The sequence below is a fragment of the Peromyscus californicus genome, unplaced genomic scaffold, assembly GCF_007827085.1.
Source record: "Peromyscus californicus insignis strain IS unplaced genomic scaffold, ASM782708v3 Scaffold_41__1_contigs__length_357258, whole genome shotgun sequence".
Taxonomy (NCBI): Eukaryota; Metazoa; Chordata; class Mammalia; order Rodentia; family Cricetidae; genus Peromyscus; species Peromyscus californicus.
In genome coordinates this window covers 1-71,435 of record NW_026294553.1, presented here as the reverse complement: position 1 = coordinate 71,435, position 71,435 = coordinate 1, and the positions used below count along the sequence as shown (strand labels likewise).

Below are 71,435 nucleotides of genomic sequence, written 5' to 3'. Positions count from 1 at the left end.
TCTAAAGGCATGTGCCACCTCTGCCCTGTGTGCTCTCGCTTTCTCTGCCCCAGTTCTATTAATGGGAGCATCAAGTATGGGAGATTGAAGCTAGCTGTGTAAAATCTAGTATAAGCTCAATAATCATTTAATAATATTCTCAGCCTTTGGATGGGTAGAAAGTAGTGGTCTGTTGCTTTATTCCAAAAGGAATTCACTTGATAGTATAGGGATAGTAGTTCATACAGAGAGGTGTGTAGTCTGAAGTTTTCCTGTGCTCTGCCTGGTCCCACAGCTGCTCAAACCCAAATAAACTTACAGAGGCTTATATTAATTATGAATTGTATGGTGATGGCCTATGGCTCAAGCTTCTTACTAGGTAGCTCTTGTAACTAAAATCAGCCCATTTCTATTAATCAATATGTCACCACGTGTTCCATGACTTTACCTGTGTGCCATTACGTGCTGCTTCTTTGACTGCAAGATAGTGTCTCTCCTGCCTCTTCTTTTTCCTTTCCCTATCTCCCTTGGATTTTCCCACCTGGCTCCTTCCTGCCCTGCCATAGGCCAATGCAGCTTTATTTATCAACCAATCAGAGCTACACATATTCACAGCATACAGAAAGATCCCACAGCCCTTCCCCTTTTCTATCTAATAAAAAGGAAAGTTTTAACTTTCACATAGTAAAACTGCATATAATAGAAGAGTTATCAAGCAAGAATTGCAGTTATAATATCTAGACTATTTGTATTTGGCAAAAATCAATGAAAACATTCTATCTAGCGTATATTTGTGAGTCTAAAGTTTTGTATTTAATTTATCATTTATCATAATTAAGGAAAAATTATAATTATAATTATCTTTTTTCAACTACATCAAAGACTCCAGAAGGATATATTACCTAAGCAAACAGGAAGTGCATTGTAAGCAACTTCCAAAAATGTAAAATAACACAGATAGCTGGCTGCCTGTACAAGTTTTTGTGTTTGAGTCTCTCTCAGTTTTCTGCAAGGAATCACGACCACACTAACAGCAAATTTGAAGGCTTTAAGAAGATGATGGGGCCCCACAATGACTATTCAATATGGACGATAATAATACCACTAAGCTGACAAACATCACCCAAAGATAAGCTTTGGACTACAAACTGCTCAGGACAATTCCAAAATGGCTCTCTGCGATGATCCAGCCTCACAGACTACTTGAACAAGGACTTGAGATAAGCCCTGCACTTTTGCATTATGCAGAGACTGGACAACAATTGATATAGCTTCCTCCCCCAGGACTTGACAATTAATTCAAAATTTTTCTTTTCAGGATCACCTAAAGATACCTTTGTCCCCAAACAGCAGGAATTAATTTTACTAACATGACGCCCACATTCCCAAGAGGTGGTGTGAGTGGTATTTGGTCTGTTTATGGGTCTTGGATAATTATTGTTTAGGATGGTTGGTTACAATTTGTTATTGTTAAGGATCAGAAAAAAGGCTAAAAAAGGACATTAGATAAATCTTGTAGGTAGGTTCTTCTTTGAAAAGAAAGGAAAAAGAAAAAAGAAGATAGAGATATGAGGGAGATTATTGAATCTACCCTGAAAAAAAAACACAGATGATACAATAAAGGGTAGATTATTGAATCTACTCTAAAAAGAAAAATGCGAGGATATAGATATGATATAGACAAAATGGTCAATTATTGAATCTACTTTTAGAAGGCAGCTACTAGTTTCCAATATTTTACAGCAGTGTCTTAGGGAGGGATGACAGGAAACCAGGGCCTGGAACAACAAAAGGACATCTCAACCTGTGACAACAGGGAGGTTGGGGATAGCTCCTGGTGCAAGACACATACCTGGCAAGCGCATCTGGGTACTGGGTTTCTTTGAACAATTTTTCCATTTCCTCGACCTGCCCCAGTGTGAACTTCAATGTGGTTCGCCGTCGCCTTCGTGATGAACGGCGCCTCGGAATCCGAATCACAGGCTCGGCTGAGGGCCTTGGCTCCTCCTGGTGAGGCTCCGAGGAAGAGGCGTTCGGGTCCCTACTGCTCTCCTCAGAGTCGTTTTGGCTCTCACGGACCTGGCGGACCCCGTTATTTAGTTCCATTATGCAGCCCGCGTCACCTCCACTAGGGTTGCCACCCACCATGGCCAAGGCAGCCTCTAAGGTGGAGACCTCAGCTATCTCCTCACCATTCTCATTCCTCACAACGTATATATATTGCCAATGGACCTTGCGGGCCATGACTAGTAGTGGGCCCAAGCCACAGAGAGAAGTGAGGCCCCAGGAATGACGACACTCAAGGCCTATTGTTCGGTCATGTCTACTACTGATGAGGCATCAAGAGAGGCCTGAGGAAAGGGTGACGTCAATGTGTCCTTCTGCGCATGTTCCACACTTCTCCATGTTCCTCAAGGTTTGCGTCCACATGCTCCTCTCCAGATGGGCGCTATAGGCTTTTCCCTCCCTGACTGACTGCTCTGGGCTTTATGACCTCTTGCTGAGGTAGGCGGTATTTGCTTTGGTGCACAAGTGGTGGGTGTGGCCCAATAGATGAGGAACGAAGGAGCCACTGTGAACAGGGTTGTGAAAGGTCGTGTGAAGTTAAACCTTCCTTCCAGGGCATGCATGTAGAATGAGTTTTAGCTTGCTTCTGCATGCATGTGCGTGCTGCCTGTTCCTCCTAGGTTATAGAGATGACACTGGAGGATGAATTGTGTAGCATTGCAAGATAATTGGGGAATAGAGTATGGGAGAAAGATGGGAACACACACTGACCACAGGACCCTTGCGAGAACATGTAGAAAATTTCTGTGAACCTCACCCTCCACCTACCACTGCTGGTCAGAGAATGGGCTTAGAACTAAGTGGACATGATCAGATTAGTGGCTGATAGTTCAAGGGTGCCTGTTAGTACATTGAGTCCTAGAACGCACTCTTGTTTTCCCTAAGTTGCTTTTTCATCGTATTTTATCACAGCATAAGAGAGCAACTGAGGGGTGGAGTGACTTTGGGTGGGGGGAGGAGTGTCTGATGAGGACTTATTAATGGGGGAAGTGATTGATGGGGGTGAGTGACTGTTGAGGAATGGCTGATGGGGGGAGTGGCTGATGGAGAGTGCTGAGACAGTTTTCAGTTGAGATTTTTTAAAATTTCCTTTAAGTTCCTAATTGTGTATGTGAGTGCATGAGCCACGTGTGTGGGTCAGAAGATAACTTGGAGGAGTTGTTTCTCTCCTTCCACTGCATCCAGGAATTGAACCCAGGCTGACAGACATTAGCAGCAAGTACCTTTACCATCAGAGTCATCTTGCTGGCCCTGACAGTACCTACTTAGACAGGTTGTTTGTTAATGGGCATTTCCTAGTGTTATATATGTTCTCGTTCCCATATACTTAGGTCTTGAAATGCATAGCTGTTTGAAGATTCAGAAATAGTAGTGTTTGGTTTAGGTCTTCTAGACACATACAACCACAAGAGCTAGTCAGCATAGCTTGATGTTAAACTTAGTAAACAATTAGATTTCAGATTTTGGTGTAGTCATGTTTTTTTTTTTAATGTTGTTGTTCGTTTTTTTTGAGACAGGGTCTCGTATAGCTCAGACTGGCTTTGAATTCAGTATGTAGTAGAGCCAGACCCTGAGTTCCTGATTCCCCTCCCTTTGCCCCCTGGGTTTTGTGATTACAGATTTGCACCATCATGCCTGGGTTCAATTTTTAAATGTAATTTAAGAAAAATGTATTGTCGATATTATTTTGTGTGGGTATGGATGCATGTATACTCTGGCACCACGTGACAATCATAGAATAACTTTGTGTACTGGGTTCTTTCTTTACGTCTATATGTGACCCTCTGTCACACTCAGGCTATCAGGCTTGAGTCTTTACCAGCTGAGTTATCCCACTGGTTCCAGGTTTTTGTTTGTTTGTTTTTCAGGAAAGGTTTTTTTTTTTTTCTCTGTAACCCTGGCTGCCCTGGAAGTCACTCGAGACCAGGCTGTCCTTGAACTCACAGAGATCTGGTTGCCTCTACCACTTAAGCGATTAGATTAAAGGCAGGCACCACCGCTGCCCAACTCCTAGGGTTTGTTTTGGTTTTTAAATGACACATTTATTTTTATTTTATGTGCATCGGTGTTTTGCCTGCATGTCTGTCTGTGTGAATGTAGATCACTTTGAGCTAGGTTACAGACAATTGTGAGCTACCATATGGGTGCTGGGAATTGAACCTGGGTCCTCTGGAAGAGCAGCCAGTGCTCTTAACACTGAGCCATCTATCCAGTCCATAGCTTTTTTTTTTAATACAAGGAAATAAAGAAATTTTTTTAAAGGACTGGGGCTGTAGCTTGTGAGCAGTCGTCTGGCACATAGGAAGTTCTCTAGGTTCTGTTCTCAGTCCTGTCAGAAATTGTTAAATAAATCCAAGTCCCAGGTTTTCTCTCCAAGAAGCACAAGGAGGACAAGAGCATTTCAGTAAACTGGTGCATAAGACATGTCCTCGGCTTTAGAGAACGTCGGTGCAACCCTGAGTTTATGAGCTCTTCCCCTCAGACTCCAAGAACAGAAGGTTATCTGCACTGTGGTAGAGTCAGTGTTTGTACATGGAGGGCTAAAGGCCCTGTGTCAGGCTCTGTAGTCCTCAATCATAGATGAGGGAGGGAGGGAGGGAGGGGTTAGTCGGGAGAGCCAGACAGCTGAGGCTCTATGTGATGCACTGTGGGAGTGATGCTCACTGCCACTTGGAGGTGAACTTTCTCATAGTTGTAGGAGAGAAAGACGGTCCAAGTGTGTGATCCTCCATATGCTGTCGTTCCAGGTTGACACTGTGAGTTTTGTTGTTGTTGTTTTCTTTTTAAAGTTAGCTGCCAGGTGGTGGTGGCAGCAGTGGCACACACCTTGAATCCCCCCACTTGGGAGGCAGAGGCAGGTAGATCTCTATGAGTTCAAGGCCAGCCTGGTCAATGTAGAGAGCTCCAGAATGCATAGAGAGACATTGTCTCAAAAAAATTAACTGGCAAATTTGGGGTTATTTTTTATTTTTATTTTCTTAAATTTATGATGCCTACTTTCAAGATAAAACCTAATGATTTTCTGAATTTTGTTGGTATCTGTTGCAGTGGCTCTCCTTTTATCTTTAATTTTATTAATCTGAGTCTCTAATATTCTTATCTTTGTCTTTAGATCAGTCTGCCGAATCATACATTTCAAAGAACCAACTTCTAGTTACATTGATTCTTTATTGTTATTTTTGTTTCCATTTCAATAATTCCTGCATGGATCTTGATTTCTTTTCATCTCCTGATTTGGGGTTTGGCTTATCCTTCATTTTTGAGGGCTCTCATATGTATCATTTATTTGCACTCTCTCTGGCTTTTCTGTTGTTGTGTTTTGGGACAGGGTTTCTCTGTGTAACAGCCCTGGCTGTCTGGGAAGTCACTTTGTAGACCAGGCTGACCTCCAACTCACAGAGATCCCTCTGCCTCTGCCTCCTGGGTGTTGGGATTAAAAGGGTGTGCCACCACCTCCGGTAGTTTCATTCCATTTTGATCAGGTAAACCACAAGGAATTGTTTTCCTGTATTTGTTAAGACTTGCTTTGTCTCAGAAAATGGGATCTATTTTGAAGAAAGTTCCATGGGAATAATATGTATTCTGCAGAGTTTGGATGGAGTAGTCTGTAGATGTCTGTTAAGTCCATTTGATCTATAATATCATTTAATTTGCATATTTCTGTTTATTTTTTGTTAGGGAGACATATCAGTTGGTGAGATTTAGGTATTAACGTCACCCACTAGTATTGGGCTAGACTTAATCTGGCTTGAATCTAATATTATTTGTTAGGAAATCAGGTGCACTTGCTTGAGGCATACTTTTAGAATCATAAAGTCCTCTTACATTCCCTTAGTCAGTATGAAGTGACTCTCTTTATATTTTCTCACTAGTTTTGGTTGGAAGTCTGTTTCATTAGCTATTGGAACACTGGCACCTGCTTGTTTCCTAGGCCTATTTACTTGGATCATTTTCCATTCTTTCCCCCTAGGGTGACATCTGCCTTTGTAGTGACATCTGTTTCTTGGAGGCATCAAGTAGATGTTTCCTGTCATTTGATGCAATCTACTACTAGTCTGTGCCCTTTTTTCCAAAGATTTATTTTTATTTTCAATTGTGTGCGCCCATGCCTATATGTAGGTCTGTGCGTGTGATTGCAGGTTTTCAAAGACCCAGTGGTATGGGAACCCCTGAAATTTGGTTGTGGAATTGAGACCATTAATACTCAGTTATTGTTGAAAAGTGGGTGTTAATTCCTGCCATTTGTTGATTTTGTAGGTTTTTTTCTTTTCCCCTCTTGCTTAACTACTATCCTACTGTGTTTATTCTTTGCTGTGGATTTGTGGAGGAATTTGTTTTTCTTTTCAGTCCAAAAGATTCCTGTAAGTATTTTCTATGGAGCTAGCTTAGTGCTCATGCATTCCTTTAGTCTGTTTTTTTTTTATCATGCAAAGTGTATATTTTCCCCTCAGTTACAATAGACTGTTTTGCTAGCTATAGTCATCTGAGTTGGCAGTTGAGTCAGAATTGAAATGCATCTGCCCGGGTCTCCTGGCTGTAAAGTTGCAGCCGAATAATCTGCTGCCATACTGCCATTCTGCCCTATGGGACATGGTGTGTCTGGCTGCTGCTGAGATGCTGTCTTTGTTCTGTGTCTTTAGTGTTCTAATTGTGAGGAGGGCCAATTCTTTCCTGGTCTGTCTCTTGGTGTTCTAAGCACTTCACATCTGGATGGACCTCTCTGTTTCCAGCACTGAGAAGTTAGTTTTCTGTTATGAGGTTTTTTAAAAACATATTTTGTACCTTTAGTACTTGATTCTTCTCCTTCTTCTATGCTGTCATCATGGATCTCTCAGGGGGTTGTGTGTCTTGGAGTCCCACTGATGCCTTCTTTGTCTTGTTTCGATTGTTCCAGCAACTTAACTGTATTGAATTTCTCAACGATGTTTACATTTTCCCAGAACGCATTTTGTGATTAACTTTATTCTGTATGTCTTTTCCTTCTTGTTCTTTGCTACTGATTCTTAACTATTTATTGCTGATTTAAGTACATAAATTCTCTGCCGTTTTAGAATTGAAGTCCCATGATATAACACACTTTTTTTTATAATTCAAATAATCAATCATTTTTATTTAATTTACAATGAATTAGATTCTATGAGAGAATTAATGAAATGAAGCATCATACAAACATTCTGGATTTTTTTTTTAATTTATTTTGCAATACAATTCAGTTCTACATATCAGCCACAGATTCCCTTGTTCTCCCCCCTCCAGTCCCCCTCACCTTCCCCCCAACCCTCCCCCCCCATTCCCATCTCCTCCAGGGCAGAGCCTTCCCCACAGACTGAGGTCAACCTGGTAGACTTAGTCCAGGTAGGTCTAGTCCCCTCCTCCCAGGCCGAGCCAAGTGATCCTGCACAGGCCCCAGGTTTCAAACAGCCAACTCATGCAATGAGCACAAGATCTGGTCCCACTGCCTGGATGTCTCCCAAACAGATCAAGCCAATCAACTGTCTCACCCATTCGGAGGGCCTGATCCAGTGGGGACCCCTCAGCCATTGGTTCATAGTTCATGTGTTTCCATTCATTTGGCTATTTGTCCCTGTGCTTTATCCAACCTTAGTCTCAACAATTCTCGCTCATATAAACCCTCCTCATTCTCGCTAATTGGACTCCCAGAGATCCACCCGGGGCCTAGTCATGGATCTCTGCATCCAGATCCCTCAGTAGTTGGATGAGGTTTCTAGCAAGACAATTAGGGTGTTTGGCCATCCCATCACCAGAGTAGGTCAGTTAGGGCTGTCTCTCGTCCATTGCCAGCAGTCTGTTGTGTGGGTATCTTTGTGGATTTCTGTGGGCCTCTCTAGCACTTTGTTTCTTCCTATTCTCATGTGGTCCTCATTTACCATGGTCTTCTATTCCTTGTTCTCCCTCTCTGTTGTTGATCCAGCTGGGATCTCCCGCTCCCCCAAACTCTTTTCCCTCGACCCTCGCCCTTCATTACCCCCCACTCATGTCCAGGCTGTTCATGTAGATATCTTCCATTTCTTCTTCATTGGGTGATCCCCGTGTCTTTCTTGGGGTCCTGTTTTCCAGGTAGCCTCCCTGGTGATATGCGTAGCAGACAAGTCATCCTTGTTTCATGTCTAGTATCCTGCTATGAGTGAGGACATACCATGTTTGTCTTTCTGAGTCTGGGTTACCTCACTCAGGATGATTTTTTCTAGAGCCATCCATTTGTCTGCAAACCTCATGATGTCATTGTTTTTCTCTGCTGAGTAGTATTCCATTGTGTATATGTACCACATTTTGTTTATCCATTCTTCAGTTGAAGGGCATCTAGGTTGTTTTCATGTTCTGACTATTACAAACAATGCTGATATGAACATAGCTGAACAAGTGCTCTTGTGGTGTGGTTGAGCATTCATTGGGTATATGCCCAAGAGTGGTATAGCTGGATCTTGGGGGAGATGGATTCCCAATTTTCTAAGAAAGTGCCATATTGATTTCCAAACTGGTTTTACAAGCTTGCATTCCCACCAGCAGTGGAGGAGAGTTCCCCTAGCTCCACATCCTCTCCAGCATAAGGTGTCTTCAGTGTTTTTGATATTAGACATTCTGACAGGTGTAAGGTGGTATCTCAGAGTTGTTTTGATTTGCATTTCTCTGATGATTAAGAATGTTGAGCAATTCCTTAAATGTCTTTCAGCCATTTGAGTTTCCTCTGTTGAGAATTCTTTGTTTAGTTCTATAGCCCATTTCTTTTTTCTTTTTTTTTTTTTTGTTTTTTGTTTTTCGAGACAGGATTTCTCTGTGTAGCTTTGCGCCTTTCCTGGAACTCACTTGGTAGTCCAGGCTGGCTTCGAACTCACAGAGATCCACCTGGCTCTGCCTCCCGAGTGCTGGGATTAAAGGCGTGCGCCACCACCGCCCGGCTTGCGCCACCACCGCCCGGCTTAGCCCATTTCTTAATTGGACTGTTGGGCATTTTGATGTCTAAATTCTTGAGTTCCTTATATATTTTGGATATCAGTCCTCTGTCAGATGTGGGGTTGGTGAAGATCTTTTCCCATTCTGTAGGCTGTCGCTTTGCCTTGTTGACTGTATCCTTTGCTCTATAAAAGCTTCTCAGTTTCAAGAGGTCCCATTGATGGATTGTTTCCCTCAGTGTCTGTGCTACTGGTGTTATATTTAGGAAGTGATCTCCTATGCCAATGCGTTCAAGACTACTTCCTACTTTCTCATCTAGCAGGTTCAGAGTAGCTGGATTTATGTTGAGGTCCTGGATCCACGTGGACCTAAGTTTTGTGCACGGTGATAGATGTGGATCTTTTTGCAGCCTTCTACATGTTGATATCCAGTTATGCCAGCACCATTTGTTGAAAATGCTTCCTTTTTTCCATTGTGCACTTTTGGCTTCTTTGTCAAAAATTATATGTTCATAGGTGTGCAGATTAATGTCAGGGTCTTCAATTCGATTCCATTGGTCCACATGTCGGTTTTCATGCCAGAACCAAGCTGTTTTTATTACTGTAGCTCTATAGTAGAGCTTGAAGTCAGGGATCGAGATGCCTCCAGAGGTTGTGTTATTGTACAGGATTCTTTTGGCTATCCTGGGTTTTTTGTTTTTCCATTTGAAGTTGAGTATTATTCTTTCTAGGTCTGTGAAGATTGTGTTGGTATTTTGATGGGGATTTCATTGAATCTGTAGATTGCTTTTGGTAAGATTGCCATTTTTACTATGTTAGTCCTGCCTATCCATGAGCATGGCAGATTTTTCCATTTTCTGAGATCCTCTGAGATCTTCTTCAATTTCTTTTTTCAGGGACTTAAAGTTCTTGTCATATAGGTCCTTCCTTCATTTGCTTGGTTAGTGTTACCCCAAGGTATTTTATGTCTTTTGTGGCTATTGTAAAAGGTGATGTGTCTCTGATTTCCTTCTCAGCTTCTTTGTCCATTGTATATAGGAGGGCTACTGATTTTTTTGAGTTGATCTTGTATCCTGCTATGTCGCTGAAGGTGTTATAAGCTGTATCAGTTCCTTGGTTGAATCTTTGGGGTCGCACAAGTATACTATCATGTCATCTTCAAATAGGGAAAGCTTGATTTCTTCCTTTCCAATTCGTATCCCCTTAATCTCTGCAGAGACCAGAGAGCATGGATTCTGTGGAGCATAGGCAGTTGTGTGCTGGCAGCTGAACTTGCAGCCTTTGGAAGAGCAGCATGCACTCTTAGCTGCTCAGCCATCTCTCCAATTTTTACTTTTTTATTTATTGTTTTGGTTTTTTATTTTTTTTTTTTTGAGACGTGGCTTCTCTGGGCAGTCCTGCAAAACTCACTATAGACCAGGCTGGCCATGAACTCACAGATTTCCACCTGCATTTGCCTCCCAAGTGATGGGATTAAAGGTGTGCATCACCACCTCCGGCCAGTCGTGATTTTTTTTATTTTTATTTTTATATTGCAATACAATTCAATTCTACATATCAGCCACGGATACCCTTGTTCTCCCCCCTCCGACCCCCTCACCTTCCCCCCAGCCCACCCCCCATTTCCACCTCCTCCAGGACAAAGCGTTCCCCGTGGACTGAGATCAACCTGGTAGACTCAGTCCAGGTAGGTCCAGTCCCCTCCTCCCAGGCCGAGCCAAGTGATCCTGCACAGGCCCCAGGTTTCAAACAGCCAACTCATGCAATGAGCACAGGACCCGGTCCCACTGCCTGGATGCCTCCCAAACAGATCAAGCCAATCAACTGTCTCACCCACTCAGAGGGCCTGATCCAGTTGGTGACCCCTCAGCCATTGGTTCATAGTTCATGTGTTTCCATTCATTTGGCTATTTGTCCCTGTGCTTTATCCAACCTTAGTCTCAACAATTCTCGCTCATATAAACCCTCCTCATTCTCGCTAATTGGACTCCCAGAGACCCACCCGGGACCTAGCCATGGATCTCTGCATCCAGATCCCTCAGTAGTTGGATGGGGTTTCTAGCAAGACAATTAGGGTGTTTGGCAATCCCATCACCAGAGTAGGACAGTTCGGGCTGTATCTCAACCATTGCCAGCAGTCTGTGGTGGGGGTACCTTTGTGGATTTCTGTGGGCCTCTCTAGCACTTTGCTTCTTCCTATTCTCATATGGTCCTCATTTACCATGGTCTCCTATTCCTTGTTCTCCCTCTCTGTTCTTGATCCAGCTGGGATATCCCGCTCCCCCAAGCTCTCTTTCCCGCTTCCTTTTTTTTTTTTTAAACTTGGTCTACTTCTTCCTTTCTTTTTTTTTTTTAATTTATTTTGCAATACAAGTCTGTTCTACATATCAGCCACGGATTCCCTTGTTCTCCCCCCTCCCGTCCCCCTCACCTTCCCCCCAACCCCCCCCATTCCCATCTCCTCCAGGGGAAAGCCTTCCCCACAGACTGAGGTCAACCTGGTAGACTCAGTCCAGGTAGGTCTAGTCCCCTCCTCCCAGGCCGAGCCAAATAATCCTGCATAGGCCCCAGGTTTCAAACAGCCAACTCATGCAATGAATCCAAAAGTGCACAATGGAAAAAAGAAAGCATCTTCATCAAATGGTGCTGGCAAAACTGGATGTCAACATGTAGAAGGCTGCAAATAGATCCATATCTATCACCGTGCACAAAACTTAAGTCCAAGTGGATCAAGGACCTCAACATAAATCCAGCTACTCTGAACCTGCTAGAAGAGAAAGCAGGAAGTAGTCTTGAACGCATTGGCATAGGAGACTACTTCCTAAATAGAACACCAGTAGCACAGACTCTGAGAGAAACAATCAATCAATGGGACCTCTTGAAACTGAGAAGCTTTTGTAGAGCAAAGGATACAGTCAACAAGGCAAAGCGACAGCCTACAGAATGGGAAAAGATCTTCACCAACCCCACATCTGACAGAGGACTGATATCCAGAATATATAAGGAATTCAAGAAATTAGACATCAAAATGCCCAACAATCCAATTAAGAAATGGGCTATAGAACTAAACAGAGAATTCTCAACAGAGGAAACTCAAATGGCCGAAAGACATTTAAGGAACTGCTCAACATCCCTAATCATCAGGGAAATGCAAATCAAAACAACTCTGAGATACCACCTTACGCCTGTCAGAATGGCTAAGATCAAAAACACTGAAGACACCTTATGCTGGCGAGGATGTGGAGCTAGGGGAACTCTCCTCCACTGCTGGTGGGAATGCAAGCTTGTACAACCACTTTGGAAATCAATATGGCGCTTTCTTAGAAAATTGGGAATCAATCTCCCCCAAGATCCAGCTATACCACTTTTGGGCATACACCCAAGAAATGCTCAACCACACCATAAGAGCACTTGTTCAGCTATGTTCATATCAGCATTGTTTGTAATAGCCAGAACATGGAAACAACCCAGATGCCTTCAACTGAAGAATGGATAAACAAAATGTGGTACATATACACAATGGAATACTACTCAGCAGAGAAAAACAATGGCATCATGAGGTTTGCAGACAAATGGATGGATCTAGAAAAAATCATCCTGAGTGAGGTAACCCAGACTCAGAAAGACAAACATGGTATGTACTCACTCATAGCAGGATACTAGACATGAAACAAGGATGACTTGTCTGCTACTCACATCACCAGGGAGGCTACCTGGAAAACAGGACCCCAAGAAAGACACAGGGATCGCCCAATGACAGAGAAAGGGAATGAGATCTGCATGAACAGCCTGGACATGAGTGGGGGTAATGAAAGGCGAGGGTTGAGGGAAAGAGAGCTTGGGGGAGCAGGAGATCCCAGCTGGATCAACAACAGAGAGGGAGAACAAGGAATAGGAGACCATGGTAAATGAAGACCACATGAGAATAGGAAGAAGCAAAGTGCTAGAGAGGCCCACAGAAATCCACAAAGATACCCACACAACAGACTGCTGGCAATGGACGAGAGACAGCCCGAACTGACCTACTCTGGTGATGGGATGGCCAAATACCCTAATTGCTGTGCTAGAAACCTCATCCAACTACTGAGGGATCTGGATGCAGAGATCCATGACTAGGCCCCGGGTGGATCTCTGGGAGTCCAATTAGCGAGAATGAGGAGGGTTTATATGGGCGAGAATTGTTGAGACCAAGGTTGGATAAAGCAGAGGGACAAATAGCCAAATGAATGGAAACACATGAACTATGAGCCAATGGCTGAGGGGTCCCCACTGGATCACTCCCTCCGAATGGGTGAGACAGTTGATTGGCTTGATCTGTTTGGGAGGCATCCAGGCAGTGGGACCAGATCTTGTGCTCATTGCATGAGTTGGCTGTTTGAAACCTGGGTCCTATGCAGGATTGTTTGGCTCGGCCTGGGAGGAGGGGACTAGACCTACCTGGACTGAGTCTACCAGGTTGACCTCAGTCTGTGGGGAAGGCTTTGCCCTGGAGGAGATGGGAATTCTGGGGGGTTGGGGGGAAGGTGAGGGGGACGGGAGGGGGGAGAACAAGGGAATCCGTGGCTGATATGTAGAACTGAATTGTATTGCAAAATAAATTAAAAAAAAAAAAAAGAATCCATACAGTACTGGAGACAGACGTTAAAGTGATTAGGATTCATTTTAGGAACATTGCCTCTTCAGTGTTTCAGCCCATCTGTGTGTGTTGTCTTTTTTTTTTCTTTTTTTCCTTCCTTTATTTTATTGAAACCATTTTTTTCATATATTATATCCTGATTAAGATTTCCCATCCCTCTACTTCTCCCATTTTTCTCCCAATCTTCCTCCCATCCTCATCCACTCACTTTCTGTCTCTCATTAAAAAGTAATTCCTTCTTAAAGTACGTCAAGAGGATTCATTTAACAAATTAAAGGGATTTATAAATAAGAGCAAATTTCTGGTAAGCTTTAGCTCTACTGAAACAAAAGTTTAAAAATAAGATACTTGTGGAAATAATGATGATAAAATACAGCATAAATGTTAGAAAAAGCGGCAATCTAAAGTTAATATCTACTCAAAATAAAGCCATAAAATTGAAACCAAGTATAACTACATACTTTCTAAGAATTGGTTTTTGTTTGTTTGTTTGTTTGTTTGTTTGTTTGGAGAAAGAACTTGAATTTGGATGGGTAGGGAAGGGTAGAGGATTTGGAAGGACTTGTGGTTTGGGGAAATCATGATCAAAATATAAATTTAAATATTCTCTTAAAGAATAAAATGTATAACAAGAAAACAAAATGCCAATGCAGGGCCTGGAGATCAGTGGCAAAATTGTTCCCTGGTGTGGCAGCTTGTTTCTCTACTGCTGTGACAAAGCACAGACCAAAACAATTCTGGGAAAGGGTTTATTTGGCTCCACTGTGGAGGGAAGTCAAGGCAGGAATTTGAGGACAGAAATCTGGAGGCCGAATCTTAAGCAGAGATCATGAATGAATGTTGCTTGCTGGCTTCTGCTCTGCCTTACTATGCTACCTTTCTTATATAACCTATGGCTGCCTACCTAGGCAAGGGACCACTCACAGTGGGCTAGACCTTTCCTCTATCAATCAGCAGTCAAGATGTCCCACACACATGCCCAAAGGCTATCTAATAAAGTCAGTTCTTAAACAAATGTTCCTTCTTTCCAACTTGACAAACAAAACCAAAAATCAGACAGTATATCTTCCATATACCAGCGTCTGGTCTTGAATTCCAGCACTAGGACACAAAAATGAAAAGAAATGGTCATCTTTTTTAAAAAATTGTATCAGTTGCTTGTTAAGACACAGAGCAACAGGGACACGCATCCATTTCTAATAGAGATGCAAAATAAGAATGCCACTTTAGAAATGGTGTGACAACCCCTTACCATGCCAAACATTGACATACCATTCTCTGAAGTATTGACCCCCCAACACACACACCTACAAGGATGGAGGTATGCCAAATAAAGAAAAAAAGGTCTCTATCAACTTGCAGCAATATACACAATAAAATGAACACAGACATATTGAATGATAACACAAATTATAGAATAAACATGTATGCATCCACACTGATATAAATGTGAATGCTGTGACTTGGATGTAAGTTGCTTCCGACAGGCTCATATGTTTAAGAACTTGGTTCCAATATAGTACTGCTGTTTTGGGAGGCTGTGGAATATTTGGAAGACAGGGTCTCCCAGATGGTGGATATGGATCACTAGGGGTGGGTTTTGAAGGACAGAGCCTACGCAGATTCTGGTCCCCTTTCTGCTTTCTGATATGATAAGACCGGAACACGTCTGTCACATCTTCTCCCACCATACCGTTCTACCTAGTCTTCTCTGTCATGGCCTGAGTGCTGACTCTGAAACCAGGAGCCCCAGAGTGAAATTCCATCAGATGCTTTCTAAGGCAGGGACGGTCTTTGAGGGTTTCTCCTAACATCAAGAGGGGTTTTCTCAGCTGCTTGGTGCTCTTGTTTGTAAGGAGGAACTATCCATTGTTTTCACTTGCTACCAGCACTCTTGTGGCTACTCTTCTCTTGATTGCTTGCCAGCAAGATCTACATTTTAATAGGGTCCTTGCATTTGCGTCTTCTCATTCTTGCTTCAGAATAAAGGTAGTCCCCTCAGGAAGCATTGTAGAACTCTCTGTTCTAGGAGCCTAACGCCCAGCATTGGCAGGCATTGTTTATTACTGCTCCATGGATGGAGGCAGAAGTCTATTATTCTCCCACCTGCACCTTTTAGTGGCAGGACAAAGTCATCCCCAGACTCCCTGGCTCCTCTTTACCTCTCTGTATGAAGTCTTTTCCTTATAAACCAGCTTAGGTAAGATTTAGGAGGACCATCGTTCTTGGCCAGTTCATGGAGTAAGTTGCCCAGTTGCAATGGGCCAAGCATCCCAACCATCAGCTCCCTTGGACCTCACATTCATTCTCTTCCGGCTCTCTGCAGTTCCCAGAGCCCCCTAACCTCATAGGCCCTCAAGTCCCACCACCAGCCCTAGTCACCGCCCTGTGTTTTTACACAGAAACTCTTCCCCAAACTTCCTGTCACCCTTACATGGATCCTAGGAAACGATCTAATGATCAACTTACACTTAAAATGTGAACTTTTTATGGATAACGATCTTGATCTTTGTATAAATATTTTCTGTATAAACAAAAACGAAAAGAATTTATACTAACTTATGGTGCCTTCTATCACCGGTAACAATTATTCTAAATAATGGTATTTGGGTTTACAAGTCAGGTTTAGCAGTTTTTCTCCAAGAGATGATCAGCCACAATGAAAGTCACAATTATGGTACCCCTCCTCTCCATTAAATGACCTCAGCAACTATCATTCTATAACAATTAGATATCAGTACTTTAATACTGAGTATGTACATGAATCCCTGAAGAATGATGTTCAAATGTAAACTCCTGGGTAAGTCTGCAGTAGAGAATTCTAATATGCTCCCAGAGGAAACTTTACTTAGAATAACACTGCATAAAAATTAGTCTAAAGGAGACTTGACCCTTGACTGAAAATTGGAGTCTTTTATTCCATACGTATTTTTAACTGTCTCCTACACCACGGAGGCTAAGTTATTTACCTTTGGGATGGACTTTTAAAATATTACTAAATTCAGAAATGATCACTGACCTGTATGTCCCCTCTTGAAAACCCCTGACCCCCACAAAGCATAACACTGACAAAAATGAAGAAATACAAGGCAACCAAAAGCTTAGCAAGTAAAGGAGTTTGCTATGCTAGCCCAACAACCATAGTGTAAGCGCCAAGTCCCAGGGTGGAAGGAAAGAACTGACTCTGGAAAGTTGTCCTTGAACCTCCACATGAGGTCCTTCACATGTGTGCACACACACACAGATACACACACACATACAAACACAGACACACACAGACACAGACACACACACAGACACACACACACACACACACACACACAGCACACTTCAGAGATCCAGCAGCAGTATACAAGACTCCATCCACCAGGGTGACCAGTACAGCTGCCAGAATGGCCTTAGGTGTCCTGACCCAAGCTTCCAGGTCAAGGTGGCCAGCCAAGAGGGACCTCCCAGGATGACCCTGTGTCAGAGACCAAACATGGACCATGGAAAAGTACTAGCTAGGCCAGAGAACAAGCCCCTGCCCTAAACCAGATGACCCCAAAGATAAAGAACAACTCAGGCAGGTCAGGTAGCATAGCAAAGAACAATGGGCCCTGACCAGTGACCTTACCACCTAGCACAACACCCTCACGACTTGCATGTCCCCCTTCACCTGCACGAACGGCACATCGTGCACCCCTTCCCTCCTTCCTGCCCCCTCCCCCTCCCATGCTATATAAGCCTTGCTGAGAAGAATAAAATTTGCAGCTTGATCAGAACACACTGTCTTGCTGTCTTCTTTCATGTCTCCCCCATCCCTTTCATTTCCCTTTCATTCTCTCCCGCAGGTGGGTCACCCCCGTTGACACCCCGCTGGCCGGGGCAACTGGTGCCCAACGTGGTGGCTCGACCCTCACCTCGTTGGGAGTTGAACGTCCTTCTCCAGGAAAGTCCAGACATCTGGTGGAGATATTTTTGCTGATCGTCCATTGAGACCGCCCGACTCGACACCCTTTCTTGACGATCCGGAGGAGAGCAGGAAGGACGAGGTTAGTCTAAACTTAGGCTTAACCATGGGATGGGGAAGTTCTTCCCATGACCTTTTCCTTAAGGGCATTAAAGAGGCCCTCAAGACACGAGGGATAAGGGTTTGCAAAAAAAAGACCTCAACAAATTCTTTAGTCACTTAGACGACTGTTGTCCCTGGTTTCCACAAGAAGGGACGATTGATGTTAATGATATCCTAAAGGTTTATAAAAAAAAGATTTAAGAGACCCCTAAAAGCTGCCAACCTTATAAAATTCATTTACCGTCAGACTATGATAAGCGGCAGAGATTCTAACCCCTCCCTTTTAGGGAGAAACCTGCCCTTACTTCATTCAGGGTCTTACAAGGAGGTAACACAATATTATCACACGACCAGACCTCCTGAGAGTGTAAACTAGAGCTAATGAAGTTCCCTATGTTCTCCATAGTAGCAGCAGCGTCCTGGTACAGACAGTCTTTTTTGCTAAAACTATTGGAATCTAAGGGCTAACTTGAGCCCTAAATTTGCCCTGCAGCTTCATTTAAATTAACACAAGCCTCACAGCCAGTGCTGATTTAAAAACTAATGGCAACTCCCAGCTCTCCTAAAAAAGTGTCCTTTTCTCTCTCTTTCCTCTTTTTGGGTTGACTTTTAAGTTCTTGGTAATTTACAAAAATCTTGGCCAAGTACAAGAACTTCAGTTGACCCATTTCAAAAAAACAAGTCCTGCTTAGGGGACGCCCTGCTACAACCTATATGGACTCATCTGACCCCCGAAGACGTTTGGGGGTTGGAATCCTAAACATCTGCCTTCTTCTTCTCTCTGAACCTAACTATCTGCTATCTGCATCTCAGCTCACTTCCGCCCTTCTCCTCACCTTGCCATTCCCGGTGGCTGTCTGGCTTGATACAGACTGGACAAACCGGCTGCAGCTTCTACAAAAAGAGAGAGAGAGAGAGAGAGAGAGAGAGAGAGAGAGAGAGAGAGAGAGAGAGAGAGAGAGAGAGAGAGAAGAAAATCCTCCTCTGTTTTGCTGTGGGATGTTCTGTATGGCAAATGTGTTGCTCTGATTGGTCAATAAATAAAACACTGATTGGCCAGTGGCTAGGCAGGAAGTATAGGCGGGACAAGGAGGAGAATAAAGCTGGGAAGTGGAAGGCTGAGTCAGAGACACTGCCAGCCGCCAGGATGACAAACAGCATGTGAAGATGCCGGTAAGCCACGAGCCACATGGCAAGGTATAGCTTTATAGAAATGGATTAATTTGCCGGGCGGTGGTGGGGCACGCCTTTAATCCCAGCACTCGGGAGGCAGAGCCAGGAGGATCTCTGTGAGTTCGAGGCCAGCCTGGTCTCCAAAGCGAGTTCCAGGAAAGGCGCAAAGCTACACAGAGAAACCCTGTCTCGAAAAAGCAAAAATAAAAAAAAAAAATGGATTAATTTAAGCTGTAAGAACAGTTAGCAAGAAGCCTGTCACGGCCATACAGTTTGTAACCAATATAAGTCTCTGTGTTTACTTGGTCGGGTCTGAGCGGCTGTGGGACTGGCAGGTGAGAGAGATTTGTCCTGACTGTGGGCCAGGGAGGAAAACTCTAGCTACACTGTTTTAATATAAAACCTAAGTTCTAAGTTTACAAAGACAACTAACTTATAAGTTGGTAAATAAGTTTACTTTAGTTAAAGATAATTAAGAAGTAAAACTTATTGACTGATTCGCCAACCTAAACTGTAAACTGTTAAGGATAAGTTGTACTTAAGCTATAAGTTATTAGAGATAATTATTAGGATGCAAATTAAAGCTTGATCATTTTATGATCAAATTCTCTGATGTATACAAAATCATATTTATATACATGCTAAGTATGCTAAATTTCATATAATCAATTCATTACTTAGCCCCCTAGCATTTAAAATGTTTAAGTTTTGGACAAAACTGCCATACCCCTTATTGCCAGGATTTTTTCCAAACTATGCTTTGAGATCATTTGGATTATATTCCCATTTACCAGGCCTAAAAGGTAATTTGCCTTGCTATCCAAATTCTTGCCAAACAGATTTCAAAATAAACTTTGACTGTTCCTTTGTTTAAAGGAATTCACCACATTGGCTGCTCTCAGTAATCAATCACCTATATCTCCTGATGAATTAAATACAAAAATGCTTTCAGATGTAAGTAAAGTTTTTATAAGGATATGAATGATTAGATATAAAGAATGTTTAAGAACATTAAGAAATAGTTTATTGTATGTGTAATGCAAGTCATTGGAACAGAGAAATATAACATATGAACATCTAGATATGTTATAAATGATCCATAAATCTCAGTAAATAACCCAGAGATACTGAGGATGTATGCCTAAGTTAGATCTATGGATAGATATTGAGGTCTGAGATAGATATATAGGCTTTAAAAATAAACTTATGTATACCTTAATACAAAAGTCTATGGACCGCCTCAGAAGGGACACTGGGGCTAATTATATGCCGTAGCTCCTCGGCTGTACAAGGTTGCCCTAGGGATGTACGATTCTGTCTTTACTGGAGAGATTAAGATCATTGTACAATTCAGATTCACACAAGGCAGAGCCTAAGGGAGCTGCTGGTGTAGATTCTAGTGATATGGCCTTCTGGGTTCAGGAAATTAAATATTCCAAACAACTAAACACTTAAAATACAGGGATAATTGGCTTGCTAGACATAAACATAGCTGTTTCTTATATTTCTGAAAAAGATTGGCCAAGTACTTAAGACGATTATTACTTCTTCGTCTCTTACAGGCCTAGGTCAAGCTAATAATGTAGCCAGAAGGTCAGGAAAATCTAATGCTTCTATCTGGATCAAACAATGGCTTTTAAATGCTGAAAAAATTATAATTGCTACCTGTCTGGTGGAGGAAAAACTTAAATATTCGGCATATGAAGTCCCCCACCAGCCCTTAAATCACCCCAATATCTTTTTATTTAGGAAAATCAGGCTTATAAACTGTTACAGATCCTTTAAAAATTAAATAAAATTTATTAAAGCCAAGGAAAGTCTCACAGCTTGGCTTGCCATCTCCCAGGGCCATCCCCAAAAATCAAAAAAAAAAATCGTCATAGATATACAAGATTGTTTCTTTACCATCCTCCTCAACCTAAAGATTGTCAGGATTTCGCTTTTAATTTGCCTACTCACCCTACCATGATGGAGGCCAAAGTTGACATACAGAGCAGAAAATGCGAGTTCTGTCTATCCAGGACTCATTCATTGAACAAAGTTCCTCATTATATATGCAGATTAACTATCAGAACTGTCAATTATAGCTTCCTCACAGTCCCCCAACCTATATGTTTGTATACATGTATATGTATATACATATATCTTACAATACATTTATTGTACAGATGATATTATATTTGTATCAAACTATGAAACTTGTGAGTCTATAGAATGGCAGATAGCTCTACAGGACATACTGGCACCTTTTCATATGTCTGTCCAACAATTATAAATTCTCTCCCTATAGAAGATCACCCACGAGGCTTACGTCCTTATGATTTATGGTTATGAAATAAGAAGTTATACACCATTTCTTTCACTGCTTTTTAATTTTAGGAATGCCTTGAGCCCAAATATAGACAACAGCCTTACATATACTTCAAGAGTTCTTAAGAATTGGTACTTATTTTTCATATCCCTCACTACAGGTATTCCTCATCACCACCAGGTCAAGCCACAAAGTTACACCTAAGCCTCTATGATCTCCTCACTGGTATTTAACAAGGTCCTGCTGTTTTCATAATGTCAGGAGGAAGATACATGTCTTTATAGGACATTGAACGCCTTTATGAATCCTGGATCGCCTGGTCACACCATATATTGGCAGCTGCAGGACAAAGGCGTTCTAAAGCTGCCAGTCTAAATACAGGCTGTTATTTACCTCTAGATTCTTAAATATTGAGCCTTGAATATGAATAAATTGATACAATTCCAGATCCTTTTGATGAACTGTTCATCAAAACTTATAGAAAGATGATTAGAACTAATAATTCTGTTCTAAATGTATTTTATTAATTTTTGTCAAAATATATATGAGACTTGGGAGATATGTAAATGACACATTTCAGATTTCATTCTCTGGCTATCCTGATGTTTTGTTGAGGCTCCAAGGACTCATAATTTTGCTCTGATAAAGTTCACCACTGTTATATTGCTAACATGTCTAAGATTTTGTCTATTAAGAAGGTTCTCATAAGCTTCAGGAGATCATGCCGGCGGTGATGGCGCGTGATCAACATTTGCCAATGCCCACAAGCCAAGAAGGACTGGGAGGAATACAACCTGACTACAGTTTATATCTCCCACTTACAAATTTTCTTTTTCTTCTCTGGGGGTGGGGTCAGACTGCCCACAATTGCAAAATTTATTGGAGGGAGGAAAGCGTAGGATGCCCCAAACCGTGACTGCAGTCACTCTGGCTGTCCTCCTGGAGGTCGGGGCTGCAGGGGCCGGTACAGGCATAGCTTCCCTGGTTTTATCTAATCAACATTATTCAGAGCTTAGAATTTCCATAGATGAGGATATAGCGCAGCTTGAGCGAGGCATTTCCGCCCTTGAATCCTCCCTCACCTCCCTTTCAGAGGTGGTCCTCCAAAACCGCCGAGGGCTCAACCTCCTCTTTTTACAGCAAGGAGGTCTCTCTGTGTGCCGCTCTCAAGGAAGAGTGCTGCTTTTATACTGATCACACAGGAGTAGCAAGGGATAGCATGGCCAAGGTCCGGGAAGGCTTAGAGAAGCTCAAAAAAAGAAAGAGATCAAGAGCTAGGCTGGTTCTAAAATTGGTTCTCTGCATCTCCCTGGCTAACCACCCTCCTGCCGTCCCTTCTGGGACCCTTGGTTGGCCTCATTCTTCTCTTGACATTCGGCCCTTGAGCCTTGTCTCGACTAACTCGATTTGTGCGCGGTCAGCTGGCCGAACTTCAGGCAAAACAAATTCAGGTTCATTCCCATCGCCTCGATCTCCATGATCGTGGTCTCGATGAACCAGATAAAGACTCCATATCAGCACAGGCCCCTCTGCCCAGGGGAGGATGCACCTGTGCCTGGGAGCTGGAGCCCACTGCATAGGGGATTGAGGGTGCAGCTGGGAATGCAGAAGGCAGGGAGACCAAAGTGCTCCACTATCTTGGGTGCCTTGGATGACATGCTTTATTGCATGGCGGTTATGCAGACCCTGTACTCTTTCCTCCCGAATTCAAACCCGCCCCCTGTAAAAAACTGCATCGTAGCCGGGCGGTGGTGGCGCACGCCTTTAATCCCAGCACTCGGGAGGCAGAGCCAGGCGGATCTCTGTGAGTTCGAGGCCAGCCTGGACTACCAAGTGAGTCCCAGGAAAGGCGCAAAGCTACACAGAGAAACCCTGTCTCAAAAAACCAAAAAAAAAAAAAAACAAAAAAACAAAAAAACAAAAAAAAAAACTGCATCGTTCCAGCATCCTTCAGGGCACGTGGGGACGCCTACATGGACTGACAGTTAACAATGGAACTTATCAGGGATAGAGCCTCTGTCACCCCTCTCCTGTCACGGCAAAAACATTTGGGCCTCCTTTCTTTGTTTTGCTATACATAGAGAAGGGGGAGATATCAACAACCAAACATGGACCATGGAAAAGTACTAGCTGGGCCAGAGAACAAGCCCCTGCCCTCAACCAGATGCCCCCAAAGATAAAGAACAGGTCAGGCAGGTCAGGTAGCATAGCAACAGAACAATGGGCCCTGACCAGTGAACTTACCACCTAGCACAACACCCTCACGACTTGCAGGTCCCCCTTCACCTGCATGTCCCCCTTCACCTGTACGAATGGCACATCGTGCACCCCTTCCCTCCTACCTGCCCCCTCCCTCTCCCATGCTATATAAGCCTTGCTGAGGAGAATAATACTTGCAGCTTGATCAGAACACACTGTCTTGTTGTCTTCTTTCGTGTCTCCCCCATCCCTTTCATTTCCCTTTCATTCTCTCCTGCAGGTGGGTCACACCTGTTGACACCCCGTTGGCCGGGGCAACCCCAGACATGCTAGAGAGGTGGGGTGGTGGTGTCCCACAACCGAGAGCACACAGGGAGGTGTGAAAACAAGGGAGGAGACCACCCAACTCAATGGGACCCTAGGTCAAGCACCGGGTTCCCACCTGGCAGAAGGCCGCTCCCAGGTGGACACAAGGGATAAGGGCAGACAACTGTGTATACTGGTCAGGACTCCAGGGTCGGCAGCCTGAGTCCCCTATTCTAGCGTCCCATGGTCTAATAGTGAGATGGGAGAGGAGAAGGGCTTCCTTCCAAAACCTTGGCCTCCGTGGTGAAGTGCATTCAGATGGATCTGCCAAATCATCCAAAGCAGGGAGCACTAGGGTCCGGGGACATCCACAACCTCGCCTCAACAGGCAGGCCGACCAGGTCCCTGAGGAGGAGACAAGGACACATCAAAAGAAGAAACATTGCACCCACCTGCCCTCTTGTCACCAAACCCTGGGCCCCGGCCCCACCTTAACCGTCTCCTAGGCAGCACCAGGCAACCATTCTGACCTACCTCCAGCTCTGTCACAATCCCTCTCCTCTGCACAGTCCTCTGCCTCAAAAACCTAACCTCCCACCTCCCAACCCTACCCTACACCAACTACCAGGCACCACTCAGGAAACTTCTTTTTCCCTTCTCTAATTTCCCTGTATCCTCTGTGGACACCCACCTGCCTGTGGCAGGGCCTAGGCACACACAAGACTCAGCTCTCTCAAGAGATTCAACTGGCCCGAGGACAGCAACATAGAATTAAGGGACAAGAAGTAATTCTCACTCTTAACACCAACACCAGGATGCCTGCTTCACACACCCACCCTGTCTGTCCTTATGGATATCCCACAACATTGCAGGTGTCCTACACACAATTCCCTCCAGGGCCCCAGACCCATGGAACAGAAAAAAGTGTCCACAGACAGAGTGGGTCTGCCCACCAGCCTGCATGAAAAAAACACCAACAATCACGAAAACACCCAACAGCCCACATGCAGATTCTCATTTGCTCTCCCACCCTCTCTCATCCTGTCCCGCCCCCCTCTCTCTCCCTGTTGCCCCCCCCATTTATCTATCCTCCTCTACCTCCACCTCTACCTCTATCTCTGTCTTTCTCTATCCTTCGCTCCTATGTACCGTCCCATCCCTGGTATCCACGGTAGCTAGGCCATGTTCAGTTGGGAAATGCTTTGCACTCCCCAACAGGAAGCCTTCCTTCCATGAGCACTGAAAGTCTCCAGAGGACCTCCTCCACACTGCTGACATCTTCCATCATGGAGCCTCGAAGAAAATCACTCTCCCTGCCACCTGGAGACAAGCCTGTCTATGCTCTTCCAAACCTCCTTCTCTACAAAGCCTCATGGAGACATTTGCTTAGGATAAAAAGGGAGCTTCCTGGTGCCTTGGTGAGGGTGGAGGCCCTGACTTCCTAGACCTGCCTGGCAGGCCACTCCAATGGAATGTCCCACCACCTTTCCAATGGTTCTTACACAATGCTCTCATCCACCATGCCCCGGCAAGGCCTGAGCCCCCAACCACACACACGATGCACCACTCCAAACCTTGTGCTCACCTGAGCTGGAGCTGAAGGATAGAGCCCTAGAAGGCTTCCCCTGCATGCAAACCTGTCCTTCCTCTACATCCCAGAGCTGACCACGATAACTGTTACATACTGTGCCTCTCAGCCATTGCTTATGGCTTCTCACAGGACTAGGCCACAATAATCCCAGGTATACACAAACACCCAACACACACACACACACACACACACACACACACACACACACACACACACACACTCACAAACACTCCTCCATGCGTAGCAGTTCTAGGACTCTAGATAGAGCTTTCTGTTAATTTCAGAGCCTTCTCTAAATATTCTTCCTGCTGACATGATGCCTGCACAGGGGAGTGAGTGCAGGACAAGGGGATTTTTGACCTTTGACCCTGGGAAGTCTCCCTGGGTTTAAGGCAGAGTGAGCTAGGCAGGAGAACAGAGGAAGGAGTATGCGGTCTGCATGTGTGTCCTGCATAACACAGAGGAGGCTTGTCGGGGGAGGTAGGGACCATGAAACCTGGCTACCATGGTACCTATGTTCTGCCATGCCTGTTTATGAGCACCCCTGTGTCCAAATCCTGTTTGAGCTGCTTCTACTGGGATTCACTTTGAGCCACCACACTGCCTTGCTGGGTACACACAACCACCTTGCATAGGATGATGATGGGTGGGGAGCTTTAAGACCCCTTGTAGGGATCTGGGGATGTGGCTCTGCAGCAGGAACCTTTTCTGACAGGTCCCAGTCTCTGAATTCCACCTATAGCACAGCTCAAGGGGAAAGCCTGTAAAAGGAACAAAAGGAAAGCCAGAGAGAAGGCCTGGCAGCCAGAGAGGAGAGGGGATGGCAGGGAGAGAGTTAAATGGATGACAGACATTTGGCCAAGGTGGCTAGCAACCAGGCCTGAGACCCTGAGTACCTCCCAGAGATGCAGGACACAGTTTGTGTGGTCTCCGGAAGTGAGCTGTGGATACCGCTAGGGAGGCTCAGACAAAAGCTAGGGGGTCCCAGTGTGGACTTGTGCACCACAGTAAGGGCAGGCGGTCCGGCACACGGGTAGGAAATTTCCCCAAAACGACCATGATGCAGCCCAGGCTGCACAATCTCCTGCGGAGAGGTCCTCTGCTGCGGCCAGACATGGCGGCCACAGGACCCGGGAGGCTGTGCTTCCGTGACCTGCAAGCCAACCCTCGTGGCGCCCGCCCGGAGCTAGTCTCCTGGACCCTGCTTCCTCCTCCAGCTCTCCTGGCTCATGGAGTGGGAAAGAGAACCGCTTTGGTCCTGGGGGACCCAGGCGGGAGCCCTTCCCTAGCGGGCCGCCTCCATTTCCAGGGAAGCACAGGGACTTGCTGGCGGAATCGGCAAACTGAATCCGCGTGATGGCAGCAGTGCACCGAGAATGCCAACGGCCAAGGGTGCAGGGTGCTCTCCCTCCGCCCTTCGCAAAGCAAAAAAATTAAAAAAAAAAAAAAGAATTCTCCTGCCAAGTTCCAACATGGAGGCCAACCCTGTAGGAAGGGACTGGACACACATGAGGCTCTAGGGCTGCTGCTAGGGATCCCAGGGTGTTCAGCGGGTGGGGTGCGGTGGGCACATGAAGGATACCGACCTTAACACTTCCTCCATGCCCTGCACTGCCCTGAGACACTTGGCTTTGGGCACATGCCAGCCCATGATGGCCCCGCCTGAGGGTATCATGTAGTACCTGGAGAGGGGGCGGGTGGTGGAGGGTGTCATGGAGGGGGCCAAGTGGGGAGTGTGTGCATGTGGGCGCAGAAGCACTTGAGAGCCTGCACCAGACCCTAAGGGAATCCTACACAAACCACATGCCAATCTGGACTATAGGGAAGGAGCCTCAGAAACATACTCATGGATTTGGGGACCACAGGCTGAGCATCACTCCCTAGCTGCCAAACCAGGGCATTCTCACAGTGGTATCCCTGCCCTCGCCCCGCCCTCACCCCAAACACACACACACACACACACACACACACACACACACACACACACACACACACACACACACACATACACACAGCAGTTTCAGAGATCCAGCAGCTGTCTACATGACTCCACCCACCAGGGTGACCAGTACAGCTGCCAGGATGGCCTTGGGTCTCCTGACCCAAGCATCCAGGTCAAGGCGCCAGCCAAGAGGGGCCTCCCAGGCTGACCCCCGTCTGCTAGGGCAGTGGGTTGGTGGTGTCCCAGAACCGAGCGCACACACGGAGGTGTGAAAACAAGGGAGGAGACCACCCGACTCAATGGGACCCTAGGCCCAGCACGGGCTTTCCACCTGGCAGAAGGCCGCTCCTGGATGGACACAAGGGTAAAGGACAGGCAGCTGTGTTCACTGGTCAGGGCTCCAGGGTCGGCGGCCAGAGCCCCGTGGCCCAGGGTCCCATGGTATAATATTGAGATGGGAGAGGAGAAGGGCTTCCTTCCAAAACCTTGGCCTTGGTAGTGATGTGCGTTCAGGTGGATGCTGCCCTACATCATCCGAAGCAGGGAGCACTAGGGTTCGGGGACATCCACAACATCGCCTGAACAGGCAGGCCGACCAGGTCCCTGAGGAGGAGACAAGGACACATCAAAAGAAGAAACATTTCGCCCACCTGCCCTCTTGTCACCAAACCCTGGGCCCCGGCCCCCACCTTAACCATCTCCTAGGCAGCACCAGGCAACCATTCTGACCTACCTCCAGCTCTGTCACAATCCCTCTCCTCTGCACAGTCCTCTGCCTCCCACCCCTAACGTCCCACCTCCCCACCCTACCCTACACCAACTACCAGGCCCCACACAGGAAACTTCTCTTTCCCTTCTCTAACTTCCCCAAGTCCCTGTCAGGCACGGAACTCTCTGTATCCTCTGTGGACACCCACCTACCTGTGCAGGGCCTAGGCACACACAGGACTCAGCTCTCTCAAGAGATTCAACTGGCCCGAGGACAGGAAATTAGAATTAAGGGACAAGAAGTAATTCTCACTCTTAACACCAACACCAGGATGCCTGCAGCACACACCCACCCTGTCTGTCCTTATGGATATCCCACAACATTCCAGGTGTCCTACACAAAATTCCCTCCAGGGGCCCAGACCCATGCAACAGAAAAAAGTGTCCACAGACAGAGTGGGTCTGCCCACCAGCTTGCATGAAAAACACCAACAATCTCGAAAACACCCAACAGCCCACATGCAGATTCTCATTTGCTCTCCCACCCTCTCTCATCCTGTCCCGCACCCCTCTGTCTCCCTTTCGCCCCCCCCTCATTTATCTATCCTCCTCTACCTCCACCTCTACCTCTATCTCTGTCTTTCTCTATCCTTCGCTCCTATGTACAGTCCCATCCCTGGTATCCAGTGTAGTTTGGCCATGTTCAGTTGGGAAATGCTTTGAACTTCCCAACAGGAAGCCTTCCTTCCATGAGCACTGAAAGTCTCCAGATGCCCTCCTTCATACTGCTGAGATCTTCCATGAAGGAATCTAGAAGAAAATCACTCTCCATACCACCTGGAAACAAGCCTGTTTATGCTCTTCCAAATCTCCTTGTCTACAAAGTCTCCTGGAGACATTTGCTTAGGCTAAAAAGGGAGCTTCTTGGTGCTGGGGGTGCGTGTGGAGGCCCTGACTTCCTAGACCTGCTTGGCAGGCCACTCCAAAGGAGGCTCCTACCAACTTTCCAATGGTTCCTATACAATATTGTCATCCACCATGCCCCAGCAAGCCCTGTGCCCCAAACCCCACACATGAGGCACCAAACCTTGTGCTCATCTGAACTGGGGCTGAAAAATGGAGCCCTAGAAGGCTTCCCCTGCATCCAAACCTGTCCTTCCCTTACATCCCAGAGCTGATCACCATAACTGTTACATATTGTGTCTCAGCCACTGCTTCTCACAGGACTAGGTCACAATAATCCCAGGTATACACAAACATCCAACACACACACACACACACACAAGCACTTCTCCATGCGTAGCAGTTGTGGGACTCTAGATAGAGCTTTCTGTTAATTTCAGAGCTTTCTCTAAGTATTCTTCCTTCTGAGGTGATGCCTGGACAGGGGAGTGCAGGACAAGGGGATTTTGGATCTTTGACCCTGGGAGTTCTTCCTGGGTTTAATGCAAAGGGAGCTAGGCAGGTGAACCCAGGAAGGAATATTCGGCCTTCATGGGTGTCCTTCTTGAAACAGAGGAGGCTTGTCAGGGGAGGCAGGGGCCGTGAAATCTGGCCACCATTGTACCTAAATTCTGCCTGGCCTGTTTGTGAGCACCCTTGAGTCCAAACTCTGCTCTAGCTGCTTCTACTGGGATTCACTTGGAGCCACCACACTGCCTTACTGGGTACGCACAACCAGCTTGCATAGGATGATGATGATGTGAGGGGGGGAGTGTTCAGACTTCTTTTAGTGTTCTGGGGATATGGCTGTGGAGCAGGAAATTTTACGGACTGCTCCGAATTCTTCAATTCCTCCTGTAGCACAGTTCAAGGGGGAAAGCCTTGTAAAAGAAACAAAAGGCAAGCTAGAGTAAAGGTCTGGAAGACAGAGATTAGAGAGGATGCCAGGGAGTGAGCCAAATGGATGACAGACATGTGGCCACACTGACCATATGTCCCTAAGCTTTTGTGTACCACTCTAGATACCTGGTAGTATGTGTATGGTTTCCAGAAGTAAAATGTGGGTGCTGTTGGGAAAGCTCCACCATATTTAGTGGGTCATTATGTGGCCTTTTGCACATTGCTAAGTAGGGCATGAGAAATTCCCCACATCAACCCCGATGCAGCCTAGAATGGCATGATTCTCCATGGGACAGTGACAGCAATTCTTCTGAGAGAATATTTAATTTAAATATATGTGATCTTATACAGCATTCATACATATTATATATTTTTATTTTTAATTTGTATAAAATATATATATATATATCATATGATTATGTTAATTATTCTATCCTGACCCTTATAGTTTCAAATGACATTGAAACCCCACTCTTTATCTTTCCTATAAGGATATAAACACGGAGTAATTTCCTTGACTTAAAAATATACTTAAAATTGATGTCGACATATAAAAAGTTGTAACAGTCATAGAAGAAGAATTGTAAGATCACAGAGGTGTCTCAGGTAAAAGCATTTCCTTGTGTGCGCCTGAAAACCTGTGTCTAGATCCTCTGCAAATTATACCGCCCCTGTTGTTCTACCTTTGTTTAGGTAGATAGAAATTAAAGAAGCGAGCAGAATAAAGCCAAAAATTTTAGGTCCACCATTTTGGAGTGTGCGCTGAAAATGCAAAAATAAGAGAGACCCTGTTTCAGACAAGGTTAACAATGAAAACCAACTGGATATAATTGTTCTAACCACTGTGTATACGTGCCTCATGCACTACACATACACACACTTTGTATACACACACACACATACACACACTTTGTATACACACACACACACATAGAAAATTAAAAGATAAAGTAAACTTCAAAAATAATTCTGCCGTGCTGAATGTGTTATAAGAGGCCTCTTATCTTAGCCTTGGGTGATGAAAGCAGGAGTATGTTGGAGACAAGACACTTAGTTTGAAAAATAATAGAGGAAGAGAGCCTAAAGCTTCTCAGGTGTCAAGTCACCTTGGAGTATACACAAACTTGAGAAAGAGCGATGGCTATGTACAGGAAGTTCCTAGTTCCATGCCTGGTTCACTGATAAACCTTGATAAACCTTGTAGCGATGCAGAAACTAAGTGGAGAGGTAACTTCTTTTGTGTTGTTTTGTGTATTAGGTCATTCCTTTATCATTCTAGACTCTAGAGGAGGAAGCTTAAGTATTCCTACATTTGAGTAAAAACACAGCAAAAAAAAAAAAAAAAAAAGCCCGTGGCTATATGTGAACATAATATTCATCGTGGTAAATAAGTAGGAACTATGATATCAATCTCGTCAGAAACTTTAAGTTTTAAATAATGCTGCATTGGAGGCTTATGCTTCAGTATGATTAACCACCAATACAAGGATACAGAGGAACACCCACAAATACCGACAATGCCCTCATTTGTACATAATTTGCATTTTGACCTGTTTTTTTAAATAGGACTTGCTCTTTTTAGGCATATTATGTATTATTATAGACTTTGGTATCAGAAAGAAGTTTTTCTTAAAACTTTTAAAATTTAAGTTTCATTATTCCTTTAATATTCCAGGGAGCAAGTGGTTGTAGGGCACAGTGCTTTTCCTCACATGAGCAAGGTCCTGGTAAATCAGTGCTGTAAAATATTCATAACCATGATTTCATATCTTCTCTAGTTCACAAAACTCTAGAGTCTAGACCAGTGAAAATGTGACTGGCCGGTGGTCCATGTCTTTAATCCGAGCATTTGGGAGACTTAGGTAGAAGGATTTCTTAGATGGAGGACAGCCTGGTCTACAGAGCCAGTTCCAGGGCAGCCAGGGCTACACAAAGAAACCCTGTCTTTCTGGAAAGAAAAAAATGCCCCTGATATTTTGTGAGATCTTTCCAATGCACACTCAGAAAGGCAGCTGTTTTTGGTGATGTTTTCCCCTCTGAAACATCCCCGAAAGTAAACGTTCTTGCAGTAAGTTTGGGGAACCCGCACAGCCTTGCACTGGGCGGCCACACTTTGGCGATTACTTAGCTCAAACCACCACAGCACCCGCGCCTAAATGGCGGTGCACAGGCAGAGAGTAGGGGGCCCTGCTTAGAGCTGAGTCCCTGAGCCCTCTCTGGCCTACCGCAACCTCCTCTGGACCAGGGAAGTGATTCCGGGTCCCCCACGAGGCCCTTCCACCAGGCTTTCCGGATGCTGCCCAGTGCACAAACTCAAGTGTCCCTAAACTCATGAACAAGGCCATCCCACGTGGTGTCTCCTCCACCTGCCAGAGGGTCCGTCCCAGTGAGCGCCAAGTCCCAAGGCTCCAGGCTCAGGGTCACACACTCAGGGACTGGAGAGGCCCTGGCTCCAGAGAGATCGCTCAAGCTACCAGGAAGGTGGGGATAATGCAAGAATCTTACGTGGTCCAGGCAGGGCCGTCCTGTGGTCGGATCTCAGGCCTCTGGGGGGCTGCAACCGCCAGCAGCGTGCACTTGGCGCCTTCTTCCCACTCTCCCACCTCTTGGTTGAGGGGGAAGTAGGAAAGGAAGAAGGAAATTCCTGTCCCTCTGAGTGCTGGCCCCGCCCAGCGGATAACTGATCTATCCTAGATCCGCCCCAGAGTCTCAAAGGGGCGGGACCTGTGGACCTGGGAAAGCCGCGAGGGTTTCTTTGCTACTTCCTGAGAAAATCTTTGGCTCCATTAAGTGAGACAAAGGGTGACTGAGGGAGCCATATAACGGGAAATTAGCATTTACGGGAGAAACAAGCTTAAATAGGTTTTAATAAAGATTAAAGTGTTGTGCCACCACACCCCTTCGGGTGTTTTGCCTGCATATATGTGTGTGTACCACAAGCATTCCTTGTGCCCACAGAGGACAGAAGAGGAACTGAGAGGGCACTGGATCCCTTGGAACCGAAGTTATAGACACAGATGGCGGTGAGCTGCCGCAGAAGTACTGGGAACTGTGCCTGGGTCCTTTGGAAGAGCAGTGGTTGCTTGCTCTTCAGGAGGGGCATGTCCTCAAGTTCTGGCAGGCAACCAGACCAATGGCAACAGTTTATATTGTCTGAGGAAATCTCTTGGACTATCAAACCACAAAACTCAAAGGAGATTTCACACACCTGGCACCAGATTTTTTTCTCCTAATGTCTGTGCTTCCAGGGGAGGGCATTATTCCCCAGGATGGGATATTTCCAATTAAACTACATGTACATATTTTGTATCTGCATTTTTAAGAAAGCCTATGAGAACTAGATCTGCCTATGGATTTTTTCAAACACCCAAAGCATTCTTTATCCATTCCCTCTCCTGCTAGCTTTCCCACCCCATACATCACCCTCCCCCCACCCCCACCCCCACCCAGTCATTGCCATCCCCACTTATGTTTCCCCCCATTTCCCCTTCCTGTCTTCATGGTACCTGTGCTCTACTACAGAGCCAAGAAACCAAAAGAGATATTCCCTTTTTATATGTGCTCTGTGCTTGTTAAAGGTTTTTGCTGTTGTTGGTGTTTCATTTTTCTAGAGACAGAGTTTCTCTGTGTACCCCTGGCTGTCCTGGACCTCGCTCTGTAGATTCAGACTGGCCTCAAACTCAGAGATCTACCTGCATCTGCCTAAGTACTGGAACTAAATATGTGTGCTACCACCTCCCAGTGTTAATTTTTTAAATTAGCAGACAAATTGTTGCCTTTCGTTATTGATGAAATGACATTTTTATAGATGTGTTTCCTTTTACTTTTTCATTCCCCCTTCCCCCACTCTACCCTGTACCCCTGATTTCCTCTTTCTATCTGATCGTCCTGTACCTCCACTCAAATAGTCCTTCTCCTATTTGGTTGACAGCATCCCATTCTACTTAAAATTCCTTCCATGTATGTTCCTGATACCATTTTTCACATGACCTCAAGTGTGAAACAAGACACATGTCCATTTTCTGATGAATGTTTAAACAAAATGCTTAAATGTTTTCATTTTGTTGTTTCTGAAACAAGGACTCACACTCTAGCCTGAGCTGGCTGAACTACATCCCTAGCTCTTTTTAATCAAAAATTTGTTTTGAGACAGGGTCTGGCTAAGTTGCCCAAGCCAGCTTTGAACTTCCTACCCTCCTGCTTTTACCTCCAGAGTAGCTGGAGTTACAAGTCTGCACCACCAGGCCAAGCAAGTGAGGAATAGTTTAATTCAAGTATCTTATCCAAATTGTTCTGTAAGTTATTCTGTTCATTTTCTAAAAACATTGACAACATATTTGTATATCATTAAATATTTGCATCCTATTCTGGGTGACTGTGCTGAGAAATGAACCTCATGCTTAATATATACCCCAGTCCCTACATCTCTACATTAGCCCCTATATCTTTACATTTCCTTATTATTTCACTATGTCATTTAAGAAACTACATATGGCCTAGCGTTGGGTTAGGGTAGGATGAATACTCTTTTTGCTCGAATGGTTTTACTGCCTGATTCAAAGAAGAATATGGATAACACATCATGTTTCAGAAAGTTACTAGGAGGACCTGTGTCTGTCTATTGTAGTCAGACTTTCATTTTTCACCAGCCAGTTCCCCCCAAAAAAACCACAAAGAAACTTCTTATTAATTATAAATGTGCAACCAATTGCTAAGACTTGATTTTTAGCTAGGCCTTGTAACTTAAATTAACCCATTTCTATTAATCTATGTGCTGCCGTATCGCTCATGGCTGGTTACCTCATATCCTGCTCCCTCTGTATCTTGCCAATGACACTCAGACTCAGCCCTTGTCCCTCCCAGCATTCTCTCTGCCCAAAAAAATCCTGTCTAGGTATTGAAGAATCGGCTTTTTATTCACAATGAGAGCAATACATATTTACAGTGTACAGAGATTGTTCCACAACAGTCTATAGTCAGCTAGAAATTACAGTTGAGTACAATGTTCAAGCCAGATGTTCCTCTGTCAATGCAAAAACAGCTTTTGTGGAGAGAGAGCTCATTTGGTAGATAGCTTACCAAGTATGCAGGAAGTCCTGGCTGGATTTGATTCCCAGCACCACAAAATTCAAGCATCGTGGTACATGAATATAATCCCAGCACATAAGGGGTAGAGTTAGGAAGATCAGAAATTCAAGATCATCCTTGACTACATAGTGAATTTGGGAATAGCCTGGGTTACTGATGAATCAGCCTTCCTCCAACTTAGATTTAAAGATCATCTTATAATAAAGACAAACTATTTTCATTCCTAATTATGATTAAACCTCTGCTTCTCAAGGATTGTCACCTGTAACCTTATCTACACATGGTTCTCTATGGCCTGCTCTGAGAAAAGACAACCATATCTTTGTTTCAAAAAGTTGTTATGACTACCTGTTGTTATAACTAAATTGTTATGCCCACCTTGCCACTATGTCTTTGTTTGAGGAGACTGTTATGATGAACTTGTTATGCTTTTGTTCTCTTCCTGTAACACCACCTACTTTGTCCACCAAATCCTCCCTTTTGGAAAGCCCCTACCTCTAAGCTACAAAACCCTTTTCTCCCTCATGTCCATTGTTGACCTCTTGACTCCAACTTAGGGGAGGGCAGTCCATGTACACAAATAAAAATAAAAAAGCTTGCTTTAATTAACTTGGCAATGATGACTTGGGTTGGTGGTCTTTCTCCTCTCATCTTTGGTATTAAGTTTAAGCTCTCTCTCTCTCTCTCTCTCTCTCTCTCTCTCTCTCTCTCTCTCTCTCTCTGTGTGTGTGTGTGTGTGTGTGCGTGTGTGTGTGTGTTTTCAAGTCAGGGTTTCACCATGTAGACCACACTGTGCTAGTGTGCTAGAACCAGCTCTGTAGACCAGACTGTCCCCAAACACAGAGATTTGCCTGCCTCTGGCTCTCAAGTGCTGGGATTAAAGAAGTGAGCCACTACCACCTGGCAAGAAATTCTATTAAAAAAAACCAGCAATGATAAAATCCCATGATACACTTGCAATATATTGAATTAGAGTTTTCAAAATCTTTTGGCACCATTAACAATATAGGATTATGAATATGTGCTTGTAGCACACCCAGAACAATTGACATAAGATAGGACACGGAAAAAGAATTCCCTGCTTATTGAATAAATATTGTTAATGAATTTCTAATGGCATGTGCCACCTCTGCCCTGTGTGCTCTTGCTCTCTCTGCCCCAGTTCTATTGATGGGAGCATCAAGTATGGGAGATTGAAGCTAGCTGTGTAAAATCTAGTATAAGCTCAATAATCATTTAATAATATTCCAAGCCTTTGGGTGGGTAGAAAGTAGTGATCTGTTGCTTTATTCCAAGAGGATTTCACTTGATAGTACAGGGATATTAGTTCATACAGAGAGGTGTGTAGTCTGAAGTTTTCCTGTGCCCTGCCTGGTCCCACAGCTGCTCAAACCCAAAAAAACTTACAGAGGCTTATATTAATTATGAATTGTATGGTGATGGCCTATGGCTCAAGCTTCTTACTAGGTAGCTCTTATAACTAAAATCAGCCCATTTCTATTAATCAATATGTCACCACGTGTTCCATGACTTTACCTGTGTGCCATTACGTGCTGCTTCTTTGACTGCAAGATAGTGTCTCTCCTGCCTCTTCTTTTTCCTTTCCCTATCTCCCTTGGATTTTCCCACCTGGTTCCTTCCTGCCCTGCCATAGGCCAATGCAGCTTTATTTATCAACCAATCAGAGCAGCACATATTCACAGCATACAAAAAGATCCCACAGCCCTTTCCCTTTTCTATCTAATAAAAAGGAAAGTTTTAACTTTCACATAGTAAAACTGCATATAATAGAAGAGTTATCAAGCAAGAATTGCAGTTATAATATCTAGACTATTTGTATTTGGCAAAAATCAATGAAAATATTCTATCTAGCCTATATTTGTGAGTCTAAAGTTTTGTATTTAATTTATCATTTATCATAATTAAGGAAAAATTATAATTATAATTATCTTTCCTTCAACTACATCAAAGACTCCAGAAGGATATATTACCTAAGCAAACAGGAAGTGTATTGTAAGCAACTTCCAAAAATCTAACATCACACAGAGAGCTGGCTGCCTGTACAAGTTTTTGTGTTTGAGTCTCTCTCAGTTTTCTGCAAGGAATCATGACCACACCTAACAGCCAGTTTGAAGTCTCTAAAAAGATGATGGGGCCCCACAATGACTATTCCACATGGACAATAATAATACCACTAAGCTGACAAACATCACCCAAAGATCAGCTTTGGACTGCAAACTGCTCAGGACAATTCCAAAATGGCTCTCTGCGATGATCCAGCCTCACAGACTTCTTGAACAAGGACTTGAGATAAGCCCTGCACTTTTGCATTATGCAGAGACTGGACAACAAATGATAGAGCTACCTCCCCCAGGACTTGACAATTAATTCAAAATTTTTCTTTTCAGGATGCCCTAAAGATTCCTTTCTCCCCAAACAGCAGGAATTAATTTTACTAACATGACGCCCACATTCCCAAGAGGTGGTGTGACTGGTGTTTGGTCTGTTTATGGGTTTATGATAATTATTGTTTAGGATGGTTGGTTACAATTTGTTATTGTTAAGGATCAGAAAAAAAGGATAAAAAAGGAGATTAGATAAATCTTGTAGGTAGGTTCTTGTTTGAAAAGAAAAGAAAAAAAAGGAAAAAGAAAAAAGAAGATAGAGATATGAGATAGATTATTGAATCTACCCTGAATAAAAAGACATAGAGATGATAATATAAAGGGTAGATTATTGAATTTACTCTAAAAAGAAAAAAGCGAGGATATAGATATGATATAGACAAAATGGTCAATTATTGAATCTACTTTTAGAAGGCAACTACTAGTTTCATATGCTTAGGTAATATATCCTTCTGGAGTCTTTGATGTAGTTGAAGAAAAGATAATTATAATTATAATTTTCCTTAATTATGATAAATGATGAATTAAATACGAAACTTTAGACTCACAAATATAGGCTAGATAGAATATTTACATTGGATTGGATTTTTGTATGTTGTATACAAATTATGTATATTGATACAAATGTGGGATTGATTTTGTTAGAAAATGCTGTATGACTATTTTTAATCTTGTTCAAGATATTGTACCTCTACAGTTCATTTCATAGTGTAATGCAATTGACAAGTCCTTGAAAGTTATCATTACCAACTACTGGGATATAAAGAAATGAAAGTTAGTAGTTAGTCACTACAATCGAACTTGTAGTCATGTTAGGTATGTTTTCATGGTCAAGCAGGAATATAATTTAGGTAGACAGATTATCTTCAAACACTTCAGAGATCTATGGAATAAGGCTTTTAAAATATTTTCATAACATGGACTTTTTTTTTCATTTTTTTATGACTATGAGACATGTCAGCTCCTGGCAGCACCAACCTACTTGAGAGAAGATGGGTATTGAAGAAACTTCATATGGAGTTTACTTTCATTGTGGCAAAAGTTAGCCACTGGGCAAGAAAGTGCCCTCTCATCAACTGCTGACAGTATGCTATCCAAAATGAACAAGCAGGGTACAAAACAATGGAGTGCTGATCCTTGCCAAGACAAGGTAGGAAGGCTCTTTAGAAAATCTTGCTTCCCACAGGAGTCTGTCAGATATGCTAAGCCTGTAGACTGAAAATGATGCCCCAATATCGCAGAGAAAACTTGGGTGACTGTTCAGGCAGCTCGCTATTTCTGTCATAAAATATATCTGCTCAATTTTTAAAACATATCTAATATGACTACAAGTTCTATTGTAATGTCTAACTACTAACTTTCATTTCTTTATATCCTAATAGTTGGTAATAATAACATTCAAGGATCAGAAAATTGCATTGTTAAATGAACGGTATAAGTACAATTAGAAATATACATATAGCATTTTCTAACAATATCAATTTCAGTATATATATAATTTGTATACAATATAAAACAATCCAATCCAATGTAAAGTATTTAAAACTAGTAATTGTCTTTTTCTTCTTCTTTCTTTCTCTTTTTTTTTAAACAAGAACCTTAAATCTAATCTCCTTTGCTTAGCCTTTTTCCTAACCCTTGACAACAACTTGTAACCAACTCCCCTAAACAATGAAAATTATCCCAGACCCAAAACCCATTAAAAAGACCAAAAAACCACCCGCCCCACACCACCTCTTTGGGAATGTGGGCGTTGTATTCTTAAAATTGCTTCCTGCTGGGTATGGGCGAAGTTATCTTTATCCTGAAAGAAAAATTTTAGGTTAATTGTCAAATTCTAGGAAAGGTAACCATATCCTTCATTATCCAGTCTGTGTATAATGCCAAAGTTCAGGGTTTATCTCAAGTCTTTATTCAAGTAGTCTTTGAGACTGGATCATCTCAGCTAGTCATCTCAAAATTGCTCTGAGCACCTTGTAGTTCAAAGCTGATCTGTAGATGATGTTTGTCAACTTAATGATGTTATTATTGTCCACGTGGAATTGTTGTTGTTGTGGGGCCCCAACTTCTTCCTGGAGACTTCAGTTGATGTTAGGCCTGGCCGTGATTTCCTGCAGAAAACTGATAAGAGACTCGCACACAAAGACATATATATGCAGCTAATTGAAGCCTTTTTTCTAGAATTAATTAATACTCTATATGACCATTCATATCTTAACAAAGGTTAAAATGTATATATATATCTATATATCTATATATTAATCTTGTAAATTTTGATATAAAATTTATACTTTAAGAAAAGTTTTAAAGAATCAGAATAGAATCAAAGAGTTGAGATTAGTAATAGAATAGTCCCTTAGTTAATTTGGCTTTTCTCCTGTCCCATAGCAGAAGATGGCTCTTTTATTCTGGCATGATACAGGGGGTTTGCATTTTCCTTTTAACAACATGCTTGAGTTTAAAGAAGGAGAGAGCCATTCTCCAACTCCAAAGTCAGCTTTAAATTTTAATTGAACTGGGACTATTAGAAGACCAGTAGTGTTAAATTTTTAGAGAAAAGCAGAAACAAACATTTAGGAAGACATAAAATTTTTTAGATAATATATACCCATACGCCGTTTCACTCTGTTTCCTGGGATAGATGATTTGTCCCTTTTCTCAGTTGTCTCATTTGTCCAGTGTTCTTCAGATTCCTTAACCTTCATTCTCCTAAAAGACAAAAACAAAAACCTTTCCCCAAGACTAATTTTGGGGATGTTCCTTTTTGGCAAGTTATTATCTGATTAAATGAAAAGACATGTGTTACTGGTATAAGTTAGTTTAAATTGGATGTTCATGCTGGTTGAAGAACTATCACCTCCTCTAATTAAGAGGTTTCTCTTGTTCAAATCGAACCTTTATCAATTTTGATGGTACCCACAACTTATCTTCTCCTGTAGAAACAAAAGCAAAACCTCGTCCCCAACGTAACACATACCCTGGTTTCCATTCTGAGGTCAGCACATCCTTAAAGTATATAGGCTGATTTAATTCTGTAGTTTTTTCTATTATCCAATGTCTCTCTGCAGCTGTTGTTCCTTTCTCATTGGCATTAAGAAAATTCAAAGTTAATAGAGCATTATGCAGTCTGTTTCTGGGGGTTTTTGTTACCCCTTTTTGTTTATTTAACATATCCTTTAGAGTTCTGTTTGATCTTTCTACAATTGCTTGACCTGTAGGATTATGTGGTATGCCTGTAATATGCTTTATATTGTAATAAGCAAAAAACTGTTTCATTTTAACAGAGACATATGATGGAGCATTATCAGTTTTGATTTGTGCAGGTATACCCATGATGGCCATAACTTCGAGCAAATGAGTGATTACAGAATCAGCTTTTTCAGAACTCAAAGCAGTTGCCCACTGAAATCCTGAATAAGTATCGATAGTGTGGTGTACATATTTCAGTTTTCCAAATTCTGCAAAGTGAAACACGTCCATCTGCCAGATTTCATTCCTTTGAGTACCTTTTGGGTTACATCCAGCTGGTAATGGCGTTTGATTGTAGAAGGAACAAGTAGGACATTTCTTTACTATTTCTTTGGCTTGTTGCCAGGTTATGGAAAAATCCTTTTTTAAACCTTTACTATTGACATGATGTTTTTTATGAAATTCTGAGGCCTCCAGCACATTTCCTATCAATAATTTATCAATCTCATCATTGCCTTGTGCTAGAGGGCCTGGCAGACCAGTATGGGATCGAATGTGAGTTATATATAAAGGATGACTCCTTTTCCTGATTGTATCTTGTAATTGAATAAATAGTGAAGTTAATTCTGAAGCATCAGGGATAAATTCTGCAGTTTCAAAATGTAATACTACTCTTTCAGCATACTGAGAGTCGGTTACTATGTTGAGAGGTTCTGAAAAATCCATTAATACCAACAGAATAGCATACAATTCTGATTTTTGAACTGAATTATAAGGACTTTGAACCACTTTACTTAAATTTTCTGATTTGTAACCTGCCTTTCCTTGTTTGTTGGCATCTGTATAAAATGTACGAACTCCAGATATGGGTTTTTCCCGTACAATTCGAGGCAAGATCCAATCAGCTCTCTTTATAAGATCAATTCTATCGCTTTTGGGATACTTGCTGTTAATTTCTCCCAAAAAATTACTGCAAGCTCTTTGCCAAGGTTCACTTTCTGTCCATAATTTTTCAATATCCTCCTTAGTTAAAGGTACAACAATTTCTGCTGGGTCTATTCCTGCTAATTGACGAAGTCTCAATTTTCCTTTCCAAATCAAGTCAGAGATTTTTTCCACATAAGTTTTTAATTTTGTATTTGGTTTATTTGGTAAAAATATCCATTCTAATATAATATCTTTCCTTTTCAGCTCTTAACATTCTGTCTTTATTCTGTATATTTAGCATTTTAATTATTATGTGGTGAAGGGGATTTTTATTTTCTTCCAGTCTATTTGGAATTCTATAAGATTCTTGTACCTTCTTAGGCATGTCCTCCTTTAGGTTGGGAAAATTTTCTTCTATGATTTTGTTGAATATATTTTCTGTGCCTTTGAGATAGAATTCTTCTTCTATCCACATTATACTTTGTTGCTTGGATTCAAACGGCTTCCTAGGGGGCAGGGGTGAGAAGGTGTGGCATCAATGACACAGCCACCAGAACTCTGTGAAAGCAAATAACGAACTGATTTATTCAATAACCCGGAGGCATTTATATACCCTCCTCCCAGCACCCAGTCTGTGTGGTCATCCCTCATTGGCTGCGCATGATCAGGAACTCGGACAGAGACTGTTGTTAGGTCCTCAGTCAGAATTGGGATGATCAGGAACTCTGACATTGACTAGGAACTCTGAGCATCTATTGCTAGGCCCTCAGGCAGACTCTAGGTTGGCTATTAAGGAGGACACTATGAGCATGCCTTGGCTATTGGGCTGAGCCAATTTCCTCGACCCTATGGGCCTGTCCTACTACATATCTACCCTTTTATTTTATTACCTGGGTACTCAGCAGGAGTCGGAGTTCTTTGCTCCAGCCTTGTTGACCCTGCCTCAGGGGGACTCAGCAACTGGACTGTGCCTTTCTTAGGATGGGTTGCCAAACAAGATCTTACCCATGTTTAACTTCCAGCCCTCAAAGAACATCCATCCCTGCGGAGTCACCCAGGGTGGCGAATGTCAGGCCGTATTTTGAATTTCAGAAAGCCAGACATGCATAATCTCCTGTGGAGGGCTATGAGTTCGATGTCTAAGAGCCATCAACACCTATAGTCACCTTAGTGGCTTGCCTATTGTTGTTGGATGTGCTGTAGGAGACACTTAAAAAGAGAAAGATCAAAAGCACCACCCCACCAATCCAAACATAAGTGAAATCCAGGAGGAATCAATCAGCCTCTTTATATTATCAAAGAGTCAAAGGCCATAACCTGTGCTCTTGTCTGATTTAATTGGAAAATTTTATGTGTTATCTGTAATGAATAATATAGAAACTTAGCTGACCATGGGTCCTTACTATATTTAGCTATCTCCCAGCCTGTTAAACTAATGTTCCTCATCTCAAAAGGCATTATATAAAAGGAGGAAAAGCAAGGCTCAACAAGTCTTCAGCCTTTAGAGGGGCAAAGAGAGCAAAAAAGGGGAATACATATATTACCCATCCTGGCTGACTTTCTCCTTGGTGGAAGTAGGCTGATCTATGGCCAAGCACACATGTCTTGCTGGGATCTATATTGGCATAGTGGCACTCAAAAAAAAAAAAAAAAAACCTCACAAGCATACCCTCTCCCAGGATTTGGTAGGCAAGAGGGCAGGTGGGTGCAGTGTTTCTTCTTTTGATGTATCATTGTCCCCACCTCAGGGACCTGGACAGCCTGCCTGTTTAGTTGAGGTTGTGGATGTCCCCAGCCCCTAGTTGCCCCTGCTGTGGATGATGTGGGGCAGCATCCACCTGAATGCAGAGGTGGGTTCCCAGCTCTGAAGAGAAGTGGACACAATTTCCCATCCCTAACCCACAAACTATCTCCAGTTGATAACCACTTGCAAATGAGAACTGAGTTTTCTCCAACAGCATCTCACTGGATCTACAAAGCTCTCTTAAGATCAGACCCCATGCCCAGCCATAGGTGGCCAACAGGACACAAACTCAATGGCATCTATAGAGGGTTTTTTTTTCTCGCAATTCTTTGGATTTTTTTTAACTTTACAGGTTCTTTGTGTATGTATTATTGCTTCCTGTTTTGTGTTTTCATGGGATTCCTGTGCTAACATGTCTCTGAGTGTATATTTACTGTGCTTTTTCTTTTGCTCTGTTTCTTCTGTTTGTTTTGTCCTCTTCTGGTTTGTTTCTGTTTTCTATTTTAAATTTAATTTTATCGTTTCGATTTCTGTTTGCTTTGTAAGAACAGACAGTATGCATACTGATGGGAGGGTAAGTAGGGAGGATCTCTGAGGAATCTAAAGAGGGGAAACTGTAATCAGAATATATTGTATGGAAAAGTATCAATAAAAGAAGAAAGAAACCTTGACAAGGTAGAAGAAAGCCCTCATGAAATTCCACGTATAAAACTGTTACATGACCAAGTAAGTCTCTGTTTCATGTATTATGAAATAAATTTGAGTAATAGTTTGTAAAAAAATTAATAAAAATGCCACATGAAAAATGTTTTTTAAATTTTGTCTTTACAATAAAAATTTTTAAATAGCTATGATTATAACTAAGACTGTGGAATTCATTTCAGTGGATAAATATTTAATTCTGTTTTTAACAGTTGGCCTATTAGATTAACAAGGTCCCCATACTATTGTTAGGAATTTCTACTATGGTAATCAAAATTCAAAGGTGGTCTTCTTCTGGATGTAAAAAAGCAGTACTAAAATAAAGATAGTACATTGAAGATTTCATTCTAATTGTATGAAAAGGACAGAGTGCAGCTATTTCTAACACATTCTTGGACTACAAATTTTGTGAGGTGGTAAGCTTTAATAGCATATTCTTGAAAACTTCAAAATGTTGTATAACAATCTCAAAAAACCAAATGAACCAACATTGGCACGAGAAGTGCCCTTTCAAATTGTTGTTTACTTGTGTCTAAGAGACTCAAAAAACAGTACTGGCTAATCCTATTGGCCTTGTTCAATCCCAGAGGTGGAAGGTAAGTCCCTATTGGTGAAGGCACAATGCTGTTCATGCAAAGAGCTCAGAGGCCTCTGAGCTGGATCTGACCTGAAAGAAATCCTTTTTCCTAAGGACTAGCTTTCGTGCTACCTTCCAAAGGAGAGCCACAACCAACAGTCCTATCTAGCTAGGACATCTATGGAGTACAACAAGCACCACCACGGTACAATAAACCCAAATGTTGCACAGTGACATCAAAAGTTTTCTGATTACCAACAGCTTATCATTGTAGTTAAGCCCTACTCAACCTGAGAAAAGATGCCCAGTACTGGAAATGTAGCAAGCTATCCAGGGCAAGGGAATTGATGATGTCCTCCATTTTTTGTTTGTTTTTTCCTCAATTTCTTTAAGGGACTTATTCATTTCCTCTTTAAGGACATCTATCATCTTCATAAAGTTGGTTTTAAGGTCTTTTACTTGTATTTCAGTTGTGGTGAAATTCTTTTTTGTGTAGACCAGGCTGGCCTCAAAATCACAGAGATTTAAGTATAGGAGCATGTGGGACAAGCATAAGCTTAGGCTGAGTTTTCATAATTAATAGTATGTCTCCATGTCATTTTTTAAATTGTGAGCTGGAGGCCCAAAGGAAAAAATCTGCCTACAAGTATGCATCATCAACTCTTACATCTTGGCCATAAGGAACAGAATACCGAGGATGGTAGCACATGTGTTTAATCCCAGCATGCAGGAGGCAGAGGAAGGGGGATCTCTGTGATTGTGAGGCCAGCCTGGTCTACACAATGGTTTCCAGTCTAGCTAGGTCCAGACTGTAAAACCTTGACTCAAAAAAGGAGAAAATGAAATTGGGCGGTAATTAAAACCGTGATTTTGAATGTACCTATTGTCACAAATTGTGTATTGTGGCTCAGTGCTATGCTGAGAAGGATCAAGAAGTGAGTGGAATGTCCTAATTGTCTCTTTGCTTGTTCACTGGCTCACTTACAAGGTGAGGGGAGCTCTGCTGGCCTTGCTGTCTTCTGCCATGTTTCTTTTTTATTTAATTTTTTATATACGTTTTAGTATTCATTTTACATACCAACCCCTGTTCTTCCTCCCTCCCCTTTTCCCGTTTCCCCCCAAGTTCTCCTCATCCCATCCCCTGGCAATCGGACCAGGTCTTATCCTGGGTACACGGACTAGATCTTATTCTAAATACATGAGCTGGCTTCATTTTTTAATTTTTTAATTCATTTTACATACCAACCACAGATCGCCCTCTCATCCCTCCTCCATCTCCTCCCTCCTTCCCCCCCAATGCCCCATCCCCTCCTCCAAAAGGGTTAGTCCTTCCATGTGGGAACAGGAAAGCCTGGTACATTCAGTTGAGTCAGGACCAAGCTCCTCCACCATGTGTCAAGGGTGAACAAGGTGTCCCGCCACAGGTAATGGGATTGAGAAAGCCAGATCATGCACCAGGGATAGATCCTGATCCCACTGCCAGGGGCTCCTCAAAGAAACCAAGTTTCTTCTGCATGCAGAGGGTAGTATAGTCCCATGAGGGTTGCACAGCTGTTGGTCTAAAGTTCGTGAGTTTCCACAAACTTGGTCCAGTTGTCTCTGTAGATTTCCCCATCATGATCCTGATCCTGCCTTCCTCATTCTTATTCTCACTCTTCAACTGGCTCCTGGAGCTCGGCCTGGTGCTTGGTTGTGGTTATCTGTACCTGCTTCCATCAGTTACTGGATGAAGGATCTATGATGACAGGATATTCACCGATCTGATTACCAGGGTAGGCCAGTTCAGGCACCTTCTCCACTATTGCTAGTAGTCTAATCTGGGGTCATTCTTGTGGATTCCTGGGAATTCCCCTAGCACCAGGTTTCTCCCTAGTCCCATAATGACACCCACTATCAAGATATCGCTTTCATTGCTCTCCCACTCCAACTGCCCCAGCTTGACCATGTTCTCACTCCCCATCCCCTTCCCCCACTGCCCCCCTCACCCCCAGTTTACTCATGTAGATATCCTCTGTTTCTCCTTCCCAAGGTGATCCATGTGTCCCTCTTAGGGTCCTCCTTGTTTCCTAGCTTATGAACTGCCTTTTTAGAGCCCATTCCCTATGGTGTGATGCCTTATTCTGCCTTGTTTCTATGATAACACTTGTGAAGAGGGAGATTCTCTAAATCTACAGAACTAAGATCACGGAAATTAACAAAGAAATCTATCATTTTATCCCAATCATGAGCTCCTTGTCAGGTCCCTCTTTGATAAAGAACAGGCCTAATACAAAACTCCAGGTTGTTGTATAGTCTAATTTTTTATCACTACCAGAAGGTTTTCTGAGAAATTTCAAATTAAAATGTATCTTGTATCTCAGGTTACCCCATCCTATCAGTCTTATCTATAATGTTGTTCAGAGAGAGCAGTTAGGAGCCTCACTTCATAGAAGAGACACACTAAGTTCAATGACTTGAGAAGAAGATTTTGTTTTAATGTGTCATTTAGAGATTTTTTTAAGTGCTTCTTTCCTATACAAAAGAAGAATTATTCTCAAAGCAAATATTGCAAGACAGCTAAGTTCTACTTCCTTAAGACAGCATAGTTTGACACCACGGAAAGTTGCAAAGCAGAAAAAAAGCAGGCAGCAAGTCAAACTCAACTCAAATTGCTAACAATGCCTATGAGATGCAACCTGGAATGATCTCTAACTACAAATTGTACCCCGGAGACCAGCACACCATGGAAGACTATTGATCATGAGTAAAGTACAGAGAGCTGCTCTCCAGAACTACTTTATCAAACATTAAAAAATTAATTGAACATTATTTTTGGGAGGGAGGAGATGTAAGAAGATAGATTAGACGATTCTACACATAGGGCAAACATAGGGAGACTTTAAAAGCTATTGTAGATGTTTATTTGATACTAGCAATGTGGTCAGTTATCATAAAGTACTTCTCTTCATCACAAAATAGTAAGGATTTAAAAAGTCCAAAGGGAAAAGTCTAGAAGCTTTAAAAATTTGTTTGAACTGAGCCCTAATTCTTCTAAAAAGGGCCTCCAAAATCTTGAGTAGAATTATCATACTCCATAATGAAATGCTTGAGTTCTTCAACATGTTGCTCACCTATTTCATGCAAACTCTGCTTCATTGCAAATTGTATAGGTTTTTCTAATGAACGATCCTTTTCAACCAGCCTTTCCACCACCATCCTGAAAGTTTCACAGACTTGTCGGTAAACCTTCTTAATCTCTGTGATTTTTGAGGCAATCGCTTTTGAACAACTGCTAAACTGGCTGTCTTCACACAGTTCTGGGCCAGCTGTTGTCTTTGACTCGGGTTCTTCTGTCTGGTTGATACATAATGGTGCCTTGGATCCCTTCGGGCCAGCTGTTGTGTTTGACTCAGGTTCTTCTGTCTGGTTGATACATAACGGTGCCTTGGATCCCGTCTCAAACTCGGAAATTTCAGCCAAGTTATTTTCTTCTGACTTCTTGGGATTTTCATTAGCCCACTTGCTTGCAGCATCAGCCTGTTCCTTCTCAGTCAGCCGGCTGGGGCTTTTGAACACCTTGGATGAAGAACTTGAGGGCACAGTATCTCTTGATGTTTTCAAAAACTGGATGGGTCTCTCTCTACATCTAAGCCGAGACTGATGGAAGGAGCGCATCCTGCTTCTCCTGCTGAGACTGGAGCCAAATCTGCTGGGTAGGGAGTCCTTCCCGTCCACACGTGATTCTCTCAAAAAAGGAGCGCCCCGTTCATGGGGAGATCGTTGTCTTGAATAATGGGAAGAATAGAAACGTCTTCTTCTAAAGCCGTTTCTCATGGCCCTGTATTGAGGCTGTCGGCTTGTGGCATACTCATCTCTTGACCATCGGTAGCCATAAGGGCCTCTTTTGTAGGGTGGGCCACTTCTTGGATTCTGAGAAAAACAGCGGCCCTCATCCCATTTTTGGTAATCAACGTGACAATAGTATCTACTGTAGCCTCCTTCATCGGGTCTGGCTAGCAGAGATGGTCTCTTGTCTCCCAGAGGCGGTCTCTTTGGCACAACGTTAATTAATCGATGGTTGCCATCACTGGGATGTTTCCAAGGAGGCGCTTGTTTTTCTGGAAGTCGCTTGCAGTCATACCATCCCTGCGCTTGTTTTCCTGGAAGTCGCTTGTAGTCACACCATCCTTCAGACCACATCTCATCTCATGGAAGCCACTGTACTTCTGCGAACAGAAATGTGTACTTCCCTTCCTGTTCACTTTCAATTTCTAACCATACTCATGGCTCAGTTCAAGAATCTGTTATTGTCTAAAAATTCGTCATCAGAACTCTCCAACACGTACGTTCCACCGCTGCTGCTGAAACCCCACCAACAGCTCTCTAATTAGACTTAGGCCCACTCAACAGCAGAGAAATCATGCCAGGTGCTTGAAAGCTAGGCACTTAGCTGGGGCTAGTGAGGTCTTGCATCCTAGAGGAGAATGCAGTACTACCACTTGACTAAATCTGTACAATTCCTAAGTGAATTCCACTTACTACAAATAAGTGTAGCTCTCACCCCTCACCAAAAAAAGCTTCTCTTTGCAACAGAGAGAGACCATTGCAGAAAACCACAAACACTCAAATTCAGAGAACAAGTGATTGTGGGGCGTGAAGCCCCAATATATATTAAACAACTCCTGTTCCTAAGGCTCAGGGAGCATCATTAAGAGGAGGAGTAAAGATTGTAGGAACCAGAAATCAAAGGGAAGCTTCACCCATGATATTTCAACAATATGATTTCCTAAACAAAAACTGAACAAGGAAAATACCAATCAATATGCTAACTTGAAAGTGGGAAATCTCACAAGGTTCCACGAGTAAACATGGACCACAGGCTGCTAAAGAATTAGTCTTCCCCAGGGATGACCCTTTTAACTCGTTACCAATACCAAGTGGTCATCTCTGAATTCATATACATATACAAGCAACATTAAATAGACTCAGAAAATTGTATTCATATATATATGTGTGTGTGTGTGTGTGTGTGAGAGAGAGAGAGAGAGAGAGAGAGAGAGAGAGAGAGAGAGAGAGAGAGAGAGAGAGAGAAAATTAAGGAAAAGAGATCATAAATTTGAGAGGCATCTAGGAGGAGAGGATATGGAATGGAAGGAAACAGGAAAGGAAAGGATGTGATTGTATTTTCATTTCTTAAAGTTTAAAAATTAAGTAAGACCTAAATAAACGAGGCACCGCCAATTTTACTGCTTGGACACGGAGTGAGAAGCTGAGAGTTGAAGTTATCTGCTTCCATCCTTTGTGCATACCCTGCTGGAGCTGCTCCCGCTATGGATGATTGGGAGGATCTGGTGTACCAGGCAAAGCTGGCAGAGCAGGCCTGGCGATATGACGAAATGGTGGAATCAATGAAGAAAGCAGCAGGGATGGATATGGAGCTGACTGTTGAAGAATGAAACTTTTTATCTGTTGCATATAAAAATGTAACTGGAGCCAGAAGAGCATCCTGGAGAATAATCAGCAGCTTTGAATAGAAGGAAGAAAACAAGGGAGGAGAGGACAAACTAAAGATGATTTGCAAGTACCGGCAAATGGTTAAAACTGAGATCAAGTTAATCTGTTGTGACATCCTCGATGTACTGGACAAACACATTGACTTTAAAAGGTTGGACACACCACTAACAACAAAAACATGCACAAAGGGAAAATAACTTGGCCTTACATAAGGCTGTCTGAAGGAAATGACATTTTATTCTACAAAGAACAGATGATAGCCAGCCAAGGCAAATCAAGAGCAGTTGAAAGACACTCCAGGAAAGGGTAGTAGTGAAATTTAAGGACCATAGCAGGAGAGGCCATATCATGACTAATGAACGACAGCTTGTTCTGTGTGATAGAAAGATGGGGGAGATAAAGACAGATAGGAGGAAAGAAAGTGGGATTGAACAGACACGAAGAGACAGAGAAAAGGGAGTGGAGTAGAAGCATATGCAAACAAAACAGTGAAACCCTACAGAGGGGCCACATCAATTTTCGTCTATACAACAAAATTGAACATTACTGTAACAGCAATAATAACACACTAAAAGATTTAAACCAGGAATTTACAGAATACGATATCACTGCAGAAAACATACTCAGTGGGGGAAATTCACACTTCTTTTCAGGCAGAAGTTATTATGCTTAAAGTTTTCTATTAATTTCTGGTATCTTAACCATTGTGATCTATTCTGATTGTTGACTGATTAATCTGTAGTGTCTAAGGAGAGCTGCTGACAATCTAAATCATTTAGGAATTCAGACACAAGAGTCAGTTTCCCCAAATGGAACAGCGATTCATGAGAGTCACATAAATTCCTGATGTCAGTTGAGTGCATAACAGGTCACAAAGAATCTTCAACTTGTTATTTTTGTAAGAAAATCATGTCCTTGTTGATACTTTATTTTTAAAACATCTTGAAGTTTGTAGTTCTCCAATTAGAGTGTGGGTTTCTTTATTCAACTTAATTCAATTTGTCTTAATTCATCACTGTCCTGGAATTAGTTATTTACCAAGAAATTGAAGAATTTCTCCTCTTACTGTAAGGCATATGTGAAAGAAACTCATCATTACATTAGAAGCTCCACAAGCAACTACAATGTAACAACTCTAGTGACTCTCATGGCAAATGCACCAGGATATTATTTGCTATATGAGGAATTATGTCAGTGAAAGCACCCTATAACATTAGAGCCCCATTCCAGGTAATTTCCCTGAGACCTATATTCATTCAATGCCCTAGAGTGATTTTTTTTTGGTGCTACAAATTGTCATACAGTCTGTATAGAAATATAACTAATAATTATAATGGGGAAAATGCAAATAGTTCAATTTGCATATATATATGCATAAGGGCAGACACAGTATGCATTACCTCATAAGTGTACAAAATTCCTTACAAAATTCTATTAGCAGACTGGAAATTTCCTCCAGGCTATCTAACTTCCATTGTGTTAGAAGGTGCTATGCAGTCTGCTGGAGTAGAAAAGGCATTATGAACTACAATTCCAACATGCTAGACAAGATGTGCCCACTTGTACTACAGTAACATCAAAGTTATAGGGGTAAACAACTATTCTCTGGTAGAGTTTCAGGCCTGCTTTACAGGAGGGAATTCATACACAGTACTGTAAAACAAGGAAACAAGATATTGGAAGAAGTCTTAGGCCCAAAAAGTAACTTACAACTCTTTCTGTATCTAAATTGACATGGCACTAACCTGCTTTCTAAATACCTATGTTCATATTCATACATTAGTGCTGCTCTCAGCCTTCATCAAGGAGCTTCTCTTTGCATTGGAAACAGTTAAGACATAGACTCAAAGCTCATACAACTGATAATTGAATTCTTAGCTCTATACAGAACATTCATATCACCCCTCTAAGGTTCAGGGAATACCCAAAAGGAGAGGATAGAAAGAATGCAAGAGATGTAAAATGGGGAGAAAAGCTGAAAAATACACTTTTCTGGGCATGATATAGGCATTGCAATCATGAACTCAGAGCAGTTAGGACGGTTGGTACTAGTTTTATACAAGACTAGAGCTGCCAGAAGTAAATCATGGATATGGAAGGAGCTCACACCACACTGACATGTCCTACTGACCTTTGGGCTACTGATAGGTTCTGGGGGAGGGCAATCATTATCTTCAGTTGTACACCTACTGATGAGGTCACTGAGCTACAAAGGGTAGTACCAAATCCATGGTCACACAGACAGGCTGGTGAAACTCAGTGGATCACGAAAAAAAAAAAGATGTGAATGTGGAAAAGGGATTTCAGGTGAGGGTTAAGTGGGAAAGATGGGGCAGGACTGATCAAAGAAGTCAAGAGCTGAGAGTAATCAGAACACATTATCTACAAATACAAAATTGTCAAAGAATGTTTAATATGTCATTTTATATGGGAGGGAAAGGAAAGAGTACAATGAGAGAGGGAGTATGGGAAGGTGCAGCTAAAATTAAGGGGCTATTTGAAGGTCGTATGGAACTCTGATACAGTAAAGACTTCCACAAATAGATACACATATGAAGGAGATCAAAATAAAACTCCCCAAACAATGGGAGAGACAGAGCCTCAACTGAGCACTTCTCATCACCAAAATGAAGCCTCCAGTTCTGGAAAGGGTTACATCTAATTGAGTTGTTGGCCACAGGGGCCTTAAGGCAACACTCACACAACCTAGGCTCCTGCCAAGGTCATTGATTGCTCTCTACAAACTGATGGTGAGGCTCTATTGTGAAGACAACACCCATATAACTCACAGAGTTATAACATGGAGAAATTGAACTGGGGCCTATCTAGAGCCTTCACCACTACTGACTAGTGCTCATGGTAGTGGCAGGTACTCTGCACACTACAGGTAAACACTAACCCAGCTACAAAACCTTTCATACACAATGATGACCTGTGCTAATGCAATAGTGGTACAAAACCTGTAAGAGTAACCAACCAATTACTGATTAGATTTAAGGCCCCACTCCATGAGATGGACCTATCCCCAACACTGTGCAGACCACCAAGATCCTGAAACCAGAATGGACAGGACCCTATCAGAAAACCAAAGACTTCTGTTCCGCTAAAGCAAAAATAACTCCTAAAAACATTCTCTTATAGCCATAGATCATTGTCTTGATGAGTCACCATCAGATAAACTTCCTCCTGCAGCAAATGAAAATAAATACAGAAACTCACATGTACAATCTGCAGAAAGTGAGAGACCATGGGACATTCAATCCTCAATGAGATGTGTCTATCAAATCATTCCCCTCGGGGCTCAGGGAATCCTGTGCAAGAGGAGTTGGAAAGAATGTAGGAGCCAGAGGGAAAGAGAAGACACTACCATTGCCTGGGGGACGAGCCTCCAACAGGGCAGGGCTCAAAGGGAATCCAGAGTGAGTGCCTACTACTGGGAACTATGACTTTTTATCTGAGGGGGTTAGGGAAAAAGACTCACACACACTCGTGACTGTTTCCTTCAGACCTTTCTTTATTCTTCTTTTGCAGTCTCTATTCTTTATTTACCTGATGATTTCCTACTCTCATTCTGAGGTTTTCCTTCTAATGCATTTTAACTCTACCTTTATTCTTTCCCTTAAGATTATATAGCCCAGCAAAATCTTTCAGGCAGTTTAAAAATGACAGAGGGGTTATATTCTGTTAGTGTGACAATCCACAGAGGTCTAGTATTAATTTATCAAGGGTGCAATGGGGATACAGACTCAATTATTTTGTTCCTAGACAGAGAACTGTGGGCAGCTAGTGACTACAGAGAGAGGGGAATTGACCTCTCCCAGGGATGAGACCTCTAAGTGGTTAGTCAAGGCAAAGGAGCAGCCCTGAAATCACATACACACCAACAACTAAAGCAGACTCAGCAGGCCATATTCACACACTTATTCATACACATATGTCTATACGAAGGAAGAATAATTGAAAAGAGACAATTAATGTGAGAGTAGTGGGGGAAGGCATGGGAGGAGTTGGAAGGAGGAGACTTGGGAGAAAGTGAGGGAAGAGAGGTTCTATCAGTCCATTTCTTTATTTGAGTTGGCTTTAGTTGGCTTTCTGCTTCTGCAATAAAACACAGGAACTAAAGCAAACTGGGGAGGAAAAGTTTATTTCCTCTCAGAGCTCACAGTCTATCATTGAGAGAAGTCAGGGTAGGAACTGGAGGCAGGAACTGAGGCAGAGGCTGTGTGCTTGGTCCTCTTGGCTGCTTTCTAATACACTCCAGGATGACCTGCTCTGGGGTGGCTCCACCCACAGTGGGAGGGACCTCTCCATATCAATCACTAATCAAGAAAACGCTCCTCAGACTGGCTTACAGGATGGAGTCATTTTCCAATGGAGATTCCGTCTTTCCAGATGCATCTAGCTTCTGTCTACTTGACAAACATTCTTGTCACCACAACAGACACTTTGTCCACTGGAAAAAGAAAACCAAAACCAAAACAATTTAAAAAGAAACAAACAAAAATGGTTCTCTCAGATTCTATGGTTGGTATGAAATCCCAGGTATGGTCAGAACCAGCTCTGTCTGGATAAACACCATCTCCCTAGAGATTTTCAATGTTCCTCTTGCCCATGTGTGATACAACGTGGTCAGGGTGAGGATGAAAACACTATGATGGAGGACAGGAGAATTTATGAGTCACTGTAAACACCACTTGACAAACTCCCATGACATAAAAGGCTACTGATGCTCACTCAGTGATGTCCCCCCACAAAAGGAGACCTTGTCATTTTCTTTTAATGACATTTCATTGATAACTGTCATACATAACATACTGATGCAGAAGACACATGAAGAAAGCAAATTGAGAATCTATTTATTTCAAATACAGGTTCTTAGGGAAGAAAGATGTAACAACATGTGGGCGGAAGGCAAAAATGCATCTGCAAGTGGATCCTGGTCAAGGCGGGTACACTGGGGATCCTGCACAATCTTTAGATTAAGGTGGAGCGGGTCCCAGGAGAAGCACTGCTAAGTCCTGGCTGATTCTTCCCTCACCAGATCTGTTCTCTCCTCTTCCTGAACCATCTCTGCAATGAGAGGGAAGAGGGATTTGTTCAGTAGGGTAATCAGGATATAATCAGAAAAAACCTCGTGTGACATTAGCTGCTCTCTATAATTTAGATTGCACAGAAGAACCTGCTGTCTCGCTACTCTATTGCTGTGTGGGGCTGAGGGGCTGGAACAGAGTCCAGTGCTTGCCTAGAATGTCGAGGCCCAGTGTCCACCCCAGTACTGCACAACAGTCCTTGGACAAATGTCCAAACGTTGCATGCCCTTCCGGCCTCCCCACAGTAATTCACTATGGAGGAAGTCAGCAGGATTTTCAGGCAGATGCACCAGCGTGCTTCAGATAATTACAAAGATGTGTGGCCTCACCAGATGCTTCAAAACAGCAGAGGGACCGGGCATTTGGACTCTATGCTTTCCCATTCCCATCAGTCTCTGTTTAACCAAGCTTACGTCAACATTATCAGTGCTGGGTTCTGCCTGTCCACTATCCACACACCCATATACTCCTGTAAGGATAAAATCTATGCTTACTTTGCAGTATTTCAAACAGTTTAGGATCATGGAATCCCCAGCTACACTAATTTGAATCCTTTATTGGTCATAACCCCAGGACTACTCCACAGAGAAAACCTACCCTAAGGATGCCAACATCAAAGGACTGGAGTGCACTTGTATATAGATATTGGTATAAATACTGAATGTAAAAAAAGACATAAAGAAGTAGGAACATGACTTGCACCTAGTATGGTGGAAGAAAAGTCTATAATAGTTTTGTGGGAGAGCATAACCAGAGGCAGGGACATCTGGGAGAGTCCAGAGTGGATGTGACCAGACTGAGCCATGTGAGGAGAGGAGGGAGGGGGGATACAGAAGTATCAACATTATAAACAAAGGCAGTGTGGTACCTGAATTATCCCAACCATACCTCAGGCTTGCCCCGCTAAACATTTCTACTTGTTCCACCTAAATACTACATGAGAATAGCTCCACTCCCAGTTTATAGAGCTCCCACTCCCTTTTGGAAGCCTAGGACAGCAAGGCAGGGGTCTTGCAGGCTGGAATGTGTGGGTGACTTTGGTTCTGGAGGGCAAAATGGAGGCAGACAAAATGGCTCAGCAGATGAACATGCCTGCCAGCCAGCCTGAGGAGATGACTTTGAGCCCAGGACCCACATCCTGGAAGGAGAGAACCAGGTCTTTCCAGCTGTCCTCTGACCTCCAAATGTGAGACACAGCTCCTCTCGTCCCCCTACACACTCATGCCAAGACACAATAAAACTTCAAAATGTAATCTGAAATTTTCAGTAAATGAAGACAAGAAGCACAGCTGAAAGAGAGCCAGAGGCCTCTCTGTACCAGCTTGTTCCCTATGAAGGGACTTGAAGCCACACAAGGTGCTTACCCTTCCTCAGCACTAGATCGTGATTTCTCTGGAAAAGGTGTTTCAACTCCTGCAGCTGTAGCCCTGTCACAGAGGCAGCTGCAGGACCCCAGCGCTGGCACAGGCTGCATTTTGGGCACGGTAACTGGAATGGACTGTGCACTGGGCGTCAGAACTGACACAGGCTGGACATGGGGTCCTGTAATGGTACAGGCTGCTCATTGGCTGACACTGTACTTGGCATAGACTGAACACTGGGTACTGTAATTGGTATGGCTGTACAGCACCCACCTGGAAGAGCATAGGGTGTGCAATAGGAACTGCCATAGGTGGTGTGCTCGATCACTTAACTGGCATAGGCTGTACATTGGACATAGTAAATGGCACGGGACAGACATGGGGAACAGAAACAGGCATAGGCTGTATCTGGACCTCAGTGATTGACACAGGCAGTACCTGGGGCACAGTAACAGGCATAGGCTGTACCCGAGGCTCAGTGATTGGCATAGGCAGTAACTGGGGCACATTAACAGGCATAGACTGTATATGGGACAGTGACAGGCACAGCTGTACACGGTGCACAGTAACAGGCACAGACTGTACCTGGGACAGTAACAGGCACAGGCTGTATATGGGGCAGTAACAGGCACAGGCTGTATATGGGGCAAAGTAACAGTCATATAGTGTGTACATTGGACACAGTGATTGTCATAGACTGTAACTGGGGCACATTAACAGACACAGGCTGTATATAGTAACAGGCACAGGCTGTACCTGTGGCACAGTCACAGACATAGGCTGTACCTGGCGCACAGTAACAGGCAGAGGCTGTACACCAGGCACTGTTACTGACATACACTGTACTCGAGGCACCAGATGTGATATATGCTGTACACAGATCACAAAGCTGCACAGCCTCGGTACCCCCTATGCTCTCAGGAACTGGCTTCTGAGGTGGACGCTCATTCTCCTGGCTATTGGGACTGGCACTCTCTCGGTCATCCATGATGCCTGAAGGTACAGCAGCAGAAGGACCTTCTCCAGTCTTCCCTGTTTTTCTGTTCTACTCCTCTCCATTCTGCTGTTGGGCTCCCGACACAGGGTGGTCCCTTCCACCCTCTTCCTCATTTCTTCCCTCTTCATATGGGGAGAGCATCGGTGTCTCAGCACCTGAAAGTAGAAAACAGAAAGAAGAGGCGACAGGGACCAGGGTGGTGCAAAGTTGCTATGACATCAAGGCAGGTGAAGCCCTCAGTGCCCCACTCCTCTCCAGTCACCTCTGAGGAACAACATCTCCTCATGGACATGGCCAACCCACCACTCCTAACATGCACTGACCTTTCCATTTTTCCTGGTCAGGTCCCTCAAGAGGCAGATGTTTGATGTTTCCATGCTCCATGACAGGAATGCTGTTGAAGATCCTCAAGGTTTGCCTTCCTTTGTGTCTCTTCACATTCTGAGGGGGAGACCCATATACTTCTGGCAGGAGAACTACTCCACCAGGAAGGCTTCTTTCTCTTCTATACCTTAACGACCTAACATCCAAGTTATTGTAACCAATCAGAAGCCTTCCTTTCTGGCTTCCTGGAATGATTGACAGTTGCAATGGACTGAGCCCCTGAGGTCCAAAACCAACAGCAGTGTAGCTGGAGTTTTCTCTCTGGGTCCTGCCATGCCCCGGCAGTCCGACAGCCCACGTATAAAATAAACACACAGATGCTTATATTATTTAAACTATTTGGCCGTGGCAGGCTTCTTGCTAACTGTTATTATATCTTAAATTAACCCATTTCTATAAATCTATACCTTGCCACATGGCTCGTGGCTTACCGGCATCTTAACATGCTGCTTGTCATGGCTGCGGCTGGCAGTGTCTCCCCCCTCACAGCAGTTTGGAGCTTCAGTGAGCAGGATGTGTTTACAGGGAAGGTGTGGCCCTTGGGCAAGGCGAGTGTAGAAGGAACCTTCCAAGTGGCATCTCAACTGAGTCCCCTGGTCTTGGGGAATTATCTTCCTAGGAAATGGGTGGTGGTAAACTATGGGAACAAATCTGCAGTGAGTAAGAAAAAAAAACAATAATTTTGAGGCCTTGTGGAAATGTGTGGACCATATCTCTTGGGGAAGGTGGGAAAAACTCACAATGAGCACATGAGGCTTGGGTGAAGACTGGAAAATTTCTCAACATTCCAGACCCCACATTTCCGACTCTCTATGACACATGAGATGAACATTGAGTAGACAGGGTCAGCTCTGCATGTGTCTGCTTCAAGAGTCTTCAAGGACTCTGAAAGCAGAGGCCAGTTCCGGACCTCCACCTTCAGCAGTGGCATTTTAGTCCCATGTTTACAGTGTGTTGTGCAGCACTTCGAAACAGCCAGTGCAACCCTTGCAAAAGTTAACAGACTCCAGACAGCCAGTGAAGAATCTGCATTAGAATGCTTATAGAAGGTCCTGTCCAGTGCTTCTCAGCTCTGCAAGTTCAGACACTGCACCAACTGCACCCTTTGTGTTGCAGTACAAACTGCTGAGGGCTGAGGGTGCATTTGTACAATAACCTGGGCAGAGTAAGTGCCACAGACTCTGGAAGGCCATAAACAGTGGAGAGGTTGTGTGCACTTCTTGTGGTAGAGTGACTGACCTCATTGACAGTGCTTCAGAGTGCTGGGGTTGGGGTGGGGTGCTGTGGGATGTTCTGTATGTTAAATGTGTTGCTCTGATTGGTTAATAAATAAAACACTGATTGGCCAGTAGCCAGGCAAGAAGTAAAGGCGGGACAAGTAGAGGGGAGAATTCTGGGAACAGGAAGGCTGAGTCAGAGAGACGCTACCAGCTGCCGCCATGGAAAGCGAGATGTAAGGTACCTCTAAGCCACGAGCCATGTGGCAACTTATAGACTAATAGATATGGGTTAATTTGAGATATATGAACTAGATAACAAGAAGCCTGAGCCATTAGGCCAAACAATTTAAATAACATAAGCATCTGTGTGTTTATTTTATAAGTGGGCTGCCGGGCTGCCTGGGCTTGGTGGGCCCCTGAGAGAAAACTCCAGCTACAGTGGGGTGTTAATAGGACCTGAGAATGAAAATGCAGTATTTTCCTTTGGTTTGTTTCTTCGTTTTGTGTTTGTGACAGTCTCTCATGTATCCCAGGGAAGCCTGAACCTCACATGTCACATACTGTGTACATCAGGATGACTAGTGCTGTTCTTCCTTGTGTTATACCCTCCCACTGTTCACAGGAGTGCATAGAAATATCTGGCTTTTGGTTAATTAACTAATTATAAAAAAGAAGTATTAGAACTGGAGGCTTAGCTGTGCATAGAGCTGCAGCATGGCTGGACAGCCCCCAGGAATTCTAATTATATTGTAGGGCAAACATCTCAACCTATAAATGTGAACACCATGGCTAGAAATAGGAAAACCATGTCAAATAATGCTGGATATTAGCTAAATCAAACAGCTCATTGTTTTGGAGGAAATATCCAGCCTTTCACTGAAGGGAAGACATAGAGCACTGCTACTATGGACTGAAAGGGCTTGAGAGAAAGATCCGGAAGGTAAGGATTGACGCTGCATGGTGGTTATGCTCACAGTGCTCTCTGTGGGTGGAAAGTTCTTCAAGAGCGTGGTAAACCCAGCAGTAAGACAGGGATTTCAGAGTCCCTGAAGTGGGGGCTCTGACTTTAATAAGTCCTACTACACAAGGGAAGTCATAGAAACCGAGCCCCGTGATTTCAGGAGGAAGTTGTATATGGATTTGAGATATCTGAGTGAAGGGATGTTTACAAAATGTCCTCAATGAACAGCAGAAAGTCTTTTCTCTTAAAGTATCAATGAAAACGCTTACCCTTAGACACAGATGCCAGCCAGTCATGTGTAGTCAGCCAATAGAAACACAGATCCCTTTTCACACATTTACCTGGTCTCCCCACAGTCTCCGTCCATGTTTTATGAAGGTGCCTTCTCACAGACACACGGTCCCTTGCACAGCAATGTAAGCTACAGAAAAGTGGAGCCTCTTCTAATTGATAGGAAGTCCAGTCAGAAACTGAGCCAGACATGTGGTCACCTAGAGCATGCCTCCACAGGATCTGGCCCTGTAGCTGGATACACATTTTGTGTAGCCGTTTCCTCCAAGATAAGACATTCCATTTGGAGGAAAGCTCCTGAAGACAAAAGACATTCCAAATGGAGGCGAAACATATCATAATAAGGGAGAGATGGTTAAGACACAGGAAGTAAAAGGCTTGATAGCTCCAACTAGGCTTAGAAGATGTTTGTTCCCAGTTTCTCCCGGCTCCCCAGGAAGAGTGTCAACAGCACATCTCAGTTCCACATAACCGGGGAGCACAGAATGAGAATCCACAGTCAGCTGAGGCACAGGATGCCACCCACAGGTTCCGTTCATGGAACATCAGCCTCAGTGAGAAGACTGAAGCCACTGGATGTGGCAGCCAGGAACTGGAGCATGTCACCAGATAACACTCTGTACCTGGAAGATGGTGGCAAGGGCCTGTATGGAACTCAGGAAAGTCATGTCTTGCTGGAACATCCAATGTGGAGCCTCAGGACCCTTCCTCCTGATGCCTCCAGGGCCCCAGTGAACCCATCTCTCTGTCTATCTCTGCTTCTCCCTGTGTGATTCCCCACCATGACCCCTTGGGGATTAGGTCTAGGGTGGGACATACTGGAGTATGGGTGGGAACAGCCATGACTAGAAACACAGTGTCCTCTGCTGGAGACTTGCCCCACCTGACATTATAAATAATTGTTCCACAGAGGTGGAGTGAGTTGACAAGCCCATGATGAGGGTGTGGAGAATCATGTGGGGTCAGCATGAAGCAGCATAGCACCTGGAAATCTTCCTCACTCAGCAAGGCACAGTGACCACAGCTTGCCAGTGTCACCTCCTGCCATAAATGCCATTTCTGGAATAGGCTAATATGGTTCAAATACTTATACTCACATTTTAGTAACCTGAAAAACAATGGAACCAACATACTTAGAATCCACCTCTTTATTGTGGAGATAATTGCAGGGAAGAAAAGGTTGTCATGACCAGCACAGGCGGCCGAGACATTGGGGGCAGGGCCAGGTTCCAGGTCATCTGGCTTTGGAAAGAGGCCACACATGAGCTGCTCCAAAATCTTCAGGAATCGTTGTTGTGGGGACCAGGTGGTGCATCAATCAGCACCACCTTTCTATTGCTTCTGAAAATGGCTCTCCTGGCCCTAAACCAATCCTACAAGCAGAAGAAAGGGTTGCTTTAGTACACTGTACTGTACCACCACTGAAGAACATATCCTTTAACCACGTATACTGGCTCAATTTTACTAGCATTTTAGAACATCTATGGAACCCATCCCTGGGCCAGTATGTGCTAGGTATGTGCTCCAGGACAGAGCTACTCCCCTAGCAAAGTACCACATTTCTGTTTGCCCAGAAACTGTTTGTTTATCGATCTAACCCCAAGAACGGTTGAAGACTTACCTCAAGTGTGTACTGATTGTTCAGAATGCTGGAAGCAACAGGTTTCATTCTCATTGAAACAGTCAAAACACCCCCATGAAGCCGCTGAGGACATGTACCCCCACACCCAGTCCTTCTGCTATGGAACAGACCCAGAATATAGTCTATTCTCTCCATCACTTGATACTTTTAACGCATTCTTTCAGGAAAGCATGCAGATCTAGTTCAGTCCTTGCTGTGTGTTGAAAAGTATCAAAAACAGTTCTCTTGGAACCCCAGAGTACTATCTCAAGGCCCAAAGCTTTCTGTAAAAGGCTCCATGGTGATAGCCTTTTATGAGTATCCACAATGCACATTTTATGAGACAAAGGGCACTTCTTCCTGTTCTATGCTTCCTCCCCAGCCTCCAAGCATACTGTGTATAGGTCTTTTCCCTTGTGGGCATGTGGTCTGGAAAAGTCAGGACTGATTGTAATGGTGAGCAGAGTTCACATACATAACCAACAAAAGCCTGGTAAAAGGGTTATGGGTCGTTTGAGGTTCCTGGTCCCAGTATTGATTCAGAACTAAGCCAGGCATGGGACATTTACAGACTAGATCAAGAAGTCTGAGAAAAGGTTTTCTGAGACACACAGAGTGAAAGAGCTGAAGGTGGGCAAGAACATGGTCTCTTCACTTAAGTGAGGCATGCGGGCTGCACAGCCTTCAGAAGGTCATGGAGAACACACTATGTTCACTGAGGGTCAGACAAAGCACCTTGGCATCTTAGGTTTCAGGTGTCCAGGTTGGCATTTCCTGCCTGAGAAAATGGAGGTGTTTCATCATCTTGAGCCTAGTTTGGCTGTGGACTGGGTCTGGCATCCTTGGGATGCAACATCAGGTCCCAATTTGCTGCTACACCTCTCTTCTAGACAGCACCATCACAAGATGTGGAGCCCTTCCAAAACATTAATTTTTTAAAAAATACTGACCTGCACATCTGCTTCCGGCACACCCATTGATATTGCAAGATCCTTCCTGAAGTGAAAAGATTCCAACATTCAGGCCTTGTAGTGGAAATAAACTGTATAAAGACATGTCCTGTTTGCTTTTAAATGTTTGTGTCCACACTTGTGTGTGTGGACATGTGTACATACACACACACACACACACACACACACCCAGACACATACACAAACACATGCACACACTCGCACAGACACACACACAGTATTCCTCACACATACTTTGAGACTTACTTCAGTAACAGGTTTCTTTCAGGGACCAAAATTAAGGGTAATCCCCCAAACACAGGTATGTGGTCTATGTACTTATCATGTAAAGCTTCATTAACAGAGCCTCCACGATGAAATGTGTTAGTCAAATTTTAATCTGAGGTGGAATCCCTCCTGCATTTTCCCAGCCACAACTCAGGCTTCTCATTCATACTTACAGAGACTTATTTAGAACAAGCATTGTCTAAATTTCCCACTCACGTGTCAATTAAACAGGCAACAAAACACAATCTTTCCAGTTGGACTAGGGCACATCTGCTTACTCCAGAATCCATTTTCTGCTGGAGGGTCCAGACATGGTGGCTTTGTTTGTAGAGGAAATCAGGGGTCAGGGAGCACCAAAGGACAGCCTGGATGCACTGATAGAAAACCAGGCGCCTAACAGGCCTTCTGCTTACCTTACTTGAAAGCTGGGGAAGCGAGTCTCTTCGAAAAGACGCTCCAGGTCCTGCAGCTGAGACTGGGTGAATCTGGTGCGTCTCCGGAAAGACAGGTTGTCACCAGCCTGGAGACTGTTGGTGCCCTCAGGCATTGCCGCCTCTTGCTGAGGCTGCTGTTCAATACTGCTGCCATGACCACCTTCTGCCTGGATCCCCTTGTCCATGGCGCCAGAACTACCATCTCCAGCTTGTCCTCCTTCCATTTCTTCTTCTTCGTTTTCTCCCTCCTCTACCACTCCTGTGGCTTCCTGAGTAAGACCGGACTGAGCAAGCTCTTCTTGAGCAGGCTTGCTTGGGGCAAGTTCGCCCAGAGCAAGTTCGCCCTGATCAAGCTCACCCTGAGCAAGCTCGCTCTGTACAAGCCCTTTCTTTCCTCCTTCCTCTTCAGCCTTCGGGACTATTTCATTCCCACCTGCAAGAGAGAAAAACACAAAGATAAAGATCTGAGCATCGTGGCCCATGGATCATTGGAAAGCCTGGAGAGGGCCCACAGGCAGAGCTCGGTAATCAAAGTGCCTGGCCACTGGCCTTTCCACCAAATTTGCTTCCCGGACTTTGCCCAAGAAGAGTCAGAACCATTTTACTGACCATGCTGTTGTTCCTGGTCTTCATTAGCTCCTAGACACAGCAACCTGGTGAAAATGTGGCAGCAGCACTGGCGAGACTCCATGCCAGGAATCTTTCAATCAGACCCGAGTTCTGAAGACTTAAAAGCCGTGTCCTCACGGTCTGACGCCAGAGGTACAGCTGTGACTCTTAACCCGGAAGGCTTGTCTTCTGGAGACTCAACGTAATTACAATGTGTCCAATCACACATTCTGGCCTGCACAGCCTCAGTGGCTGTGGGCTTGTCCTCTGAGGTGCTTAGCCTGAAGCACTTTAGAGCTGCAAAGAGCAGGGAGTATTTAAAAACTGCAGTGAGTGTGTGCGGTGGGGGTGCGGAACCTGTGGCTCTGGTTTGCTCCTTAGCTGACACCTCTAGTTTTGGGTAATGCTGGACTGTCCAAATTCAGTCATAGGGAGTAACCAAAAGACCTTTTCAAACTCAGCAGGCCCTTGAGCCCAGCTAAATCACTTTATCAAATTATGGAAATGTCCTTCAAACAAAATGCCCCAATCTTGGTTGTGCTGCCTTGAAGAGCCCTGTATGATGGCAACTATGTGGGTAGGCCAGGGCAAGATCCTCCTGAGAGACTGTGCTCCCAACAGGGCTGAATTCCACCGGTGTTCACAAGCTCATTCTGATGGAGACCTTTCTCTACCTAGCTGTGCTTGACCAAGGTCCTCGGGTGACCCAGATACCTGAGGGCATCAAAGATCAACCCTGGGTACTGGCTCCAAACCTCACAGCTGTGAAGGTGAAAGACAGGAGGAGTAAGCAATTCTGGATGGAAGCTCTACAAAGAATCATTGCAGGACGGGGCAGAACTGAGGAAAAGTTAGAGAGACTCTCCAGAGTAGGTGACATTCCCAAAATTTAAAAGAGCCACTGAGCTCTGTCATTTCGTGGTTTTTGTTTTTAATAGGATCATGGTAGAGTCTGGACAATGATTGAGGTAATTGTTAGGAGATGGGTTAGTTCTCTGGTATAGCATAGGCTGAGACACTGGAGGGCCCACGGTCCACATGGTCTAGCCCACACCAAGGAGATGATCATTCTCTGTTCACCCATTGCCCACCTAGTCAGGGGTGGCTCAATCCCCTCCCACCACAGGCCCTTTATCCATCCCTGACTAGGGCTTTGTGAGTTGTGGACCTTGACTGTCTTGTCGCCATTAGCCACTGCATGGTCTTGTGTCCTCTGACTTTTCAGCTGTCCCAGGTGCTTTTAATTATCCTCAGCTCTCTGTCTTCTCACAGTCACCAAGAAGCAGCTGCAACTCTCCTTCCTCTTCTCCTTGTCTCCTGAGTCATTGTGAAAGGCTTCCCTGAAACACCGAAATGGGAGGCTTTCTTAGACACAGACTTTACTCACTCTCACAATTAGCTGCTGGAGAAGCTAGGCTATTTTAGGAGACAATAGTATCATGGGTGCTTTCCTGAAGGACTTGGTGGCCTGGTTGGACTGCCCACACTAGACCAGGAGCCCTGTCTTTACCAGTGTGAGACAGCTTGACTGTCCTACTGATCCCATAAACACTTTGTGTCTCTTCTTTGGTGTTCCTGGCTTGGCTGTTTCAAATCAACCCTCATTTTAGCCCTAGCATCCCTTCAACATATGCGAGCAACTTAGAAATTTGAACGTGAGTGCTTTTTCCTCACTAAGGACAGAGACCTCCCTCCTGCATCCATACCAACCCCAGATTCTGAGATAAATTTCCCAAGACACTGTTCCAGGGTTGGTGTGAAGCAGGTAAGCAATCATGTATTCAGGGTGCCCCAGAGACTGGTCATTTCTTCCCCTTTCTACTGAGCTCACAGGACACTGGGTGTATTCTTTTATTTCTGGCAGTTTGCTCCCAGGGCTTAGCAAAGAGTGATGCAGAGGGATATCACTCTCTGGTGGTTGATTCAGCACCCTAAAAGATGGATGCTTGCTGTGTAACCCAGAGGAGCTGTGGAGTGCAATATGGGAGTAGCTAACAGAGGTAAACACCAAGGCCTGTTCTGCTCCAAGCTGTCATCTATGTGAGTCTGGAAACCAGCACCCATCTCTGCCTTTACCTTTGATCCTCTTGACTCTGCTGTCCCCATCTTGGACCTGGGGAAGGGACTCTACTCCTCTGACTCCTTAGGATGTCTGCTGCTCGCCTGCTGCTATCTAGTAGCCCAATCTTACATATCACTGCATTGACAGGAAACCTGTACCCATAAGCAGCTTTTGCTGTAGAACAGCAGTGATTCATGAGCCCAATTACTGCTCTGTGTGATTTTCTTTTAGGTTATCTTCTGTGAGGGACTCTCCAGGATTGAAATGCATTAATGCAATCTTGTGGCTCCTTCTTGTTTAGTTACATGCTCAATGCTTTAGGTCAGTGATTCTCAACCTTCCTAATGCTGTGGCCCTTTAATAGAGTTGCCCATGCTGTGGTGACCCCAACCATTTTCGTTGTTACTTCCTAATTGTAATTTTGCTACTGTTATGAGTCATAATTTAATATCTTTGTTTTCCAATGGTCTTAGTTAAGGTCTGTGGACCCCAAAGTTAAAAGGGCCTACAACTCCCAAGTTGCGAACCACTGCTTCAGGTTAAGGCATGTGATTGTGAAGTTTCTACACTATTTTCCAATGGGACTCTGCTCATCATAGTTATTAGATGGGAAACCTATCTGCACACAGATTTTCCTGAGGGATTTCTTGGTCAGCATGCACAAGTCCACACAGGTGCATTCACAGTCACAACATTCACATGAAGAAACATCTGTAGCCAAAGCCCTCCCATCCCATTGTCCAATCCCCTAGAGTGAGGCTAATGTGCAGATTGTAAGAGCAGTTCTAGAAATATGGAAAGCAAAAAAGGAAAGTGGTCCAAAATGTTTCCTAAAGCTAGTTCCTGCCGGGAAAGGAAACACAAATGAATTCTAAGTCTTTTTTTGATGAGCACAATTTAAAAAAAAATCTTGGATCACTGCTTAACTAAAACCCAAGACAATATTAAGTTTACCTTGAAGAATGTTGAGATAATTCAAATGAGCAATTTTAGAAGCAATTTTTCAGCTCTAAGAAGAAATGTAATTGTGGGATCAGGATCTATACCTGGTGCATGCCGGGGCTTTTTGGAGGTCATTACCTATGCTGGGACACCTTGCACAGCTTAGTACAGAGGGGAGTGGCTTGGACCTGCCTCAACTGAATGTACCAGGCTCTCCTGAGTTCCCATGGGAGCCTTACCTTTTTGGAGGTGGGGACAGGGATGTAGGTTGTTGGGGGTATGTTGGGGGAATTGTGAGGAGAGATGAGAAGGGGATCTGTTTTTGGTATGTAAAATGAATAAAAAATTTCTTAAAGAAAAAAAGAAGAAACATAATTGACAGGGAATGAATTCTTTGATGAGCTTTTACCTGCGTATGACATCATGTCACATACAGAAAGAATAATAAATGGGGAAGCTTTCCTAGATTTGAGACATCTTCCACAAACCCATGGTCAGCATAGTAGGGACACCTGACATTCCATGAACCAGCTGCGGCCAGGTTGGCTCTCCCACAAGGCCTTTGTGGCTCATAGGACAGGATACACTGACCCCAGCACTGCCCACTTAGTCACAGCTCACTGTGTTCTTTCTCTGCTCAGCACCCCATGGCCTGATCTTTCAAGCCATCAAGTGATAATCATGTCTTTGGCAGGAAAGTCAGAGGCTTCCACCTGGCTCATCTGAAATGCAGCTGTTCTCTCTCTCTGTGTGTCTCTGTCTTTCTCTGTCTCTCTGTCTCTGTCTCTGTCTCTGTCTCTCTCTCTCCCTCTCTCTGATTCTCTCCCCTCTCCTCCTCTCTCCCTCTCTCTTTTTTGTGTGTATACTGGTGTCTTGTGTAGAAATAATGAAGAGTCAGGCCCTCTCTGAACCAGGAAAGGAGTGGACAGGTCAGGGATCATCCCTTCAGTCTTTCAACCAGCCACATCACTTTGGAGTGTTCTTGCTTAACCCCTCTGGTATGCTGTATCCTAGCAACAGGCCCTGGAGCGTTCTTGCTGTATCCAGGCCATAGTTCCTGTCCCTGGTTATAGGTCTCATCCTACAGGGACTCAGTAAGGACTCTTCCTGCTGTTTGTAAGAGACACATGGTAGAGAGAGACAAGGGTTGATTTAGAGCGAGCCCAGGACTGGGAGCTGGGTGGGAAGACATCTAGAAGGACAGTATCCTGAGGAAGGAGAGGGTGGGGTGGCTGAAGTGAGCTCCAGGGAAGGGTAACTCTGAAAGTGATGGTAGAGGTATGGCCAGGAGATGGTCTGGAGACAAACTGGGCCAATTTTCCAGTGGAAAGGAGTCGAGGTTGGGGAGAAATATGTACCAATTATGGACCTCGCCAGGTCATGGTGGCACATGCCTTTAATCTCAGCACTGGAGAAGAAGAGTGAGGGAGATCTCTGTGTGTTTGAGGCCATTCTGGTCTACAGAGCGAGATCCAGGATAGGCACCAAAACTCCACAGAGAAATCCTGTCCGGAAAAACCAAAAAAATCATTATGAGCCCCAAGAAAGAGGTTGGAGCTGGGGTACCCAGCAGTGCACAGGAAAGAGGCCACTGAGAAGCAGAAGACTGCAGCAGATGAGAGCATGCTGTGAGCATGACGCACTGTGCATCAGTACAGAAGTGAGGCAGGCTGCAGGACAGTGGTGGGGATTTCTCATGTAAAGCAGCCTGGCTAACCAGGGTCCAGTGTACAGAAGGAAACCTGGGCCCTTGTAAAATCTCCAGGACCCTAAATGTGCCTTTGTGGGGCTCAAAGACCAGTAAAAATGGTTCTGTTGTGTACACAGTTGACCACATAAACTCCCCTTGTGCTCTCCGAGAGGGACCTGTTCTTCCTGGATGCAAGCTTAGGCTGGCATAACAAGCACTCAGATAGTCCCCTGGTGGGGTGGTAAGAACATTCAACTTCTTCAGTGACACCCATGGAGAATGAAGAATCCTTACTAGTAGAAATTGGTTATAATGACTTAGTGTGTGTTGATTTGGCTGTGATACTCACTGCAGAATTATGTCTAAATAAAAAGCTGGGAAGGGCCTTGATATCCTTCATTGGAGAATTTACTCCATAGGCCAAAGTCTGACCTGAGGCTAGATGATTTTACAGACCATGAATATCATGCTCTCACAAGTGCAGTCCAGGTTGATCTTTCCAAAATGCCACCCTGACTCTGCTGCTTCTCTGCTCAGACGCTGCCCACCACCTTTCTGACTTTGCAGGAGCCCAACAGTGCCCTTCTCCGACCTCGTATTCCATTTGAGTTGTCACCAAACAGTGTTGTTTGGTCCACCTTTGTTCCTTCTGGTTTTATTTCTGGCAGGTCTACTTTCTAATTTAACTCTGAGGCTCTGTCCTGTGCACACTTCCTGGTCTTCCTGCCTGTTTGAACGGTTCTATACTGCCATTAGTACCTCCTATTACTGAGTTGGGATCCCTGAGGGCCTCTGAGGTTGGCCTTTTTAGTGCTAGATGTGTTCCTGTGGACAGAGGACTTATGCTGGGAACAAGGAAGCAATTAGGCAGATAGCCTGCTCCCGTGTAGGAGGGATTGTAGCCCACCAATGTACCTGGGCCAACTCCAGTGTACCTGGGCCTCTCCACAAGGCTGTCAGGGTGGGCATTTTGCTGGCTACCAGATAACAGCAGTCTGCCAGAGGTCTCTTCATGAGGCTATGAGACATACTTGAAACATCTGTCCCTGTACTTACACAGGAACAAGATATTCAAAACAAAATAAAATTAAAAAGATCAACAAGATTTGATGGGCTAGAGGAATTGTCTGTAGTTCAGATTACAAGCCTCTTCCCACTGGACACTCAGACAGTTATGTGGCATACAACTCTGCCCTACACAGAGACATATTGATGAGCAAAGTATGGAGTGGAAAGATGATAAAAGTATGAGGTGTTAGGACCTCCCTCTCTTAGAAGTTAGCTCATGTAGAGGCACTATAATGTCATACAACCATGGAACAACAGAATGCCAGGATTAGACATAGAGACAAATTTATAAGGATATAAATGTGAACATTGATTGTATTATGTCGGAATTTGAGTAGTAAGTGCAGCATCTTTGGCCTGAAGACTTTTCCTGGGCAGTCTGACCACTAAGAGTTAATAATACACTGCTTGAGACATGGCAAAATGCCCAGGGTGGTTGAACATTTTTGTTTTAGTCTAGTGTCCTTGAAGCAACCAAAGCAACCAGCCTGAGCACAGGCTGTCATATGCCTCTAGATTCTCAAAACTTGGGTTATGAGGTTAGTGAGTAAGAATGATAAGTCTGTTTATTAATGATGTCAAAAGTTGAGGGAAATGATGGGAAATAATAACTCTTTTCTGTCATAGTTTATTAATGATGACTAAAAGATGAGCAAAAGGAAGTGAAACACATGTCCAAAACCAAAAATGAAATGATCTATGTTTTGGAACATCATGAATGTATCCCTGCTAACTAACTTCTATATAAATAAAGACACACTCTGGCTGCTAGTCAGTCAGGCTGCAAGAGTCTCCCAACCACCATGACCTGGCTCACTTCCTTCCCTGCTGACTCCTTATACTCTCTCTAAGTGATAGCAATGATTTTTGTCATCAAGATGCATTTTTTCAAGTTGAACGGTTCCTTGGATCTCCTGGTTTTTCTCTTTCCCTTCTCTAAAACTTCTGTTAGAAATTTTACTTTTAATATTTAAATTTTTTTGAAAATATGTAGAAAATTTCTGCATTCTTTGGTTTTCTCTGTGCACATGCATCCTGTTGCTATGGGAACATAAACCAATCCAGGAAGTAATTCACCCAGGCACTGAGAGAACACAGCACAAATTTTTTTTTTTTTTTTTTTTTTTTTTTTTTTTTTTTTTTTTGGTTTTTCGAGACAGGGTTTCTCTGTGTAGCTTTGCGCCTTTTCCTGGAACTCACTTGGTAGCCCAGGCTGGCCTTGAACTCACAGAGATCCACCTGGCTCTGCCTCCCGAGTGCTGGGATTAAAGGCGTGCGCCACCACCGCCCGGCTAAGCACAAATTCTTTAGCCGTGAAATCAAGACTCTTGCTAGTGCTTAAGGGGAACCAGCCCAAAGAAAAACCATTCATGTTTATAAAAAGGAGAGCTATAGCAGTGTACTCTTATATATAAATTTATCTACAGCAGGATCTAGGATCCCACTTCAAGATACATTTTCTGAGCAATTAAGCAAGTTTTTTTTCCTATGGCATTTCTTTCCTTTAATTGACCATAGATATTTTTTCCTCACATAATATATATTCTGATTACTGTTTCCCCTACATCTATTTCTCCCTGTTTCTCCCCACCTTCCCTACCATCTGGCTGCACTCCCTTTCTG

General features: G+C 43.7%; 3 protein-coding genes and 1 long non-coding RNA gene across 6 annotated transcripts; all 4 read right to left on the bottom strand.

Annotated features, from left to right (window-relative positions):
* Positions 1-1,716: 1,716 nt before the first annotated feature.
* LOC128123709 (homeobox protein Rhox13-like) lies at positions 1,717-2,959 on the bottom strand. Its single transcript, XM_052759981.1, has one exon. It carries the CDS (start codon positions 2,221-2,223, stop codon positions 1,717-1,719), a length of 507 nt encoding a protein of 168 aa, XP_052615941.1. The 5' UTR covers positions 2,224-2,959.
* A 20,080-nt stretch (positions 2,960-23,039) lies between these two features.
* Positions 23,040-32,394, bottom strand: LOC128123707 (uncharacterized). Its single transcript, XR_008222793.1, has 3 exons — positions 32,225-32,394; positions 27,501-27,772; positions 23,040-24,041 (listed from the first exon to the last, which is right to left on the bottom strand). It is a non-coding gene; the product is annotated as an uncharacterized LOC128123707 (long non-coding RNA).
* A 14,848-nt stretch (positions 32,395-47,242) lies between these two features.
* Positions 47,243-58,497, bottom strand: LOC128123705 (periphilin-1-like). 3 transcript variants are annotated; one of them, XM_052759976.1, is made up of 3 exons: positions 58,470-58,497; positions 47,775-48,481; positions 47,243-47,705 (listed from the first exon to the last, which is right to left on the bottom strand). In XM_052759976.1, the coding sequence occupies exons 1-3, from the start codon at positions 58,495-58,497 to the stop codon at positions 47,382-47,384; spliced, it is 1,059 nt and encodes a 352-aa protein (XP_052615936.1). In that variant the 3' UTR covers positions 47,243-47,381. The 3 variants fall into 3 exon arrangements, with proteins under 3 accessions (XP_052615936.1, XP_052615937.1, XP_052615935.1); XM_052759977.1 differs by lacking the exon at positions 58,470-58,497 and having other exon boundaries at positions 47,775-48,229; positions 48,413-48,762; XM_052759975.1 differs by lacking the exon at positions 58,470-58,497 and having other exon boundaries at positions 47,775-48,762.
* A 2,813-nt stretch (positions 58,498-61,310) lies between these two features.
* Positions 61,311-64,655, bottom strand: LOC128123711 (rhox homeobox family member 2-like). Its single transcript, XM_052759983.1, has 4 exons — positions 64,051-64,655; positions 63,421-63,874; positions 62,720-62,765; positions 61,311-61,521 (listed from the first exon to the last, which is right to left on the bottom strand). The coding sequence occupies exons 1-4, from the start codon at positions 64,130-64,132 to the stop codon at positions 61,429-61,431; spliced, it is 675 nt and encodes a 224-aa protein (XP_052615943.1). The 5' UTR covers positions 64,133-64,655; the 3' UTR covers positions 61,311-61,428.
* Positions 64,656-71,435: the final 6,780 nt, after the last annotated feature.

Excerpts from the sequence above, each read along its gene's own strand:
- LOC128123709 (XM_052759981.1), bottom strand. The coding sequence starts at position 2,223 with ATGGCCCGCAAGGTCCATTGGCAATATATATACGTTGTGAGGAATGAG.
- LOC128123705 (XM_052759975.1), bottom strand. The coding sequence starts at position 48,530 with ATGTGGTCTGAAGGATGGTGTGACTACAAGCGACTTCCAGGAAAACAA. Across the intron at positions 47,706-47,774 it reads AGTTTGAGACGGGATCCAAG|GCACCATTATGTATCAACCA; the intron begins GCACCGTTATGT and ends AAGGGATCCAAG.
- LOC128123711 (XM_052759983.1), bottom strand. The coding sequence starts at position 64,132 with ATGGAGTCTCGCCAGTGCTGCTGCCACATTTTCACCAGGTTGCTGTGT. Across the intron at positions 63,875-64,050 it reads AGACCAGGAACAACAGCATG|GTGGGAATGAAATAGTCCCG; the intron begins GTCAGTAAAATG and ends TCTCTCTTGCAG. Across the intron at positions 62,766-63,420 it reads TTCCCCAGCTTTCAAGTAAG|GAAGGATCTTGCAATATCAA; the intron begins GTAAGCAGAAGG and ends TTTTCACTTCAG.